The following is a 72,089-nucleotide window of genomic DNA, read 5'->3' as shown; positions in this document are numbered from 1 at the left end:
GCGTTCTGGATTCTTCCCAGAGACAGGGAGGAGGGAGGGAGGGAGCCAGGGGTTAGGGGAGCTGGGGGACTGCACCGTGGGGGGGATGGGTAGGGTTGGATACAGTGAGGGCTGGGTGGGGCACTTTGGTGTAACTTTGGGGGGTTAAGGGGAGAAAACAAAAAGAAAGAAAAATGCTCAGAGAAGGAACTAAAAATGAAAAAAGAAGCGAGCTGATCGGAATAAGGTTAAGAGACGGTATGGAAAGCTTTAATCAAGCTATACTATAAATGGGTGGAAATATCGAGTTGGCTAGCCCACTAAGCCAAAATGGGTGGAATTACTATTTTTTCAGTCAATGTAGGGGGCCTAATAGATAGAAATAAGCTTTTAAGGGTCATGGTGACCGTAAGAACCATAGCTACAGACATAATTTGCCTCAAAGAGACACATATCTCATGGGGTAAAAGGGGGTTAATTGCGGCTAAGGGCTATACACTACTGGCTTGATCCTCCTAGAGCTCTAAGAGGGGCCGCTATCTTAGCCAGAAACAAACTAGGGCAGGCGAACGAAAACCTGTCGATGCATGTTGAAGATGGGCCTTGGTAAAGTTAGAGGTGGGATAACAATAGGCACTGTGTATGGCCTCAAACCAAGATGATCCGAAAGTACTAGAAGACTTATAGCTGGAGCTACCATCCTGGCCTACTCCCCTGATTATATGTGGGGATTTGAATCTTCATCAACCAGTAGGGAGGACTGCGACCAGCAAGTATCAAGGATGGAAACTTAGAGTTTATAGGGCTCTATCCTCACTCATTTTAAGTCATGGACTGACTGATGTCTGGGATTTTAAGTTCTCCTTGGATCCTGGGTACACATATTATTCGTGTCCTCATAAAAAATATGTCAGTTTAGACTATTTCTTAATATCAAAGTAGATTCTGGCTGAGGCAGGAATAAAGAAATTGCCGAAATTGATGTCGGACCACAATTCCCTGATCCTCGAGGTAACGATTCAACAGAACTTAAAGCAACAATGTCAATGGTTACTGGTAGACCTGAACTTCATTGATCATATCAAGAATTAGAGAAATTACCATTTTAATACTAGCAGATACAGCACATCACGTATCATGGTATGGGACGCCTTTGAGGCAGGGATAAGCAGGGAGATAGTTAATTCTGTCTCTCATAGTAGGAAACAACAGGATTTGGAGAACAGGAAGCTATTAGCAAAATTGACTGAGCTTGAGAAGGAACATTTGGTAAAGATAGTGCGGGGGGATATAGCCCAAACCCAGCTAGAAATTATGCTGACCAAGACAGAACTAAATGCATACTACACTTGGAAAATTGCAGCAGAATATCAGACCCATAGGACCGCGATCTATGCATTTGGGGAGGCAGCAGGGAAGCTCCTAGCTCTAAGGATAAGACAAAGGACACTTAAGAGTCAGATATCTTCAATAAAAAGGGAGGGGATGACATACACAGATCCGGATGATGTAATAAGAGGTTTTCATAAGTTTTCAGGCTCTCTACAATGCGGTTGGTCAGAGGCCATTAGGTGTTCCTCAGGAGAGGTATCGATATGAAGAAGGAAGGAAGCTAGACTCTGCTGCCAGGGAGGAGCTAGAATCTGACTTCTTATTGGAAGAGGTGCAAAATGCTATACAGCAGCTCGCTTCAGGGAAAGCAGCTGGCCCGGACAAGATCCCATTGTAGTTTTATAAAATATTTCAAGCAGAATTAGCCCCCTTGCTATTGGATCTATTCTTAGGGATACAATATACTGGTTGCCCACCAGAGTCCTTGAAGGGCACTAATTTTATCATCTCCCTAAAAAAGACAAGCTTCCCGATAATCCTACCTTCTATTGACCCATCTCCTTAATAAATACAGATGCAAAAATGTATTCCCACATTTTGGCAATCCGTCTTGGGGTGGGGTCATAGCCCGTTTTATCACGCCATGACACATAAGACGAGCTGTGGCATTTTTCGACATCGCTAAACTTACTTTCTTTCTTTATTCGGTTTAACAAAATAGAAAAACCATAAAAGCAACATATCAGTTAAAAACATATTCTCACAAAAAAAACAGTTCCATACTAGCATTTGTCGTCACTATCTAGAAGAAAAGAAAGTCATCCAGTTCACGAATAAAAGACTTTTCACAAATTTGTTCTATGTTTAAAAATACATTTTAAGAAATTGACGACATGATAGCAGATACATTCAGAATCTAGAAACTGGAGTCGTAACATAGCCGGGCGACAACGCCTAAAGCCCCAGAATTTCAACAGAGGTAATAACCAGAGTTTGTGATGACCATGATAGAACTTACAGAACAGGACAGTGTGTATAGTCGTCTGTTCGTATTGATATTTCATCGCAGGGGCATGGCGAAAGGATTGGGTCCCAACTGTTTCTTACAGGAAAAGGGACTAATCGATGGAAAAGATTCAACCTGAATCTCGTCAAAAGAAGTCTCTCAAAAACTTTGAGATCAAGTGTCAGGTAAGGCTAAATTAGCGAGGTGGTCTGGACCGCGATTACGTGTTGGGCAGATGCTTTCATTGCTTCATTCGTGAGCCTTAAAATTTCTAAATGGCTCAATGCCCTTGCTTTCAGATCCTCCCTTGAGATCTCACAGATTGTCTCAGGTAATGTATAGTAAGACTCTAACCCTAAGTCAGTTAGAAAGTTTTGCACATAGAGGAGCCAACTAATTTTCACTGAGTAATCTAATAACATACAGTCTGTCAAGATTTGTTTAGTTAATAGGTTCTTTTCAGAGATCCATATTCGTCGCCAAAGAAGAAGTGGTTGAATTTTTACCAAGTCCCCTAAATACGGGATCCACAGTTCCATGTGACATGCTAATGTGGAAATGCGTTTGGGTGCCACTAAAAGGAACCTTAAAAACGTATTTTCTGCCACCTGCAGGGCACTTGTGTCAGGGTGCCCCCATACTCCCGCCCCGTACAGGGCTATTGCCTGGCATTTAGCACTATAGATTTTTAACAGTTCTACCGGGGACCTTTTACCCAGCCTTTGGGAGAAACTTATAAGTGCAGCAATAGCTCTCATGAAAGAATGTTTTCGTGCCTCAACTGCGGCTTTCCAATTCAACTTGTCGTCTATCATGATGCCTAAATAGCGATAATGGGCCGTAACTTCAAGTTTTTGTTTACTAGAAATATATCTTTGACCTGTTTTTTCCCTGTACCTGCTGCCATTACATATGTCTTTTTTATGTTTATATGTAAATCAAGGCTCCCCATAAAGTCTGCATACCTATCCAAAGCCTTCTGTAGTTCGCGTGGGGTACGAGCCAGTATCACGGCATCGTCCGCGTAGAGCAGAGCAGGGATTGAACGTTTTTTTACCTGCGGAAGATCTTGGCCCCCCCTCAACATCTCCACCTCCAGACCATTTGTATACAGTGAGAAGAGAGAGGGGGCCAGGACACAACCTTGGCGAACCCCACGCTCTACTCCAAACGACGCAGACAATTCGCCTTTTACACTGAATCGTACCTTCGCGGATGCCTTGGAATATAGCTCCCTCAAAAAATCTACGAGGGGGGCGTCAACTCCTAATTGTGACAAAACTGACCAGAGCTTAACATGGGAAATGCAATCAAAGGCAGCGGACAGGTCTACATAGACCATGTATACGTATTTGCTCACCATCATTGATAGATTCAGGGCCTGTTCTGTTGTGCCAAAGCCCTCCCGGAATCCGAATTGGAGATCGGAGAGGACCCCACCATCCTCCGCCCACCGCTGGAGACGCTCGAGCACCACTCTACCCACAACCTTGCCCAGCGAATCCAGCAGTGAGATTGGGCGATAGCAGGATACCTCTTGCCGATCTCCTTTTTTAAATATAGGCACCATGATGGATCTAGTCCAGGATTCCAGCAGGCCCTTTTCTGTTACAGCCATGAACACCCTGGTCAATATTGGGGCCCAGAGATCTGTATTATACTTAAATAGGTCCGTAGGCACCCCATCAGGTCCCGGAGCCTTCCCGTTCTTACTCGCTTTTAATGCACAAAGCACTTCCGGAATATCGAATTCTAACGGGATAGGATATGAGACCGAAGGGGGGCTGCTAGTGTGAGATACCTCAGTCCCCATTTGTGCTGGGCCTTTCTGAAATATTTTCGAGAAGTGGGCCACCCAAGCTGATTCCTCAATTGCTACTTCTATTTTTTGGAGGTTTGTATCATCAACCAGGAATGGAGATTTTACCACTCTCCAGAAGGCCTCGCTGTTTTTCTCTAGGGAGCTTTTATAGAGTTGGTCCCAGAGTGCTTGTTTTAGTTCGCCCTTTCTCTTCTTCCGTGCAATGTTATACTCCTTTCTGAGCATGCTAATTTCCTGTCGGTCTCTGTTGGATTTATTTAGTGCTGCTCTTAATTTGTTATTTGCTGCCGTGATTAAACCATCCTACCTTCCTAGGTTGATCTCTTTTAGACTTTGCTGTTAGTGTTTCACTTATTTTTTCAAGAATTACCGTAAAGTTACTTAGAACTTCCTCCTCTGTAGCTTCTAAGTCTAGGCAGCTAATAATGTATGGATAGGCTGCTCTAATTACCTTTTCGGTGATTTGGCCGGGGTCTAGCTTCTCCCATCTTCTAGAGTAACCATTTATTCTGTCTAGATGTAGGGTGTTCTGGCTTAGAGCGGTAGCTATAGTCTGTGGAGAAGAGTGTGTAAGGTTTAAATGGAGTTCTAAGCGGAGGGCCGAGTGTTCACTTAGTGCATTGACTAGTACATCAAAATGTCTGACTCTGCTTGCCAGGATGTTTGATATTAAAACATAGTCAACTGTTGTTTCGTACCCCCTCCCCAGGTATATTGGTTGGTACCGGTCTAAAGTTGGTTCCAGTTATTTACTATGATAAGATCCAATGCTGACAGGACTTCGTTCATGTACGAACCTAGCCTGGAGTGATTGAAATGGACGATAGGACCCTCATGTTCATCCACCAGCCCACAGATGTTATTACTACTCTGTGGGCAAGGATGCAGGTTGAAGTCCCCCCCCCCCCCATAGAATACTTGCATGGCCCATTTCTCCATAATCCTTTGTCTGCTGGGAGAGTTTATCTTGAACGGTCGACAAAACCTTTAGAACCTGCCCTTCCGCTAGGTTATTATAGAAGTTAAGCAATAAGATAGTCTCTTTATTGCTAAAGGAAAGACAGAGAAACTGAAAATTTACATCCATCTGCACTACGAAAGTTTTCATTCCTTTTATTGTGTTGGCTATAAAAATAGTCAGTCCCCCTTTGGGCCTGCCCATGATGCCTGCTAGGGCTGGGGAAAAATAAGTTTTGTATCCTAGAAGGTGGAGTTCAGTCGTAGACCATGTCTCCTGAAGGCAAATTACTTTGTGCATCTCCAGGAAACTCAGGGCAGTGCCGTCTTCGGCCTTAGGACGGAGACCCGCAATGTTCCAGAAGATGACATTTAGCGCTTGGGAGTTTTTTGTTACAGTACCACCCGCTAGGGACCCAGGGTCTATTTCCTTCCCATATCGCACCGAGGTGTCGCCCAGTAGGGGAGAGAGGTCTATTTCCTCCCTGTTTCCCGCCAAAGTGCCACCCAGTAGGGGAGAAGGATCTAATTCCTCCCCATTTACCACCGAGGGCACCTTGGTCAGTGATGGTCAGTCGACCATTTCCAGGCCGCTGTATCTGTTCGCAGTCGGGACGCCTCTCCAATAGTCTGTGTGAGCTACTTCTCTTACTTGGTTCCTGGCAGGATTTCCTCCCCACTCCTCCCATTCACCACCCAGATATCGGGGGCCCACTATATGCCAGTTCCCCTCGTGAACTGGGCTGGTACGACTCCTGGGAGGATAGAAGAAGGAGAGACGTTTTGTTCCTATGCCTTCATTCATCCCGGGAGATCCCCATGAGCAAATATAGTCAACTGTGCGTGGATCATCGAAATTAATCAAGACGCAGTCTTCCTGAATAGATTGCTTTCCGTGTCCCACCCAGGGAGCCCTGCGTACCATTAGAATCTTACTCGACCACATAGGTGGTAAAGGACGGTTTATATTCAGCCAATGTTGGACCTTATTTTTTAATGACCAGCTTGGTTCTGCTACCCGATTTGCCACCTCCAGTACACCAGTCATCACAACCACAAAAGGACTGGCCTCAGGAGGCAAATTAACTGCAAATCTGCCATCAACGGCTCCCCTGTTCCAATCTCTGTTAGGATTTAAAACCGGAGTTTTCGGAATAATATGTTCCGGCCTAATCAATGGGGTTGGTTCTACAGTCTTCTCTGCAATTTTCTTTTGTATTACTATAGGTGGATTCGATTTTGGTATTGACCCTGCAGATGATGTTTTTTTTTTAATTTGTTGCCCTGTTAATTTGTTAGTGATCGGTTTATTTCCCCCAGTCTTTGGGTCCCCATTTGGTGGATTTTTTAAGATGACCGTCAATTCAGTTAACGGTTTTTCGATTTGCAGTAATCTGGCTTTTACTGGAAAGAAGTAGAGGGTAAATAGCTCTGCCAATTTTGTCAGAAGTTGGCTATCGACCTCTTTTATCTCGCTTCCCCCTGGTAGATCGGCCGGTATCTCTGCTCTAATAGGTGCAAGGGTCTCATTCAGGATTGGGTTTGGGAGGGCAATGTACCTGTTTTTTTTCCCTCTTTCTACAATTTGATCTACCTTCTCCCTTTGATTTTCGGGTAACTCCCGTATCTTGTTAACCTTAGGTGTTTTCGGTTTTCCCCTTTTTTTCCGGACTGCACCCTCCCTCCTTCCTCTCAACTGTCTACTTTCCTCTGGTATAATTGGTAAGACTAGTTCTGGGGTATTTTCCAATTCAGAACTTAGTTCAGAGTCGGATAGCAGTTGTGAGGCCGATAAATCCACAACATTTGGTAGGCTATGGATATCGGCACAAACTTCAATCAGTCCGGACTCCCTAGCCCGCTCAGGTGTTTTATCGGTGGCTAGGTGTCCCATAGAAGATCTTTTTGCTAAAGCTAGATCTTGGGACACTCTGCGTTCCATAAGGGAGATACTTTGATCTATGAAGGAATTTGCCCTGATGATGAAGTTATCTAAAGGGCCTATAAGCTGGACCTCCCCTGCCGCTGTTTTACTTCTATTTCCTCGTGTTGTCATATTGCCAGCGTCAAAGGGAAGTCTAAGTCCAAAATAATAACTATTACAGGTGAGGATGTAATCTGTGCGAATAAAAAAGATGAAACATACGTACAGTTTATAATCGAGTCCTGTATCTTAAGAGGTTAGAAGGGGGGCCCGGTCCGGACTCCCACGGTCTCTAACGGGCTACAACGGGCCCCCCGGCGCGCGCCTGCGTGCGTTCCGCAAGGAGGGAATGGAAAACGCCTATATACCTATGGGAGGCAGGGGGCGGGATCCGGGAAGAGGACACAGCTGAGGCTGTTCGTAGGCTGCTGGTCCTCGCAGTCCCTACACTTCCACAATGCCCAGTTCAAAACACCAAAGTCCTACCGCTGCGAGCGGCTCCCGCGAAGCGGGGGCCGCGAGCGGTAATGAGGCTGCAGGCAGGGGGCGGGATCCGGGAAGAGGACACAGCTGAGGCTGTTCGTAGGCTGCTGGTCCTCGCAGTCCCTACACTTCCACAATGCCCAGTTCAAAACACCAAAGTCCTACCGCTGCGAGCGGCTCCCGCGAAGCGGGGGCCGCGAGCGGTAATGATGCTGCAGGCAGGGGGCGGGATCCAGGAAGAGGACACAGCTGAGGCTGTTCGTAGGCTGCTGGTCCTCGCAGTCCCTACACTTCCACAATGCCCAGTTCAAAACACCAAAGTCCTACATCGCTAAAGAAACTGGTGGGCGGATGGCTATGATCCTCCTTGATGTGGAAAAAGCATTTGATCCGGTGGTGTGGGAGTATCTATAGGGAGCCCTGGCAGCTAAAGGGTTTGGTCCTAGGGCAATAACGGCCGTTAAGGTAATGTATGCAGATCCGTATGCCAGACTTCAACTAATGGGAAAAGAATCACGCACTATAATTGTGGCTAGAGGAACAAGGCAGGGATGTTCATGCTTCCTCATATTATTTGCTCTCTACATTGACCCTTTTTTCGAGCAGATACTACAAAATCAAGTAATCACCCCGGCTCTTACAAGAGGGTATAACACCAAAGAATTACTATACGCTGATGATATTGCCATAATAACATCTAATCCAGAGACAGCTATAAATTAATTAGAAACTATGGCGGAAATATATGGTCGTGAGTCAGGATCCCTAATGAATAAAACGAAGATACATATAATATGTACTGACAATATTTCCTTTCTGGACACTCGGCGAGTAGCCACTGCCACATATTTGGGGGTATGGATAAATCCAAAGGTAGAGACGATTACTCAGATTAATTTTGACCCGTTGATTAGTAAAATGGCATTCGATTTGAGGCGCATGAATGCACTACATTTGACTATAATTGTTAGGATTAATGTCTTTAAGATGGTAATGTTACCTAAGATTTTATATTTGTTTAGGGCCCCCCCCGTGTAAATTGAAGGTTCTGTATTGAAAACACTGGACTCTATTTTTAGCAATTTTATCTGGCAGTATGGCAAGATCAGGAGATCCCTGAAATTTCGTACTCTCCCTCAAACCTGAGGTGGATGGGCTGCCCCTAACCTTACTTACTATTGCTGGGCTGCATTATTACAACAAACGAATATACTCTTTTTTAAAGTGGCTCCAGCGAGTGGTCTGAAGGGACTAATGGCCTTCCAACTATATACATGAACTGGCACTCGAAGAGGGAGCAAGGGCTTTGTTACTTCATCAACTAGAACCCAGATACTTCAGGAAGGTGTGATTCAAAATCATCATCAATGTCTGGAAAACCTGGGGGAAAATCCTAAAGCTTATGAAGATATAGAAATACTCTGGCGATCTGCTTTTTTCTCTCCTGCTTTCTATGATATAATGGGGAAACAACGAGAACAGCTTGGCCTTATAACAATTTGGGACACCCACGCAATAGATCAATTGTATCTCTTTTCTGAACTACAGAGAAATCATGATATTCCCAATAGGTCTTATTTTAAATATCTTCAAATAAAAGTGTTTTTTAATATACGCATACAGGGGATATCGATTGACAAGATCCCTTTGCTCGAAGCACATGGCAAATTCGACTGTAAGATAAAACATCTATATGATATAAGGTGGGATCAAACACCAGGTGATGTAGAGAAAACTGAAACAAAGTGGGCTAGCAAATTGGAGAACACTGATATTAATATAGATATGTCACTAGAATTGGCAAAAAAACCTTTTCTCTCAGCCTCTTCTCTCAGCCAACCTGAAGGCGCAACACTTGAAGAGGGTTTTAGCTTATATTTTACTCCAGCTAAACTATTTAATTGGAAAAAAGTGAGAATGATAAGTGTCCCAGATGTGGGATCGGCCCGGCTCAAGTGGGGCACATGTTCTATGGTTGTATTAAATTATCATCTTTGAAAAGGGACATGGAGAAGTTCTGGGAGAAGATACCTGGTAGGAGGGTTGACCTAACCCCTCCTTTAATGTTACTAGGACACAGCAATAGTTTAGGGCTAGATTACAGTCACACCTGCTTTGTATTTCTTTCAGTCACAGTTGTCAGATTGCTGGTAGCAACTAGATGGGAAGATTCTGATCCCCCAACATTTCAAGCTTGGCTGGCTCATTTAATTGCCATCTATAACCTAGAGCGAACGCTATATGATTATAAGGGACGTCAAGCAAGGAAATGGGGAAAAAGATTTGGCTTCCTTTATCAAAGTGGTTAAACAGGAAAAAAATGTAGGAGTGTGATTATAATTTTTAGCTCAGTTGAAGTGTATATTGATTAGCAGAAAAGGATGACCATTATAATCAACTGCTGTAACAATCTATTTTGTATATATCAAGGGTATATACTCTCGCTCCTGATTTTTTTATACATGTAACTTCTAATTGCGTGACATATTAATCGTGGCATTACTGGTATTTTTGTATAATGTATTTGGTATTTATTTGTATTTTCCTCTCTGATCAATAAAAAAAATGTAATAATTTAGGCAATGCCTTAGATGCTATTCTGTAGTGTGTGCTCCTCTTAGATTGCAAACCCAGACATGGTTGGTTTTGGCTATTTAATTCCTAAAATACGTTTTATATTCATGTCAACAGCAGCAACTATTTTCATGTTCACCAGTTAAACAATTATTGCAAAAAAACATTTTTTAGTAAGATAACATTTTAATTCATCTTGCATAGTTGATGCAATCAATAGAGCAGTATTTTAGATCAGAAGCTTCTTGGTCAGGGTTCTACAAACAAAAGTAAACATGAGAAATCCCATACATTGAGATTTTTGACATTTTAACAATCCCCTTTTGGGGTTAGATATATTTAGTGTAATGTGGGAATGAAAGTTCTCTTAGGGTGGTTATACAAAAGTCAATAATACCTTTCTAACTCATTATTTTATTTACTTTTACTGATCTAGCTGAGGTCTTGCTGTTGCAAAACTTTGAATATTTTTAACCTGGGTTTATGTTTTATCACAAACCAGGGCTAATGTATGTGTTACAGATTAGAACTTTGAGAAGGCTTTCAAGACATTGCATGGATAAATATGAAACATTTTTCTGCATGAGGAAGCTATTGCTGGTGTTAAAGCAAACTTCTCATTTTAAATAACGTGTGGACAAACACATTTGTAAGCAGTCAGGAAGCAAAGTTTATTTGCTTTAGCTTGAGCGAGAACAGCCAGCGACCAACTGCACTATTCTGCTGGGGGTTACAATCAGCAGCCTTTTCCACATTTCAAGCCAGGTAGGAGAACATCACATTGAAGTCAGCTGGCAAACAATAAATCTTTGTGATCAGGTGATAATCAGAAGGCTAATATAGAAGGCACACCCAGGGTGCACCGAAACTGCCGGCAAGCACATTCTGAGAAAACCCACAAGCTAAAAACATCCTGCTCCTGATGTTTGCACGCCATCAACAGTATGTACACGGTCTCAGCCTCTCCAGAGATGAAGAGCAAAGGAGCAATGTAATAACATGAACTGCAAAATGATGTCACACTTATAAAATGGATGAACAGTTGCTTACAAAATATGTTTACTTCCACAGTGGCTTTGGAAATTGTTGATTATGATGTGACTAAGATATGCGAAGACAAAATGCAAAAGTTGTAGGAAATAGGGAAAAGTCAGCAAGATAAACATACTGAAGGCATTTTTGCTCCTTATCAACTGCACTTTATTCTTGTCAGATTTAGGAAGTTTATTGGCATGATTATAAATGAATAACTGAGATACTGATAAATGATGGAAAATTAAATTCATCTTCCTGCCTTTGAGCTGTTGCTGACAGAAGGGGGTAAAGCAAGTGTGTAATATGTTAACACATAGAAGTAAGTAGGTCATGCCCTATAATTGGCCTGACTAATGATATAATGCATAGTTGGTGCTATTAGCAAGAGAAAACCCACCAGACATCAATTTTTGGCCAGATACACTACTTATAAAATCTTGGCAAGCTCTGTGCAAAGATGCACATAGATGTGGGAAAAAAAAGATGCTTTAGAATTTTCTTAAAGATTTTAATTCTTTTAGTTTGGCTGGCAAGGAACTGTCTGAGGTTTTGTCGAATAATTATGCAAACAGACATTAAGAGATGGTAGAATTAATCAATTGTCAATCATCGGTGGTCGGAACAAAGTTTGCATTAAACAAAGGCTTTTTTTGTTACTCAGTGAAAATAGTGAAAACATATATTAGGGGAAAGAATTGCATGTTAGCTGTAAGGATTTACCAGTACAACTTAGCATTCGAGGACATTCTGAAATCATTATCTTACATAAGATTCTATTCATATTTTTTTTTATTTCTGGGTCATATTTGTGGACTGTTTGAGGATTAAGTTTATTAGGGATCGTAAACAGACTTGTGAGGCCAAAGTGGTGGGTTGAGGTGGGATTATGGATGTAGATGAGAAAGAGAGTGGATGTTTATAGGGCAGATGATGACTTACCTGTGGCATGATGGGCATGCACATGGACTCTTCTAAAGTCTATCTCAGTAAAAACATGGTATAACAGGCTGTCCACCCTAGAATATTGTCCCATAATGCTTTGCAGGGCCTTTGGTTGGGATTGTACTTTCTGCCCATAACTGTGCTTGGGGTGATCCTAGGAGGATGGGACCACCACCAATCGTGCAGCATGATGTGCTCTTTGTGTTAAAGGCATCTGCTTGGTTCTCTCCCTATGTTAGTGAGGACATCAACATCATCACCTCTCTCATAGCTTGCTGTATTTTCATTTTCACTTTTGTGAGATGATTATATGCATTTTAGCATGTAATAATATAGTTACTTGTCTTTACTAAGGGTTTGTGAGGTTTCTGTTTCATTAATTGTAGTGAGACGGAGTTGCCGAGCGGAATTCACGATCAATTCTGCAGAATTCCGTGTAGTGGTACTCCGCCAATTATGCCCACCCTTATTCCTGAGTACCTCTACTTTTTGATACATTAGTAGTTTTACTGCTACTTAACTCATCAATGGGCTTATTATCAAGCCAGGTGATAAAATTATCTCTGCTTTACATGGGCTTCAATTGGAATTCCATAGAGCATATTATCAAGCCCATTATCGCCGTTTTAGAGGCAGTTTTCTGCCGCTAAAGCGGCGATAATTTTATCGCTTGGCTTGATAATATGCCCCCAACACACTTAACCACTTGTTCCACACGCTTGGCGATCTCAATCACCTCCTCCAAAGGTGGTTCTTCTTTCAATCTGAGTTCTTCTCTTATTTCGTCATTGTAACACTTTAATACAAATTATCCTTTAATCTGTCGCCTCCTACCCCCCAAATTTACAACTAGAGACCAACTTCCGAAGACCTGTTTCAAAGTCCTCCACATATTCATCTTTACCTTGCTCTCTCAGACCAAAATAATATCTTTCCATAATGGTGTTTACTTGTGGAAGAAATGCTGATTTGATTTTGATATGCACATTTCATACTCATTCAATGATCCTAGATCAGTTTTACTTAGCTGAGGTAAATTTTCTAATATCACTTGCTGCTCACTACCAAGGTAGTGCAACAATAAAGAATACTTGCGTTCTTCACTTAAATTTGTACCACATAATAAGCAAAGGGTTTCTTCCTCTTCTGCTATTTGATCACCCGTTTACCTGGACTACATAGGAAAAATGGAAGAGGAGTGACGTTTTGCATGTCGCCTTACTTTTTTGTGACTACAGAAAAATGGCACACAATGCCTACACCCACTGGTCAAACCCCACAGCAACAACAGCAATTAACAAAGGGGTACCAATTTGAGAAATTGTGACCATCATTACTTACACTGTTCCCAAATATACCTTCACAAGTCCATTCAATATATATTGAGCAAATGCATACATTTTTCCGCTGGAATCTACATGGCTTCAGATTGATGTCCATGTGTGATTATCACTGATCATGACAGGTTCCCTGTAATTGTGAAACCACTGTTAAAAAATGCTTGAGTTAATAGTAGGGTGTGCCTATCACCAATCACATCTCCAATTAATCCTTTCAATACTGGTGCACCAATCACTGATGTCAACAAACACCATAATTCTTCTCCACAAACAATGGTGTGGTTATATGCATATGGCTAATGTTGCTCCGGTCGGCTCCTATCTCATTGCATCCATTAAAGTCAATACAAAGCTTCCCAAACTGTTAAAATGGCCACTGTGTATCATTATGCATACCAAATGGACTTTTTCTCCAGGAAGTAGAGCTTGCGACACTCACTTGTCAAGATGGCCGCCATGCGTCATCACACACACATTTGGGTTGTTTTCCCTGGAGATGGAGGTTGTTGTCCAACGCACTCCTTTCTTTTGACAGCCAATTGGGCACACAGCTCTTCAACCGACGCCGTGGAATGCAGATGCTTTCCACCATGCACTAATCACATGACAGAGGTCAAAACAGCTGTCAAACCTCTCACCAATCACCGTCTGAAGTGGAACATGTATCACCACTCACCAGAGTGATTTTCCTCGCTTCCTGCAACCACAAAACCCAACAGTTCAGTAAGAACTGAGTTCATGATGTATCCTTGGTGGAATGTGATATTGAGGTACAATCAACCTTGAATTGGGCATGCCATCCTTGTCGAAAAAAAGTGGTGTTCGCCCCAAACAAAGGAAAGACACTCTACAGAGCGATTAAGCTGAATCAGGTCTTAATTGCACCTCATACATCAACTAATACTCACATAAACTGTCTTCCCTAGAATTCCTCACGATTAGAGCATCCCATCCTCTTGGCAAAAAATGTGGTGTTTGCCACAAACAAAGGAAAGACACTCTTGAGTGGGATGAAGCTGAATCAGGTCTTAATTGCACCTCATCCATCAGCCAATACTCAAATAAACTGTCAACCCTAGAATTCCCCCACATTCTCTTAAGCACACACTCTTCAAATCAATAGAATTGAGACTCTCTGTTTTCCAAGAAATATTTAAAGGTGAACTGTATAGATTAAGCCAGAGGACTTTATTGTGCATACATATTTCAAACTCTCGGCGGGCAACCCAGAAACCGCCAGGAACATGGCCGGCAATGGTCATGAAAGTGGCCCAGGTTCCTCTTTGTCTTCCCCAGATGTCAGTCAGGCTTGCACATTTCATCTCGAACTGTTGAGACCTCATCTGCGGGATCCCACAAGGATCCTCTTTGAGCCCGACTCTTGTTCATGCTTACATGATTCCCCTTGCCAACATCATCACCTCACTGGGCATCAATGTCCTTTCCTACTCCAATGACAAGCAACTTATTCTGTCACTAACAGTCAATACGCCCAGAAACTGGGACAAGTTACCTATATGCACGACTAGAATAGCTGACTGGATGAAGACAAACTGTCTGAAGCTGAGCCCCCAATGGGACTGAAGCTGTAGGGCCAGATGTATGACCATTTCATTTTGCAACTCGCAAACAGGGATTTTTAGCAACTCACAATTAGCGAGTCACAAAATGAAATGTGTTAATGTGTCTCAAACACATTTAGCAATTCCCAATGGGGTCGCAAATTACCTACCTCATTATTACTCATAAGGTGGGTAACAATTTGCAACCCATCGGGAATGGCCAGCACTCACAGGGATGGTGGCCTGCTGGGGTCAGCAGACCACCATGTTTGTGATTGCTTTTTAAAGGATCACGAGATGCATGTCAAAAATAAAAATGAAAAGTTTTCTTTTCATTTTTTTACACTGGGCAGTGGTCTGTGGGACCAAGGCCTGCTCTGAAAATTTTTTGCTAACCCTATTCACAGAGGAAAAGGGATCCCTTCTGGACCCCTCCTGTTTTCGAATTTCTTACCACCAATTTGAAATTGGTGATAATCTGCAAATGTTTTGTGACCACATTCCCGGTTGCAAAATATTCATACATACCAGTGTGACTCGCTATTAGAGAGGGATGCCCTTTACATGCCCCTTCCTAATAGCGACTTGGAAACCCTATTTTGCGAGCTGGTATTAGGTTACCGGCTCGCAAAATAAGGGTTGATACATAGGAAAATGCATTTTACCAGTCGTAAACGGCCTGATGGGTCATTTGCAGCGGGTAAAATGCGTCGTACATCTGGACCATGATCTTTTGGCAAGAGCACATCTTCACGGGACTCTACCTGGTGGCTGAGAAAGCTAGGGCCAACACCCACTCCAACCACCCATGCGAAGAACCTCCAGATCGTCATTGACTGCAAACTCAACAACGCAGCCCTAGTCAATGCTGTCATTGCCTTGTGCTTCCACAATCTGAAGATCCTGAGAAAGATCTTGAAGTTACTCCCAATCACCAACCAAAAGCAATCACTCACTCCCTAATAACAGGAAAACTGGGCTACAGGAATATGCCAGGATGAACAAGCAAATCATGAGGAGGCTGCAGACCATTCCAAATTCAGCGACGTGACTCACTCTCAAACTTCTGTTCCATGAACACATCTCCCCTCAAGGAGCTACACTGTCTACCCATACACAAGCAAACACATTTCAAACTCCTCACCCCACTTTCAAAGCACTATATAAATCTGGTACAGAATATCTCAACAATTGCATCTGCTTTTACAAACCATACAGACACCTTTTCTCAGGCAGACTCCTATTTGCACATATCACACAAATACAGAAAACCAGATATGGCAGTCAAGCCTCCTCCTACATCGTTCCTAAGGTGTGAAAGAATCTGCCACTACACATCCAAGCCTCATGCTCACTTCATGAGTTCTGCAAGAAGTTGAAGACCTGGCTTTTCAAATACTCACTCCTAACCCCAGTCTGGCTCAGTGCCAGGATACCCTCTTGGGTTACAGTGCACAGTGCACTTCACAAATCACCATAACATAACAGAGCCAATTTGTCCCTGGAAAAAATAGAAACATAATGTTAATAGTAACTGGTGGATAAAGAAGGGTAGGGTAAGCGGAAAGATAAAATAAAGAAGGGGCAGACAGAAAAGCAATGGAAGCAGGAACCGAGAAGCATGAAGTTGTGGAGGGTCTACTACAGGGAAAATGAATCATACCTGCAAAAAAAAAATTAAAAACAAAGAAGACGAAAAGGAAAATGAAGGTAGATAAAAGAATAAACACACAAAAAGAGAAGAAGATAAGATAAAAAAGTGATCAAATGACACAGGACAAACAATGTTAAAAGATGAAGAAGAACACAAATAAAGAAAAGGTAAAAAAGAGAAGTAAACGATAATTAATTAACATTTTATATCAACTGGACATTAGCACCAATGGTCTAAGAACAGAGTTAGGAGCCATTGGCACAGTAAGTGTTGGACTTGACCCTGTCTGCTGGGTCTTCCCAAACCTTTTGCTTTTGCCCTCCTTTTTTCTGAACCATTTTGGTGGCTGTAGGACTGCTAACTAGTGCTACAGTGCTTGTGCTCTCTCCTTTAAACATGGTAGCATTGGCTTACACCCAATTGGCACACTTAATTTGCTTGTAAGTCCCTAGTAAAGTGGTACTAAATATGCCCAGTACATGTAAATTAGACACTACTAGTAGCCCTGCAGCCCTGATTGTTCCTCCCACTTAAGTAGCCTTTTAAACATGTCTCAGACCTGCTATTGCAGCCTGTGTGTGAAGTTGTAAATTGGCATTGCGACCTGGCAAAGTAAACCTCTTGCCAAGCCTAAACTTCCTTTCTAATGTATAGAGGTCACCCCAAGGGTAGGACCTAAACAGCCATAGTACAGGATGAAGCGTTTTTAAAACGTTGGACATGAGGTTTTAATTTTACATGCCCTGGAAGAGAAAAACTCTTAAATTTGTTTTTCACCACTGCAAGGCCTGCCCCTTCCATAGAATAACTTTTGGTTAACTTATTACATTTAATAAGTGATTGCTTTCAATTGAAAGCAGGTGGAAGCATTGAGTTTGGTGTCTCAAAAGTTGTAATTTAAAATAGTAAAGTCGGAATTTAAGTCGGAATTCTGGAAATGCCAACTTAGCATTTTTTTGTCCTAACCATTTGGGTGCCGATCACGATCCTGCAAAAACCGGGTACGAACCGTCGGACGGAGCACAATCTCCGCCCGACGCGTACCCGGTCGTCAATTTTCACAAACAAGGAATTACGATTCGCACGGGTACACCATTACCGTACGAATCGTAAAAAAGCCCGACCGAACAAAAAAACACCTACCAATGCGATCCGGGAAAGCGCCGACCTGACGTCGGGACGCTCGCAGCCAGCCATTCACGACCCAGGAATCACGATTCGCACCGACGTCACCCCGCACGGTGAATATTTTGCGGCAGCCAAAAACTGCCGGGAAATCAGGACGACGCGAACAAGGACCACCAGTACGCGACGGACAGACGACGACGCGAACAAGGAGGACCAGTACGTGACGGACACACAGGACGACGCCACCAAGGAGGACCCGTACGCGACAGGACGACGCGATCAAGGAGGACCCGTACGCGACAGGACGACGCAAGCAAGGAGTACCAGTACGCGACGGACAGACATGGACCCGCACCTACGAGTCATCCCTGCCCTCATAGCAGTACACCTCCTCTACAGGTTACGACGCAGACGCCGCAGAAGGTCAGAATCACTAAGGGAGGGGGGAAAGTGGGGTGGGGTGGGGGTGGCACGACCAGGGCAGGCCACAAAACAACCACATAAGTCACACACCACACATGGCCTGGACATACCTGACTCCCATGCCCTGGTCACCACGAGGGGGTGGGGGCGTGTCCTGATAAGCCAGCGACCGCCACAACGGAAGTCCGTCACCACGCGAACCGGCAACACAACCAGACAGGTACGTCCCGTACCCACGCCTGAAGAGCGTGGGTACGAGTCGGACCACGCCCACACACGTCACCCCAACAATGGCGGGACGGATCGCACCCACGTGGCAAAGGCCTGGGTACGGGCCGCACAAACATCACATAGCGTGGGGACGGATATGTACGGACCCTACCCCCACCCCGTATGCAAGGAGCGTACCCCCCAGCCCAACAGTGTAAGTACGACCTGTACCCCCACCCGCGTATGCATGGGGCGTACCCCCCATGGCAACAGTGTAAGTACGACTCGAACCCTCACCCGCGTATGCAAGGAGCGTACCCCCCAGCCCAACAGTGTAAGTACGACCCGTACCCCCACCCGCGTATGCATGGAGCGTACCCCCCATGCCAACAGTGTAAGTACGACTCGAACCCTCACCCGCGTATGCAAGGAGCGTACCCCCCAGCCCAACAGTGTAAGTACGACTCGAACCCTCACCCGCGTATGCAAGGAGCGTACCCCCCAGCCCAACAGTGTAAGTACGACTCGAACCCTCACCCGCGTATGCAAGGAGCGTACCCCCCAGCCCAACAGTGTAAGTACGACTCGAACCCTCACCCGCGTATGCAAGGAGCGTACCCCCCAGCCCAACAGTGTAAGTACGACCCGTACCCCCACCCGCGTATGCATGGAGCGTACCCCCCAGCCCAACAGTGTAAGTAGACTCGTACCCTCACCTCGAATGCATTGAGCGTACCCCCACCGTGTATGTTCCAAGCGTACATATCCTGAAATCGGAGGTGTGTGTGCAGAGTCCACCCAGCAGTGCCCTGAGACAGGAGGGGTGTGTGCAGAGTCCTCCCAGCAGTGCCCTGAGACAGGAGGGGTGGGTGCCTATCACTCCCAGCAGTGCCCTGAGACAGGAGGGGTGTGTGCAGAGTCCTCCCAGCAGTGCCCTGAGACAGGAGGGGTGTGTGCAGAGTCCTCCCAGCAGTGCCCTGAGACAGGAGGGGTGGGTGCAGAGTCCTCCCAGCAGTGCCCTGAGACAGGAGGGGTGTGTGCAGAGTCCTCCCAGCAGTGCCCTGAGACAGGAGGGGTGGGTGCAGAGTCCTCCCAGCAGTGCCCTGAGACAGGAGGGGTGGGTGCCTATCACTCCCAGCAGTGCCCTGAGACAGGAGGGGTGGGTGCAGAGTCCTCCCAGCAGTGCCCTGAGACAGGAGGGGTGGGTGTGGAGTCCTCCCAGCAGTGCCCTGAGACAGGAGGGGTGTGTGCAGAGTCCTCCCAGCAGTGCCCTGAGACAGGAGGGGTGGGTGTGGAGTCCTCCCAGCAGTGCCCTGAGACAGGAGGGGTGGGTGCAGAGTCCTCCCAGCAGTGCCCTGAGACAGGAGGGGTGGGTGCCTATCACTCCCAGCAGTGCCCTGAGACAGGAGGGGTGGGTGCAGAGTCCTCCCAGCAGTGCCCTGAGACAGGAGGGGTGGGTGTGGAGTCCTCCCAGCAGTGCCCTGAGACAGGAGGGGTGTGTGCAGAGTCCTCCCAGCAGTGCCCTGAGACAGGAGGGGTGGGTGTGGAGTCCTCCCAGCAGTGCCCTGAGACAGGAGGGGTGTGTGCAGAGTCCTCCCAGCAGTGCCCTGAGACAGGAGGGGTGTGTGCAGAGTCCTCCCAGCAGTGCCCTGAGACAGGAGGGGTGGGTGTGGAGTCCTCCCAGCAGTGCCCTGAGACAGGAGGGGTGTGTGCAGAGTCCTCCCAGCAGTGCCCTGAGACAGGAGGGGTGTGTGCAGAGTCCTCCCAGCAGTACCCTGAGACAGGAGGGGTGGGTGTGGAGTCCTCCCAGCAGTGCCCTGAGACAGGAGGGGTGTAACACATGTGTGTGAGGCCAGAATTATCCACATGCATACTGGCTACAAGGGAACATGTCCCCATGAACTCATGTCAACAGACTCCACACACAAGTACAGTGATCACCAAGGATGCCACGATTGTTGCAGGTGGACACATGGCCCTGCATGCATGGCCAAAGTAGAAGGGCTCCGTCACACACACAGCTCATGTAGACACAGCTCTGCGCTAAACATTGGGAACACCCTGCAGGGAAGAAAGCTGGGTACACAGAGGAAGGAATACACCCTGGGACAAGTGCACCATGCAGTAACTGCTTACATGAACAAAGAAAGTTAGCCAACACCTTGTGATGGCACACAGATCCCAGGGTCCCACCAATGAGCAGTACACTACTACACATCCCACACACCCAAACCCTTACACACCACCCAAAACCATGTAGCAGCCCCACCAACACCAATACCAGCATAGCAGTAGTGTGATAATGAAAAAAAAATTAAGCTTTATTCAGCATGAGCACAATGTCCGTGGATCGCAGGCAGTTCAATCTTCACAAAGCCCATAGGGCAGTCAATGATTCTCAGCTGGATGGGGGACACAGTGGGATGCGTGACCCCTACCTTGCCTGCACAGTCAAATGGCATCGTCTTCCACACTGGTGAGGGCATCAGGGGGGGGGGGAAGCAACAGGCACCGCAGGGACATCAGGGCAAAGGGGCGGCGTTGTGGGTGCAGGGATGGAGGACTCCACCACAGGGGGTGGGGCAGGGCCAAAGGCGGAGGCCAGGATGGCACTACACACCTTTGCAAGGTCCTCCAGGGAGTCCCCTGCACCCGAAGGGACCTCAGGCCCCAAGGAGGGGGGGGGTCAGAGGGATGGGTCGCAGCGCCACTGGGGGAGGGTGGAGACAGGGGGGGAGACTCAACCACCCTGACCGGGGACCTCCTTGACCGCTTGCGTGGTGGTGTAACCGTGGGGCTCAGGGACAGAGCGGCCATGAAGGAGTCCTTGGGGGAGATGTGGCCAGGAGAGCTGAGGGGAGGGGATTTGGAGGGAGTGGACTGGGTGGAATGCGGACTCCCACTATGGCTGCATGTCACACGTTTGCCCCCCGACCCAGTGGGTGTGCCTACCTCACCCTGTGTGTGCGTGTCAGGAGGAGTGCGGTGGACCTTCCCTGCTGGTGTGGTGCCCGTGTCCGTTGATGTGGGTGCATGCCGACGTCTGGGTGTACGTGGGACAGGCATGGGAGTGGGAAGTGTGGATGGGGCAGGGGTAGGTGGGGGGAGGTCGCGCTGCAGGAGACCCACTGCTGCAGTCAGTGTGGAGTCTATGGACCTCAGCAAGTTGCGTTGGTCAGCCTGCGATGAATGAATGCCCTCCAAGAAAGCCTCGATGTTGGTGAGGGTTTTGCCGTGGGCATGGAGGACATTAAGGATCGCAGCCTGACCAACCTGCAGTTGCCGCTTGATGTCCACAGACTCTGCATTGGCGGCAGCAGTGGAGACAGGGGCAGGGGGTGCGGTGCCTGGCAGGAAGGAGACATGCTGTGACCGGGCACGCTGGGAAGGGACACGAGCAAGTGGGAGGCGGCTGATGGAAACTGAGGGGGCGGTGCGAGGTGTTGTTCCGCTGTCAGCTGCTGGTGCAGCCTCCGCCCACTCGGAGACATCCTCCCCGGACCTGTCAGCTTCGTAGTCTGATGTGCCAGTCGACAGGTCCTCGGCCACACTCTCCTCCGCCTCTGTCCCACTCGATGTGCCAGACCCGATGTCACGGCTGGCACTGGTGCTCGGTCCCTCCGCCTGGTCTGTGTCCATGTCTCCCTCTGTGTCCCCCGACGATGCTGTGGGCAGGGTGGAGAGACAGAAATTAATCAGACACCTGTACACATCTGTCACATGAGTCCAATCTACATAGGTAACATTGCATAGCCTGAAAAGGAAGATCCCTAACATCTACTGAACAGGGTACCGATGTAGGGCATGAAACACACAGTTGGTTGAGCCACCATGCCACTGAAATACCATGGAGAGCATGAGACAATAGCTAAAGACAGGAAACGGAGTCTGACATAGCACCCAGGCCCTGGGGACAATCCAGCACTGCATCTGCACCACACAGCGTTGGCGAAAATACCGATGACCAGGGACCATATCCATGAACTTGAGACACATGCTGCATAGGTAATGCTGAAAACATGCCCAACATGACTCGGTCACTGCACATTGCGTGTGTGTCCAGACACATCACACACTGCCCAGACCCAGCAAGTGGAAATCAGGATTTGACACATAGGCATTGCCCGCCCCAACAAGACCCTACACGAGGCAAATTGTTGAGACACAGGTGGCACCAACATCTCATAGTCTGGGTGATACACACAGGGGCAGGCAAAAAGCAAGATTGGACGCCAAACAGCCAAGGTGCACCTGTACAAATAATGAGGTACCAGTGCCCATCCTCAGAAGAGTATAACAAGACACACAGGCACTGGCAACTGTGAGTATGAAGAAGGACAATGAGGTCAGGCTGCACAGTGGACACCTGTACAAAATAGCACGTCAATATACATGGTGACAGGGGACAATGGCACAGAGCACAACCTACGCTGTAGACACTGAAATTGGCCACGTTTATGATGACACATACACCACTGAGGAAGAGCTGCCCCAGGGGACAGTAGTGGGCACACAACTACATGCTACTGAATGGTAATGACTGCAACACACGTCACCATCCCTGCAATATGTGTATTGCACACTCATGCACATCATGTCACAGGCCACTACATAGGACATGCGCGCTGTAAGGCATGACACATGAGAGACCAACTCCCATGTCTGGAGTCAGCATCAGTGCCAACTGACATGGAACCCACATGCAGTGAACTTGACAGTGCACAGGCAAGGTCCCACAACCTGTTACACACCACCCCCACACATGATGCTACAGTCATTGTTCTCGTGGACAAAGCGCCAGCCTACATTACCTTGTGAAGGAGTGACTACACACAGACCAGGGAACACATTGCAAGGAGGGGAAGGGTGGCAGGGGCACAGCGCTATACTGGGGCAAACAGGATCTGCACAGCACCTTTAAACCCTGCCAGTGAATTCATGCTACTGTGCCCTTACAAATGCCGGTGACACACAACAAACACACATGTACCTACCCCCTTCCGGCTGCTGCATCGCCTGTAAGCGCCTCTCCAGGTCTGGAAAGACCACCGGCAGCACACGCCTGTGGAGGTGGCTCAGACGGCGGCGGCCGCGGTTCTTGTGGCTCTCAGGTGAGTCCCCCAGCAGGAGCCGTGCAATCCTCCGCGTCCAGCACCGGATATCCTGCCAGCGTTTCCTCACCTGGGGCAGGCTCCGCCTCCGACCATCCACACCCCTCACGGCACTGACGGCGGTCAGCCAGATCTGCTCCTTGGCAGTGGCGCCTACCTGTGAGGAGGAACAAGTGACACCACATCAATACACCAGCCACATGTCACAGAGAGACATATGGGTACAAATTAGCTGGTTACAACAAGGCATGTCATGCAGCCAACGCATTGCACCTTTGTCATAGGGACATCATCCCCTGGTGAGGGAAAAAGCAGTACGTGCCACAGTGGGTACACAGGTGGAATGATGGCAATGCCACAATCAATGATCAAGGCTCACACTGTGCATCACACCCACCCCTCCTGTCTCAGGGCACTGCTGTGAGTGATAGGCCCCCACCCCTCCTGTCTCAGGGCACTGCTGGGAGTGATAGGCCCCCACCCCTCCTGTCTCAGGGCACTGCTGGGAGTGATAGGCCCCCACCCCTCCTGTCTCAGGGCACTGCTGTGAGTGATAGGCCCCCACCCCTCCTGTCTCAGGGCACTGCTGGGAGTGATAGGCCCCCACCCCTCCTGTCTCAGGGCACTGCTGGGAGTGATAGGCCCCCACCCCTCCTGTCTCAGGGCACTGCTGTGAGTGATAGGCCCCCACCCCTCCTGTCTCAGGGCACTGCTGGGAGTGATAGGCCCCCACCCCTCCTGTCTCAGGGCACTGCTGGGAGTGATAGGCCCCCACCCCTCCTGTCTCAGGGCACTGCTGTGAGTGATAGGCCCCCACCCCTCCTGTCTCAGGGCACTGCTGTGAGTGATAGGCCCCCACCCCTCCTGTCTCAGGGCACTGCTGGGAGTGATAGGCCCCCACCCCTCCTGTCTCAGGGCACTGCTGGGAGTGATAGGCCCCCACCCCTCCTGTCTCAGGGCATGGCATGTGTGTTACACCTGGACGCAATGGCAGAAGTCACAGTCACAACATAGGGACAGTCTGTGGCAGTGGCCTATGCACTCACCTGATACCCTGGTCGCCCATACAGCATGGAGTACTGTGGGAGGATCACATCCAGCAGAGCCATGTTCTCCTCCAGGGTGAATGGCTGTGTCCTCTCCACAGCCCTTGACATGGTTCCAGGGAATCAGTAGCAGCAGCTGGGTCGACGAATGCAAAGATGTGCAGGCAAGTGCTCCCTCATGGGACCTGGCTGCCTTATATGTGCCCTTCTGCCCAGTCTCATGCACAGGAGTACAGAGTGATTGGTCACTCACATTTGCATCCTATGTTTCCACCAATCCCTTCAAACCTAGCAGTCTGTGGGTTCTCTATCGGTTTCATTCTCCTGCATGATGTCAGCCCCACAAACACATTGCAACAAAGTAGAAGAATTCCAACTGACTTCTGCTGTGCACCTTCCAGAACAATTTCGAATTTTGAACTTGGTCTCCATGACAACCAGCATGCATGTAGGCCTTAATACTTGTCCCCTATGTAATTTTGAGCATCACACACAGGTACGATGCGTTTCGGGGCCCTAGGGCACCCCAAATGCATGGCAACGGCCCGTACATGCATGCCTACGCTCTCCATCACTATGGGTCTGCACGCGTATGCGTACTCCTAGTGATAGTGAGCGTACATGCGAGTGTACGGTCCGTACCACTACGGGTACGCATACGCGTGCAGACCCATAGTGATAGTGATCGTAGATGCGTGTGTACGGCCCTATCACTATGGGTCTGCACGCGTATGCGAACCCGTAGTGGTACGGACCGTACACACGCATGTACGCTCACTATCACTATGGGTCTGCACGCGTATGCGTACTCCTAGTGATAGTGAGCGTACATGCAAGTGTACGGTCCGTACCACTACGGGTACGCATACGCGTGCAGACCCATAGTGATAGTGATCGTAGATGCGTGTGTACGGCCCTATCACTATGGGTCTGCACGCGTATGCGAACCCGTAGTGGTACGGACCGTACACACGCATGTACGCTCACTATCACTATGGGTCTGCACGCGTATGCGTACCCGTAGTGGTACGACCGTACAAATGCCTGTACGCTCGCCATCACGATGGGTACACATACGGCAGCACTCCCACAGTGATTTGGGAACATGCACAGGCCCTCTCAGCAGCAGTACGGCGGTTTTTACACATCACTGTGGTGATAGGCGACACACATGTAGGAATAGGGCGGACATACTTGTCCATGGATGGACATACTTGTCCAGGAATGGACATCAAGGCATCGTCTGTGCATTACTACATGTGTGGGGCACAGGTTGTGATGTGGAACATGCCTCCTGAGTGGAGAAGGCACCAGATGTATGATGAGATGTGTACATGTGTACTGTGTGAGGGTGCAATGTGTGCCAGGCATGCCCTTGACTCTTTTGACATGTGTGCATGTGGGACTGCGCACTTGGGGTGAGCGTCACTGGCATGGCACGGACACCAACACACGGAAGTGTCCCATGATGCCCGGTACAGGGGTCATGACACATGACTTGTCACTACCCACAGTGCACAATGTGACTATGTCATATATGTGTCCGGGATTTACATCAGGTTGATGTTGTAGCACCCTCAAAAGCTGCAGCCGTTGCAGCAACCAACATGTGGCTGTGTGTAGATTGTCATTGCACACTGTTCCCAACACCATGCCACATGTGTTATCGGATGTGAGGTGCACATGTATGCATGGGACACGGAGTAGCGTGACAAGGCCATGTCAGCAAACTCACAAGGAATGTGTGGTGAGTCATGACATGTGCACCTTCATGGCAAGGTGTGTGGGCTGGACTAGTGTAATGTCATGTGACCTGTGGCTCCAGTGTTCCGCTACCAGTCTCTGCAATCGGCATCACACTTCTGCTGATGTGTGGGTGTATGTCACTCCTGTCTTGCGTCGGGCAGTGCACTTGCACTGGGACACAGCTATTTCCATGGCGTGGCATGGGGAGGTTCTCAATCACCGTGTGTAGCTGGGTCTTGGAAGGAGTGTCACCTTGCATCCATACGTGTCCTGGGCATGTAGCACATGCCCTGACTCCCTATGTGGCATGTGTGTATTGCCAGATTTATATGTGCTCAGTAGACATGAGTTGTTCTCGTAGTGCACTCACTTTTCCTTGTCACTTCCAAATTACTGCAGAGCGCCTCCTGTTGCCCGAAGAATTCCAGACTTGGCTACCATGCAGGAGAATGACAGGATCCGGCTCTACCGCTTCACCCAACCGTTGATTCTGGAGCTGACGGCGAGACTGGCACCACACCTGCAACCGCAGCACAGGTATCCTACGGCACTGACACCCCAGCTGAAGGTAATGGCTGCCCTACATTTTCTGGCCACGGGTACCTTCCAAAATACCATAGCTCATGTTGGTGGCATGTCCCAGAGCATGTTCAGCGGTGTGCTGCATGATTTCTTGGAGGCCATGTTGATTCACCTGGATGACTTCATCAAGTTCCCAACCCCTGAACAGATGACTGAGGTCAAGCGTGGATTCTATGCCCTGGGAGGGATGCCCCATGTCATTGGGTCCATAGATGGGACACATGTAGGTTTGGTACCACCACACGCACGGGAGGTGGCGTACCGCAATCGGAAGCACTACCACTCCATCAATGCCCTTGTGGTGTGTCTGTCCAATATGGTGATTTCACATGTCTGTGCTCGTTTCCCAGGATCAGCACACGATGCCTACATCATGAGGCGTAGCGGGATGCCTGATATGATGATGCAGCTGCGCAACGAACGGGCATGTGTTGTTGGTGGGTACAGTCTGTCTGTCCTGTATTCTGTATAGCCGACCAGCACGACCGCTACACCAGTTCTAACGATGTCCATGTGCTTCCCATGTAGGGGACGCTGGCTATCCCAACATGCCTTGGCTGCTGACACCTCTCCGCAACCCCATCACGCCGGCCCAGCTCCTCTATAACACCGCCCATGGCCGGACAAGGCGAGTGATAGAGAGGACGTTTGGCATGCTGAAGAGCCGATTCCGGTGCCTCCACAAGACCGGCGGTGCACTCCCTTATGCCCCGGCGAAGGTCTGCAAGATCTTCATGGTCTGCTGCATGCTGCACAACATGGCAGTTGAAAGAGCTGTGCCACTCATCCTGAATCAACATGACGAGGACCATCCACCCGTGGAGGACGAAGGGCTTGGCAATGGGGCTAGTGATGTGGAGGATGTGGAGCCGCAAGAGGACATCCGGACTCGGCTCATACGCGACTTCTTTGCTTAGTGGTGAGTACCAGTGTCTGAGTGTGCACGCATTGGTCCCCGTGTGGCATGCGTTGTGATGTGTGTCTCCACCTGCATGTATGGCACGTGGGTCAGAGGTGTGTGTGGGTGTGTCACTGGAGTGATGGTGGCAGTGATGGTAGTATTTCCCCAGTCATAATTGTGACCTAGCATGTTGTCATCCATACATGTGTCGAGTAACTGCACATGCAAGTGGCTGTGCTTTTTGTGGCTGACTTCTTGTGTGTCTCTCTTCCCCAGGTACCTGCGCATGCCGTTTGCTGGTTGCATTGTTGTGGCACTGCTATTCCTCATGGACATGACATCGTGGGCTGACTCAGCGTTACAGGCACGGACACGTTTGGAAGTCTCCATGGGGTAAGGGATGCATCTGGGGTGTATTGGGTGTGGCAGTTGTTCACGATGTGTGCACACTGCCCCGGTCGGGGTTTGGTTCCTCTGCAGACATGTGGCATCCCCATGGGACACGACATGCAGCTGGGTACACCTGAATAGATGGGCTGCCTGGTTGTCAGTCATCAGTGATGGGATAGTGGATTGTGATGATGGCATCAATGTGTGTGACACTGCCCTCGGACACATACGGTTAACATTGTCTTGACATGGCGTGGGACTTCCACATCAGCGGATGTATGGTGTATGGCAGGCTCTCCGTGAGCAGCTGTGGGTGTTTAGCTGTTAGCCGACGCTTGTGTGCCAGTTCCATGGCTATCACGCATTTGTGCTGCAGAAGGGGGGTGCCAGTGTTGGAGCCACATGTTACTCCACATGATGTGTTCATGTGTACTTCAAGTTGCCTCTGCAATCCCAAAAACATGACTAATAAAGGTGTCCCTATGCCTCCAAGGTGCCTCTTCTCAGTCAGTGCTGGTGTGTTGGCACGGTGCATCCTGCATGTCTGGCATGGTATTCCCTGATTGTGGCTATGTGTCAATGTGTCGAGTGGCAAGATGCAAGCTGTGTGTGTGTGCTGAGACTGTGTATTGGGCATGATGTCCATGACTGTGTGGGTATTGTGACATGTGCCATCCCCATGCATCCAACGTTGTCCATGACCCCATTCTCTGCATCCACCGGACTCAAGCTTGCAGGACATGGTTCTGCCACCTGTCTACACATACCTGGGTGCCCCCCAGGACACGGGCCAGGATCCCTGACCTCTGCGCATGACTGTTGCTGTACTCAATGTGTCTGTCAGCACGGTTGTTCGGCCACCCCCTCAGCTGGTTCTGACCATCACGGGTGTGTATGGTGCTCCATGTCTGTCTTGCCTAATAAACTGTGACCCATGTGTCCTGTGCCAGACTCAGGCCCCAGGGTGTGGATGGTTGAAGTGAACAGATGACTCAGGCATGTTTAGACTGTACAAGACACATGTTAGGTAATAATGCTACCAGCAGGCATCTACTCTTAATAGTGTAGTGTGATTTATTATTGGGGGGGGGGGGACAAAGTGAGGGGCTTTCCGGGATTAGGGAATCCAAAGTTCAGTAGGGGAGTTGGTGTCCTTGCCATTGGAAATCCTCAGAGTCCATGCCACAGTCTTTGTCAACATTGGTCAGCCAGTGACCAGCAGGGCCATGTGGCAGAGAATGTCTCTTGATGCTGTGATGCTGTTGCTCCAGTGGGCCAGGTGCCAGGCCAGGTGTCCTGGGAGATGGTGATGTAGCAGCCACCCTCACGGTCCTTTCCGTGGACGACCCGGCCTCCTGCGGGGAACCTCACCAGCAGGCCGTGACGACATCTGGGATGCTCCGTCGGATGTTTCCTCCTCCTCCTCATGATCCCTGCCTGTGGGTGGTGATGTTCTCCGCCTTCTGGCACAGGGAGGGTCGGCCATGGTGTCGGCCATCCGACGGAGTTCAGCGTGAATCCCCTGGGACGCCGTCACTTGCTCAGCCTGTCTGTCCTCCATCCTCCGTTGGTGTACCTGTAGACAGGCTATTAGCTCCGCATGTTGCTGGGCCTGCTGAACCTTGATCCCCTCGAGGACGGACACAACCTGGGCCATGCCCGTGGTGTCCTGCCGGTATGAGTCCAGGATGTTACGGACATGGGCAAATACCGGATCCCCAGCCAACTGGTCAGGCTCGCGCCTCCGCCGTCCTCCACTCCCACCACCCCTGCCCACTTGCGTCTGGCCTGCACTTGTGGGAACATCGGGTCTCCGGGACCCCTGAGGGGTGGCATTGGCGTTGTCGCCTGCCTCCTCCTGGGTGCCCGGGACACCGTGTCCCTCCTGGCGAGCCTGGCTGCATTGTGGTGTTGGGGCAGGGATCCTGGGTGTCTCCTGGGATGTGGCAGGAGTGGGGGTGGTGGTTGGCACGGTTGTACCTGACGCAGGTGCTGCAGGTGGTTGGACACCAGAGGGGCCAGGTCGGTCGGGGTCGTCCGCAGAGTGGTGAGAGTGGTCGCTGCCGGTGGGATCGGTCTCCTGCAGATCCGGGTCCTGTGAGTGTTCCCCCCCAGTGTTGGGGGGTGCAGCACGACGTTGACCTGTGTGTGAGAGAGAAAATGTTAATTTTGATCCATGCAACATCCATGTTTCATCCGTTACAAAGTTGGCACATTTACTCTTGGAATTAGGATCTGTCTTGCATTCCACTCACAGTGCACTTGTGCATGGGTGTGTCCCTTGGCCACCAATTTGGCCCCTTTAACTATGTGTGGCACAGTCTTACTTGCTGCGTCAAGTGTGACTGCAGTCAGCAGTGGAGTGTGCATGTGTGGCGAGCCATGCATTTGCGCCTTCCTTGTAGCACTGTACATGTGCACATGGAGTGGATCCACACACTTATATGATGCAGGTGGCTGTCCTTGTGCTCGTGTACAGGTTGTGACATGGCCCTGCGTTTTGCCATGATGAAGAGGGGGGGTTCTGGCACTGGCCACCCTTGTCTACATGCACGCAGTCCACCTGCTGACGAGCAGACATTCCCACACACCAAAGGACTGATTTGCTCTCCCTGTGTCTCCCTCCTTCTCTGTCCCCCTCTCCCTCCCTCTCTGTCCCCCTCTCCCTCCCTCTGTGTGTCAGCCTCCTCCCTCTGTCCATCTTCCTGTGTCTCCCTCCCTCTCTGTCCCCCTCTCCCTCCCTCTCTGTCCCCCTCTCCCTCCCTCTGTGTGTCAGCCTCCTCCCTCTGTCCGTCTCCCTCCCTCTCAGTCCCCCTCTCCCTCCCTCTGTGTCCCCCTCTCCCTCCCTCCGTGTGTCACCCTCTGTCACCTTGGCCCAGCTTCCTGGGCACACACTGTTAGCAGATCTTTGAGTGGCCCTTGGCCTGTTGATGTGAGTTTGTTTCTGATCTCCAGGCACCCATTTTGTCTGCTGTGTGTCTGTGCGCTGCTGCTGTGGTGGTGTGTGCTGCCACTCTTTCACAATGTTGGATGTTCATTAGCTGCTGTCATGTGCAAAACAGTGCCTTCACCCCCATGTGTTGATGCAAGGCGTCCGCCATTTGCTGGCAAGTCATTCCTGTGTTGGGACACAGTGTTTGTCTGGCTGTGACCTAGGCCATATGGGCAGAGGGCATTGTTGTCTGCTTTGGAGTCGCACTATGTGATTCTTGGTGCCCAGCCTCCCGCCATCCGGGTTACCGTGTCATGTGTTGTTGTCTTCTGTGGCCTGTGACTTTACATTGTCCAGCTGGGTGCATGGGGCATGGTGGCAGCAGTGGCATGTGCCTGCTCATGGAGTGTGGTTGAGTCATGCGATGGCTTGTGGTGGTTGCGTGCCTGTTTTTAATTTTGGTTGTGGTTGCAGTTCCCCCCATGTGAGGTGCGTTGTTTGTGTACTCACCCGGGTCTCGGAGTCCTTCTACTCCTTCAACTGCCTCCACCGGCAGTATGGCCATCACCCTCTCCTCCCAGGGATGGTACTGTACGGCTCTGCGGGAGGGCCCTCCTCCGGTGGCGTTGGCCTGGTCGTGTTCCTCCTGCCTCTTGGCTCTGACCCTCCTCCGCAGATCGTACCACCTGTTCTGGCAATCCTGCTTGGTCCTCCTGGTGTCCGCAACAGCATTCACAGCATCGACGATGGTCTGCCACATGGCTGTTTTGGCTGCCTGGCTGGTGCTTCTGACCAATGTTCCAAAGATCTGTGGCTCGACTCTGAGGATTTGATCAACAAGGACCTCCAACTCTCGGTGACTGAACTTTGGATTCTTGGTAGTGGGCATGGTGAGGGATGTGGGTGGGGATGGTGTGGGTGTGGGGGGTGTGTGGATGTTGGGGGGGGGTGTGGATGGTTGTGTGTGTGTGTGAATGTGATGAGAGGGTGTTTGTGAGGGTGGTCGTGTGAAGGTGTGCAAGTGTAAGATGTGGTGTAGCTTGTAGTCTGGTTCTGTGGTGTCTGGCAGCAGTGAGTCTGTTGCAAAGGCTCATGGTTTGTGTGTGTGGGCCCTTTTTATTGGTCCATGGGTGGGTGTGGCAGTGTTTGAATTTTGGGTGGGTGTGTTATAAGGAGTGGTGGTGTATTGGGCCTCTGTTTGTTTTTGACAGTTGCAGGTCAGTGATTGTGTTATTTTAGTGGTTGTTGGCCATGTTTAGTGGCTGTGTGCCTTTCGAATGGTGTATTCTTGTGTTGTTTTGTTTTGTCCTTGTTGTGTACGTGCGTTTTGAGCGTGTGTACGGTGTGTACATGGGCCATTTGGTTGTACGATTGTGTCCTTGTGTGTGGCTTTGTACGACTCGTACATGCGGTTGTGATGTTGGGGCATGGGGTGCGCTCCGTACTTAGGAGGTTGTGTTGGGGGTGCGCCAGGAACGTACTGGGGTGTAGGTACACGGGGGGTATGACACGTACTGGGGTGGGGGTACGACTGGAACGTACTGGGGTGTACACAGACTGTGGTACGACACGTACTGGGGTGGGGGTACGACTGGAACGTACTGGGGTGTACATGGACGGTGGTACGACACGTACTGGGGTGGGGGGGTGTACATTGACGGTGGTACGACACGTACTGGGGTGGGGGTATGACTGGAACGTACTGGGGTGTACATGGACGGTGGTACGACACGTACAGGGGTGGGGGGGTGTACATTGACGGTGGTACGACACGTACTGGGGTGGGGGGGTGTACATTGACGGTGGTACGACACGTACTGGGGTGGGGGTATGACTGGAACGTACTGGGGTGTACATAGACGGTGGTACGACACGTACTGGGGTGGGGGTACGACTGGAACGTACTGGGGTGTACATGGACGGTGGTACGACACGTACAGGGGTGGGGGGGTGTACATTGACGGTGGTACGACACGTACTGGGGTGGGGGGGTGTACATTGACGGTGGTACGACACGTACTGGGGTGGGGGTACGACTGGAACGTACTGGGGTGTACATAGACGGTGGTACGACACGTACTGGGGTGGGGGTACGACTGGAACGTACTGGGGTGTACATGGACGGTGGTACGACACGTACTGGGGTGGGGGGGGTGTACATGGACGGTGGTACGACACGTACTGGGGTGGGGGTACGACTGGAACGTACTGGGGTGTACATGGACGGTGGTACGACACGTACAGGGGTGGGGGGGTGTACATTGACGGTGGTACGACACGTACTGGGGTGTGGGGGTGTACATTGACGGTGGTACGACACGTACTGGGGTGGGGGTACGACTGGAACGTACTGGGGTGTACATGGACGGTGGTACGACACGTACTGGGGTGGGGGGGTGTACATTGACGGTGGTACGACACGTACTGGGGTGGGGGTACGACTGGAACGTACTGGGGTGTACATGGACGGTGGTACGACACGTACAGGGGTGGGGGGGTGTACATAGACGGTGGTACGACACGTACAGGGGTGGGGGTACGAATCGAACGTACGGGGTGTAGGTACACGGTGGTACGACACGTACAGGGGTGGGGGTACGAATCGAACGTACTGGGGTGTAGGTACACGGTGGTACGACACGTACTGGGGTGGGGGTACGACTCGAACGTACTGGGGTGTACATAGACGGTGGTACGACACGTACAGGGGTGGGGGGTGTACATGGACAGGTGGTACGACACGTACTGGGGTGGGGGGGTGTACATTGACGGTGGTATGACACATACTGGGGTGGGGGTACGACTGGAACGTACTGGGGTGTACATAGACGGTGGTACGACACGTACTGGGGTGGGGGTACGACTGGAACGTACTGGGGTGTACATGGACGGTGGTACGACACGTACTGGGGTGGGGGGGTGTACATTGACGGTGGTACGACACGTACTGGGGTGGGGGTACGACTGGAACGTACTGGGGTGTACATGGACGGTGGTACGACACGTACTGGGGTGGGGGGGTGTACATTGACGGTGGTACGACACGTACTGGGGTGGGGGTACGACTGGAACGTACTGGGGTGTACATGGACGGTGGTACGACACGTACAGGGGTGGGGGGGTGTACATAGACGGTGGTACGACACGTACAGGGGTGGGGGTACGAATCGAACGTACGGGGTGTAGGTACACGGTGGTACGACACGTACAGGGGTGGGGGTACGAATCGAACGTACTGGGGTGTAGGTACACGGTGGTACGACACGTACTGGGGTGGGGGTACGACTCGAACGTACTGGGGTGTACATAGACGGTGGTACGACACGTACAGGGGTGGGGGGTGTACATGGACAGGTGGTACGACACGTACTGGGGTGGGGGGGTGTACATTGACGGTGGTACGACACGTACTGGGGTGGGGGTACGACTGGAACGTACTGGGGTGTACATAGACGGTGGTACGACACGTACTGGGTGGGGGTACGACTGGAACGTACTGGGGTGTACATGGACAGTGGTACGACACGTACTGGGGTGGGGGGGTGTACATTGACGGTGGTACGACACGTACTGGGGTGGGGGTACGACTGGAACGTACTGGGGTGTACATGGACGGTGGTACGACACGTACAGGGGTGGGGGGGTGTACATTGACGGTGGTACGACACGTACTGGGGTGGGGGGGTGTACATTGACGGTGGTACGACACGTACTGGGGTGGGGGTACGACTGGAACGTACTGGGGTGTACATGGACGGTGGTACGACACGTACAGGGGTGGGGGGTGTACATGGACGGTGGTACGACACGTACTGGGGTGGGGGGGTGTACATTGACGGTGGTACGACACGTACTGGGGTGGGGGTACGACTGGAACGTACTGGGGTGTAGGTACACGGGGGGTATGACACGTACTGGGGTGGGGGTGGGGCTCGAACGTACTGGGTGTAGGTTCACGGTGGTACGACACGTACTGGGGTGGGGGTAGGACTGGAACGTACTGGGGTGTAGGTACACGGGGGGTATGACACGTACTGGGGTGGGGGTACGACTGGAACGTACTGGGGTGTAGGTACACGGGGGGTATGACACGTACTGGGGTGGGGGTGGGGCTCGAACGTACTGGGGTGTAGGTAGACGGGGCTATGACACGTACTGGGGTGGGGGTTCGACTGGAACGTACTGGGGTGTACCTAGACGGGTGGGGGTATACATATACGGGGGGTACGTGTCGGACGTACGGGGGCTGGGGGGAGTGTTGGGCGCGTATGCGGGCACATGTCTCCATGGTTGCTGTAGGAGTTCGGTGCGGACGGTGTTTTTTCCATACGGTTGTAACCTCGGACGCACGGGATGGATCGTGATTCCTCGGTCGGACTTGGATTTTCACGTTTGTAAGGTAAATCGTCCGAGGACGTGTCGGACACATTTTCCGACCCGAGGACGTGTGGGGATTGATTCCCAGTGCGGTTCGTATGGACTTTTTACCATGCGAATCGTGATTGCCAGTTCGTACGGCACTTGTACGATTCGTACGGTAAAAAGACCCGATACGAGTCGCACGGGGGAATTTTTTACCGGATCGTGATCGGCACCTTGGTGTCTACAGCCTGTTTCCTGGGTTACATGACTAGGTGCAGCTTGCAGTTAGTCTTTGTATATTGCTCCCAGCCAGTGAGACAAAGGAACATAGGTGTTAGCAGGATGTGCCATCTCTGACTTGACGAGGGGGAGGAGCTGTCACCCACCACACTGCACATCACAAAGGATCTGCCAGGGAAAAACACTTAAAAGGGTTTGATGCTAGTCTATTGTGTCCAAGCTAGGGTCAGGGCAAGAAGGCAAGAAATCCCAATCAACTCTAGCAGTGGAAACCTACAGAGCTACCTACATCAAAGTGGGCACCAGGTATGACTATTGCACCATCAGACCCAACTCTTCTGTACGCCTCCGAACCTGTGGATGACTCAAAAGGACTGCTGTGCTGCTCTGCAAGATGGACTGCTACTCTGATGCCCTGTTGTCCTGCTGCCCTGCTGTCTACTGCCCTACTGTCTGAGTGAAAGGACTGGACCTGCATTTTGAATCTAGGACTACCCGAGGGACTCCAAGGGCCAGTTGGCTGGCCTCCTGATCAGAGCCTCAGACAGAAAAGGCTCCAGCCACCTTGATCCCAGCATCTGGATTCTGTCTGCTGTGAGTCTTACCCTTCACGTAGTGCCACCCCTGTCCTTGACTCTTTGAAGTGCTTTGCCAGCCTATTTGTCTTTCTGTGAAGCAGAACTGATGCAGCATGACACATCTCTGCGTAGCTGCATCGGAACCGCTGCAGCGCGATGCATCCCTGATGCCAGACCTCACATCACAGCTCGCAGTCTCCTCGGAGCTGCCGGTGAATGATGCATCTTCACCGCAGGACTTTGCATTACACGCCCCTCATCAATTTTAATTTTTTAATTATAAAATAGAAAAACAAGCTAAGGAGAGTAGCAGTCTGTCCTGCTTCGCACTCCCAAATAAGGGAAGCACAGCACTCCCACAAGGAGGCACACACATGGCAAAGCAAGAAAACACCAGGAAAGGGGTTTCACTCTCATAAAATGAGGCATATCAAAAGACAGTTTTCAGAATAAAGCGTGGGGTTTTATTTATGCAACACTCTTTAACAGAAAGGCTTTTTCAGATGTCACATGATACAATATGCAAATATATATGTATATATAAATATATATATACAGAAAAACAAGTAGGTTGCAGGAGAATTGCCCGGCGCTTAAAGTCTCAGACACCAGTCCCCACCAGTGTTATTTAAATAATACATAAAACAACTTCTGAGAACAGTAATCATCAATTATTCAAAATCCTCAAATGATTGGTCTTCTTCCATTTATTTCATGATGTTGATTTTCTCTTATTTCTTTTAGGAAGCCAACAATTCACAAAGGGAAATCACAGAGAATAGCCAACACGTGTTTCGCGCCAACTGCGCTTCTTCAGGGCTGTCATATAAACAAAAATTAAATATATTTTAGAATTAATTCATCTATCTTTAACATACATCCAAAATTTATACATTTCTAGACAGTAGTAAAGGATTTTTTTATACAATTGAAGCCATCAGTGAAAATTATCGAGGGAGACCCGAGAAAATACAATTGCTGTATCCTAGCAGCCTCAAGTACGTGCCTTCTTCGTTGCTGGAGCAGGATTGTGTGTGTATATATATATATATATATTCCCCCGTTATAGTTACTGTAGGCAACTATAACTCACGCGACCGCAATCCTCTGCTGATGCTAATACTGTATTTAGACACTTATTTGCCCATGTCTTCTTCCATTAAATTTTAGCTATACATATATTACAAATATTTTTTTTTCATAAAGACACATATGTCATCAGCAGAGGATTACGGTCGCGTGAGTTATAGTTGCCTACAGTAACTATAACGGGGGAATTTCATTGGTTTTTTATCAGTAAAATGTCCAGCTAACTATAACATGTGTGAAACCTATGGTTTTTTCAGTGAATTTGTACGTTTTTTTAAATGCTAAGTTACTTTACGCCATTTGTGGCGTGCGCGCCCACTTAACGCATTTCGTTCCATGCGCGCACGGTGCGCTTCGCGCACCGTGCGCGCACAGTGAGCACGCGGTGCGCTTCGCGCACCGCGTGCCCACATTACGCTAGATGGGCCATGAACGCACGATGCGCTTCGCGCACCGTGCGCACATGGAGGACATATGAAGAGCAAACTCTTAAATCTGCTTTTCATTTTTTTTTTTTTTTTTTTTTTCCGTACGCTTACCGTAAGCTTACGGTACGCGTACCCCGTGATTTTTTTTAAAATCAATAAATGTTTTTTTTGTACTTTTCTGTCCTTCTTTGACCCCCTTACAAATGTTAGGGGGTCTGTAACTCTCCTCATTGCCCCCTTTCCTTGTTTTCTCTGTTTTTTTTCTGAGTGAAACACACAAAATGGCGGCCGCCGCTTCCTGGTTTCGGCCGATTCGAATGTTTACTAAGATCTATGGGCCAATCAGAATCTCCTTCGCGCACGCCATGTTTCTTCCGTACGCTTACCGTAAGCTTACCGTACGCGTACCCCGTGATTTTTTTTAAAAATCAATAAATGTTTGTTTTGTACTTTACAGTCCTTCTTTGACCCCCTCACAAATGTAAGGGGGTCTGTAACTCTCCTCATTGCCCCCTTTTCTTGTTTTCACTCTTTTTTTTTCAGAGTGAAACACAGAAAATGGCGGCCGCCGCTTCCTGGTTTCGGCCGATTCGAATGTTTACTAAGATCTAAGAGCCAATCAGAATCGCGCTCGCGCACGCCACCGTACGCTTACCGTAAGCGTACGGTAAGCGTACCGTAAGCGGGCTCAGATATATATATTGATTTAAAGGCTATTTTCTCAGAATCTACTGAACAGATTTACACCAAACCTACAAAAGGCACTTCCTTGACCTAGGGACTACCTCTCTGCCAAATTTTGAGTAATTCTGTTCAGCCGTTCGGGCTGTAGCTCGTTCTAAAGGTCCTATGGAAAAATGCATGGGAAAAACGCGTTTTGGGACCCCCCTTTTATCTCAGCCCCCGCTTGACGGATCCCCCCGAGACTTTCAGGGTAGGAGCGGAGCGTAGCGCCCCACCTATTTTGAGAAATTCGCGAGGATTCGTCGACCGGCGCCAAAGTTATTCAAAATAGAATGTTGAGGTTTTCCTATGGAAACGTGGTCCTAACTATAACTACCTACTGGCGACCGCCAGTAGGTAATATATATATATATATATATATATATATTACCTACTGGCGGTCGCCAGTAGGTAGTTATAGTTAGGACCCTGTTTCCATAGGAAATCCGCAACATTCTATTTTGAATAACTTTGGCGCCGGTCGACGAATCCTCGCGAATTTCTCAAAATAGGTGGGGCGCTACGCTCCGCTCCTACCCTGAAAGTCTCGGGGGGATTCGTCAAGCGGGGGCTGAGATAAAAGGGGGGTCCCAAAACACGTTTTTCCCATGCATTTTTCCATAGGACCTTTAGACAGGGCTACAGCCCGAACGGCTGAACAGAATTACTAGAAATTTGGCAGAGAGGTAGTCCTCAGGTCAAGGAAGTGCCTTTTGTAGGTTTGGTGTAAATCTGTTCAGTAGATTCTGAGAAAATAGCCTTTAAATCAATATATATATCTGAGCCAGCTTACGGTACGCTTACCGTAAGCTTACCGTACGCGTACGGTGGCGTGCGCGAGCGCGATTCTGATTGGCTGTTACATCTAAGTAAACATTCGAATCGGTCGAAACCAGGAAGCGGCGGCCGCCATTTTCTCTCTCGCACTCTGAGGGGGGGGCTGTAAACAAAGGCAAAAAACATATAAAGGGGCTGTTTAGACAGCGCCCATGCACATAGCCATGTTAGTTGAGTCCTCAAAGATCCCCCAAGGCCAAAAACGGTAAATTTTTATTTTTTGAAAATTTCGCCGATTACGCTTACCGTACGCGTACGGTGCGCTTACGCTAAAAATTTTAATTAAAAAAAAAAAACACTCTGTGCATGGCATATTATTGTCATCACTTCCAAATTAAATTTAACAGATTACCTATCACAAGGAAGCGCATAATATGTCCTCCATGTGCGCACGGTGCGTAACGTGGGCACCTTGCGTGTACGGCACTAACTGCGTAAAGTGGGCGCGCGGTGCGCGAAGCGCACCACGTGCTCACTGTGAGCGCACGGTGCGCGAAGCGCACCGTGCGCGCACGGAACGAACTGCGTTAAGTGGGCGTGCACGCCACGAATGGCGTAAAGTAACTTAGCATTTAAAATACCGTACAAATTCACTGAAAAAACCATAGGTTTCACACACGTTATAGTTAGGAATTAGCATTTAAAAAACCTTGCAAATTCACTGAAAAAACCATAGGTTTCAGACATGTTATAGTTAGCGGAAATTTTACTGATAAAAAACCAATGAAATTCCCCCGTTATAGTTAGTGCAGGCAACTATAACTCACGCGACCGCAATCTTCTGCTGATGACATATGTGTCTTTATGAAAAAAAAATATTTGTAATATATGTATAGCTAAAAATTTATGGAAGAAGACATGGGCAAATAAGTGTCTAAATACAGTATTAGCATCAGCAGAGGATTACGGTCGCGTGAGTTATAGTTGCCTGCACTAACTATAACGGGGGAATTTCATTGGTTTTTTATCAGTAAAATTTCCGCTAACTATAACATGTCTGAAACCTATGGTTTTTTCAGTGAATTTTATATATATATATATATATATATATATATATATATATATATATATATATATATATATATATATATATATGTTTACACCAAAGTTACCCAAAGGCTGGCACGCATTAGTAGTCAACACTGTTGCTGTCATGTTTTTTCCAGGTCCATGAGGAAGGGCGACATGCTTGAAACGCGTCGGACCAAATGAACTGTGGGGAATCAGGTCCTTGGATTGCCTTTGAATTGTCAGAAGCGCAACTTACCTGGGTGTGCCAGCCTTTGGGTAACTTTGGTGTAAATATATATATATATATATATATATATATATATATATAGCGCCCGCCAGTAGGTAGTTATAGTTAGGACCTATTTTCCATAGGAAATCCGCAACATTCTATTCCCAATAAGTCTGGCGCCGGTTGAGGAATCTTCGCAAAATTTTCCAAACTTTTGGCTACCTCTAAGAACGGACCAAACCAGTGGCAGCTGCTATCCGGCAGCCTGTCATTGTACAGGGAGATGAGCATGATTACAGCTTACCTCAGGCCCGGTTTGTTCTAATTACTGAAGCTGGACGTGGGGGACCTGAGGGAGCCGTCAACACGTACATTTTGTTTCCGTGCTTCGTTAATAATTAGCCCCCGGGTGGGCCAAATCCCGGGGGCAAAATTAAAAAAAAATAATGGGGAGGGGGCTGCGTGGCCCCCCTCCTGGAGCCCTCGAAGGCCCTGGGGACCGCCATCCCACAGGGCCGGCTCCTACAGTGTCCTGGGGTGCCCACCCCCAGGGCACTGTTGTTTGCTATGAGAGGGTGGGAGTCTCCCGCCCTCCCATAGCAAACTTAGTTAGGATTTTGAAAGAGAGAGCAGGGAAACCTGCTCTCTCTTTCAAAATCCAAACAATATTGCTTTTCCACACGGGGAGCTGCATGTCAGTAGCTCCCCATGTGGAAAAGCAATGCAGGCTCCCGAAGGACGCGGGGAGCCGGCTGGGACCGTAGGGTCGTTGGGGCTCCCCCCACGGTCTCCAATGTTTTTTTATAAGCCCCGGGGGATGGGGTCCCCGGAATAATAAAAATTAGTGATAGGGGCTATTTTTTTTTTACGGTAAAATTAGGAGTCGCGCATCCTAACGTGTTGGGTGCACGATTTCTCTCGCGTAGGGTGCGTGGTTCCTAACGCATTGGGTGCGTGACTCCAAGGGAAAAAAACTGCAATTTTTGGGAAATAAACATCACGCATATGACGTATAGTGGAAGCGCGCAAGCGTCACGTAACGTGCTTTGTACGTGACGTGTATAGGTTTGGAGTCGCGTTCTGGTCACATAGCAATCGCTATCCTCATTCATCTGAGGATGAATTTTTGGAGGAGGCACCACGCAAAGAATGTTTTTCTTCAGTGGTGTGGAATTCTTTTACTTTTCCCGAGGGGCAGAATAAGACCAATGCCACCTTGGTCACATGCCAGATTTGCAAAAGAGTGCTGTCGCGAGGGGATCCTAACAAGAAATACTCGTGCGGCACGGCTAGTATGATGAAGCACCTGAGGACCCTTCATCCGAACACTCTTGCACAAGAAGAGTGCAAACGGATGAGAAACACTCCTGCTCCTGCGCCTTTCTGAGTTTCTTTTCTTTTTCTTTTTTTTCTGGCATGATTTCTCTATTTTAACGTTGAAAAACAGTATCTGTAAAAAAGAATCACAAACAAATGTATATTAATACATTTAAAATTTATACTATTCCATTACTGTACAATCACATTTTATATAAAAACTGACTAAGAAACTATAGCCCTGAACCACAAGTGTGACGATGGTTAAAACACTACATGCATAGTGCATAATACTTTGAAGCAGTTCATGCCCTAAAGCCTACCTCACTAAAAGACTACATGCTAACTGACTGAATGATTACAATACTATAAGGAGACACACTGGGTGAGTGAGAGGGTGTTTGCTAGAAGTGTATGAATACTGATGGGGAATTGAAGGTGTGAAAGACAACTGTGTAGGTGATTAGAGGACTGCATCCATAGTGAATAGGCATTTGAAGCACTCTATGTGCTAAGGCCTGGCTCACTGCATGAGTACTTGGGTACTGACTGAATGATTAGAGTACAGCAAGGAGAGTGCCTGGGTGAATTTATAAGTGGTTGGCTTTTGACACAGTGAATGGATTCGTACTTGGTACTGAATGGGTCACTAGAGGAGTGCAAAGGGAGTGACAGGATGTTTGCTGGACTGTATGGATACTGACTAGGGAATTGAAGGTGTGAAAGACAAGTGTATAGTATGTTAGAAGACTGCATGCATACTGCATAGACATTTGAAGCAGTCTATGTGGTAATGTATGGTTCACAACATGAGTACTTGGAAACTGACTAAATCATCAGACTACTGCTAGGACAGTGCCTGGGTAAAACGTTTAAATTTTCAGTTCTGGCACAGTGAAGAGAATAGTACATTGTACTGCACTTTAGTGTCAAACCCTGACTCATTTTATCAATGCATAAGAAAAGACTAGCTTCTAAAGCTACTAAAACTTGACAACATGAACGGTTTTAAAACAGTTATCTGTCAGCAAATACACAATGTTACCAAATGCTTCTCTCACAATCCTTACCCAAATGCACACAGACTCACAGTGTGATTTTAGACAAGCATCACTATCCTAGGAGTTTACCAAAACTCATTCACTATTCTAGAAGAGGTAAGGGTACTGCACACAATCTACATATTTAAGTACAGCACATTAGTGTCAAAGCATGGCTCATTTTATCAATGCATTAGCAAAGACTGGCTTCTAATGCTAGACACAGACTCACAGTGTGATTCTATACAACAACCACTATACCTAGGAGTTTACCAAAATCCATTCACTACTGTGGAAGTGGTAAGGGAACTGCACACAATCTACATATTTCAGGACTGCACTTTTTTGTCAAAGCCTAACTCATTTAATCAACGCATAAGCAAAGACTGGCTTCTAATGCTACTAAAACTTGACAACATGACAGGTTTTAAAACAGTTATCTGTCAGCAAATACACGATGTTACCAAATGCTTCTCTCACAATGGTTCCCAAATGCACACATACTCACTGTGTGATTCTAGACAAACAACACTATCCCTTGCACTATACCAAAACACATTTCTTCATCTAGAAGGAGTACTAGATTTTAGTATAGAAACATAACTCATTTCACAAATTCATAAACAATGACTGGTTTCTAATTCTACCAAAATATAAAAACAGCACAGTTATCTGTCTGCAAACACAAATGCTTATCACAGAATGGTTTCTACATGCACACACACTGTCAATAAGATTGTAGAGAAAAAAAGTACTCCCTACACTTTAGCAGGAGAAATACATTAGTCTGATTAAAATCAAAATAGTCTACATACATCCCCTCACAATTAAATAACTCACCTTTCAAGTTGTGTTGTAGATTAAGAAGTATATCAGTCACACACCAGATATCAGTCACACACCAGATTTTCGTATACAGAATCTCTGCACTGTGCACCTCTCAGCAAAACCAAAGAATGGCAAAGTTTCCCATTCATTTTCCACACATATACATGTAAACATCAAATCACATTCCTTCACACATAAATTCAAAAGCAAACACACATTTCTATTGGTTAAACATTTCAACCCTTTCCAAATGAAATACATTTGTACCCTTCCCCCAATCTTCCTTCTGCCTGTTACCATAGAAACAGGTCATAGAACACTGTACTGAGCACACAGGTCACAAGTGCAGCACACAATGTTGCTAATCAAGACAGCAAGTGTGCTTGACTTTTCAACATATCAGCTTATCATGTATAATGTTCCTTACAATCAGTTTTTGTTAACCAATAAGAATCATGCGTTTAAAAAACAGAAATATACACCCTACCTTTCAGTGTAGAAAGTTGTCATACAACCAATGATTTCTTGTCTTTTTTCAATTTTTTTTCCTTGGATCTGCGCACCCAACGCGAGAGGATCCGTGCACCCAACGCAATAGGATGCGCGCACCCTGCGCGCATTTCGCTGTTTTTTTTTTTTAAAAGGGGGCCCCAGGGGGTCCTTCTGGGACCCTCTAAGCACCTCTGGAGGTTCAGAATATTTCCACTCTGCCCCCTTTATATGTTTTACACACTTATTCCCCTTGCTTCTTCAGCCTCGCTTCTACCGAGGCAGAAAATGGCCGCCAACAGTTCCTGGTTTCGAATGTAGACAGACACTCGACAGCCAATTAGCATTCAGCGTGCGATCGGCAGGGTGCGCGCTCGGTTCGGGGAGGGTGCGCTTACGGTGCGGGTAGGGTCCGCGGATCCTCCCCGGCCATAGATATCACTAACTTTTTTACCCTAATTTTCTCAGGAACTACTGAACAGATTCACACCATTTATGCAAAAGGCAGAAGTCTGAACTGAGGACTACCTCTTTGCCAAATTTGGTGTCATTCCGTTCAGCGGTTCGGGCTGTAGCTGCGACAACAGATCCTATGGGAAATTGCATGGGGAAAACGCGTTTTGGGACCCCCCCTTTTTTCTCAGCCCCCGCTTGACGAATCACCACGAAACTTTCAGGGTAGGAGCGGAGCGGAGCTGGCCAAAAGTTTGGAAAATTGCGAGGATTCATCAACCGGCGCCAGACTTATTGGGAATAGAATGTTGCGGATTTCCTATGGAAAATAGGTCCTAACTATAACTATCTACTGGCGACCGCCAGTAGATAATATATATATATATTCATTCCAAAACAAACCTTCGAGCAGAGGGAGCTCCAAACCTGCAGGGCGGCCTCAGACATTAACTGTACAAGAGAAAATGCCAAAGCCCAGTTCCAGGAATCATGGTGCATTTATTAAGAAAACAGCATGCTCTCATGGTGTTGTCCTTACGCATTTCAGCTCCTAAGCCTTGTTCACAGGTGAGGCAGCTTTGTCAGAAAGGGATTACGTGCCTCTTTAAAAACCATACCACCACGTGACTCTTGTACTTTAAGCATAGATGTCCCACAATGCACAGAAGATGTAAATTCCTTCTTTGCCAACTGCGATGTAATTTTCAAATAACACATGATTGTATTCAAATTTTCACAGCTCTATGGTTAAAAGTACTTTCTGTGCAATTTGTACAATAACATTCATTCAAAACCGAATCACGTGCATTTTTAACTTTGCTTGGCACAGTAAATCATTATTATCTGAGCACAATGTTGTTGAAATGATTTCTAAATATTGCCATGTGTCATATATTTGTATATGTGCAAGCAATAATAACACATTTACAAGTAACCAAATGCAATAATTGTTGAATGCATGAGATAAAATGCAAGCAGATAATAATGATAATAATGTTGGACAGCCACTGCAAGAAATAAGCACTGTGAAATGCAAGTACTCAGACACAAGGAATCAAAGGAAAGCATGAAAAGATATAAAGATATATACACAGAATACATCAGATGATTATAACCACTGGAGTCTTGAATGTGCACACAGACACACTCACACATAACAATGCCAACAATCAGGGAAAATACATCACTGGCTGCAATAACTTCATCTTAGCCCACACCAGACAGGGGATTCACAGCTCTGGGGTCAAGAGACTCATCAAGCTGGGAACTGCCACACTGATTAAGAGGCATCCATCCCTTCAGGTCAAAACAAAATCCCGCCTTCCAAGTCAACAGACACCAGTTTTATAATCTCAATGTACTAGAAGTTTCAAAGAAGACCTCCGCTGCGCCAAGGAAACTTACTGGAGTTGGCCAATCTCCCACAAGCATTCCCAAGGCAAAGGTGTTTTCACATTTTCTTCTGCGCTCCCACATGTTCCAGCCCTTTATCCTAGTGAAGCTTGTGAAAGTAGATAACATCTGCAAAAGTACAGAAAATAATCTTGAACGTGAATAACCTAAATGATGTGAGTAACCTCGGAACTGCGTGTGTGTGCCAAGACCAAGCTAAACAGAGTCAAAATTCAAGATGGAGTTTAGGGCATGTCAAAGCCAATAGTAAAAACGTTTTAAAACTTCCCAAAGTACAACATAATGCACATTTGTGTGAACTGCCTATAGCACCACACACTTCACTTCCCAATGTACAACATAACACTAATTTGGGTACCACTGCCTATAACACTACACTCCGAGACAGAGAAGTACATTCCACATCTTTCTCTCTCTCTTATGCTTTCAAACGCTCATCCCACATGTTCTGTTCCTGGCAAGGCTGTTCTACTCTGTGAAACACTTCCACTCTGAAGCTACAAGGAGACACAAAAGAAATCATAAGTCCATGCAAGTGCAGAAAACATGATGTTGTACATTCAGGCTACAGTCAAGTAAAACACCTAAAGTCAATTAAAACAATGGTAATCAAAGGTCATCACATGGTCCCAATATGTAGGAGTGCCTCTGGCACTACAGAGTCCTATGAACATATACTCACAAAAGAAAAAAAACAATACTTAATCAAATGTCAAGACATTTAGCTTGCCTAACATTGCATGTGATGTTCTACAATGCTGGTAGTTTGCTGGTAGAGACTGAGCATAATGTATAATGTTTGGTCATGCCCAAGAATTATGATTTTAAATGAGATCGAGATTTCGGTGGCAAGAACAAAAAAGTTGAAAAGATATAGCAACCATGACAACTGAGTAAAGGTGATTGGGAGAGTGAAAGGAAATTATATAATGATGGCAGCAATAAAAAAGTTGAAAAGTGCTCCTTGGAATGCAGAAAATGTCATGATTTAAAATTGCAATATCTAGCTAGACATGTGACAAAAATCAAAAGTAGAGAATAGAATGAAATTCTCAATCGCTAGTAATATTGTGATTTTTAGAAAACAAATAAAGAGGCTACAGAAATAAAAGATACTGAACGTTACAGAAATATAGAACTTGGAGCTGGTTCTGAAAAGAGCCTCTGGGTAGAAGAAAGAACATCAATACTTCATGATGTAATGTGAAGTTCTTGTTTATATCCTACATCAACACCCTGTAGATCCAAATGTCTCCTAGTAGCTAAATCAAGATAATTTTCAGATCCATGGGCATGTTTTAGAGCGCTGGGGAAGCAGCAGTCAAGCTTACAAGGCCCAGAAAAATTTGAAGTGCTAGATGAAAATGGATGGGAAAAAGATAAAGAATATTTGATTTGTGGAAAATAGAGGTATGGAATTCTAGGTTGCTAACTGACTTTATAAAACTCAAAGCTGGGGAGCAGTAAAGTGCTGGGAATAATGTATTACAAGATAACAAAAGTAAGTTACTGAAAAGGCAGCTAATTAGGGTGAAAGAACAGTGTTTGCTTAACAATGAACCTAAGAGGTCACTGTTTGGCCTATGTGTGATCCTCCATTTTAAGTAACATTTCTTTGAAAGACTGAGACCCGCCTTCACTTCTAGAAGCTGAATAGTACAAATAAAACACAAAAATTTTGGAAAAATCCAGTGTCTTTTGAGATATACTCTTCAAATGTCAAAAGGCATGAAGAACACCATCCGCCTTCTTTGGCTCCACAGAGTGTGTGTAGAGACAGACCATGTAGTTCTCTGCAGTGGTATACTACAGAATTAACTTCAACGTCCGTTTTCTTCTTAGTAAAGTTTATTTTCCTCTTGAATAGGTTGGGCTGCATCCTGGAAGCTGCAGGAGGTTTCTTGCATCCACAATGTCATGCATTACAAGTGGAAGGAGGGAGAGTCCAGGGTTTGAGCTGTAATTATGTGCTTCCAGGATTAATAGATGTCCGGTGGATGTGTGTTCCCTCAGGTGATGGTTGTTTACCTTTTCTTTACCATTCTTAGGCCTAATTAGCATAGGCAGAGAACTCCACATATGCGGAGTAGACAATGCTGATAGATGTTTGACTAATATATTCCAATAAAGATACTAGAAGTTATTTTAAGCTCAACATTTTGTGGTACTTGTCTCCACTCGCACATGTATTTGATTGGAAACATGTAGTCCTACCACTGGAAGGATATCTCCACCAGAGTTTGGTGAACTGCATCCAGGCCAGATTCCACAATGGGGCAGATTACGAGTTTAACGATGCAGCAGCTGGACTGCACTGCCGCAAGCACCACCAAACCCGTGTGACAACAGCCCGCCATATAATTACTTTTTTAGTCAGTGGTGAGCGATTTCTTTGGCGTTCCCACAGTGGTGCCTATGAAATAGGTCCTGCAATGGGAACATCCAAAACAGTTCCAGCACGGCATGAACTGAAAGATCCATGCATACACACGGGGCCACATGTTGTGGCCCCCTGTGTGCGTCCACAGGGTATGAGGCACAAGGGGGCCTCTCTGCAAGGGTTTTCATGGATGAAGAACTGCCATGAAAACCCTGGTGGAGGGGAAACTCGTAATATGCTTGGCAGGACCACGGCGGTCCCGCAAAGCATATGGATGCCTCTGGACCGCCGTGTCACTGCCATGGAATGGAGGTTCCCTGGTGGATTTGGCGGTCCCAGGGCGACACGACCACTAGGATTGTAATGTGGTGGTCGTAAATCCGCTACTGCTGCCCCACCATGAATCTGGCGGTCCGAGGACCACCAGACTCGTAATTAGGCCTACGTGTACCATGTTCTTTTCACACAGAATTTCCAACTTGCGTAGGCCCAAATGTGTTTTTTAGAATGCAAAGGCTTTTAGGTTATTTATGGATGTATTACTATCCAGATGAACTCAGCTGAAACTCTGAGTGGACTTCAAAGGAGTAGTAATGTACCGCTCAGCATGTATCTGAATAACCTCCACCCAAAAAAACTCTGCAATACATTCGCATTTTCAATGTATACAGCATTGAGTTTTTGAAAATAGGTATACATAAATTAACAAATACATACTAAGTGCAGTGTATAAGTCACACCCTAGTCAATGGACATGAAAAGCCAAACATTTGCTCCATGGTTTATGCTTTAAAAAAAAACCTAGAGTAAAGTGTTTATTATGCAAATTTCAATCAGATTGGAGGAGACTGGGTAAGCAGGCAAATCTACATTTTCTCCTCTTTAGAAGCATGAATATTTAGACGCAGTAGGAACATGTTTTTGATGCAGAAGACTAAATAAAATGCTTTTATCTGCGGTAGCAAAAGCTGTTATTTTTTTCGAGAGGGTTTGCAGAGGTAGTTACTTAGGCAGGCAAGAGAAATGAGGGGGCACTGCAGACGCAGGTAATTGGCTGCGTTTTCCCCTCTTCCGAGCCGTCAGTAAAAAATGCGAAAATGTGCTTGCCTCTGACTAGCCATTAAGAGTCGCCGGCTGCACCACACTGTGAGCCAGGAGCAGAAACAAAATGGAAAGGACGGACTGATATCTGATAAACAGTAGCAGGAGTCGGTTTATTGCACCAATCGTTAAATAATAGCGCTGATTATAAGGCTGCAAGGCGCAGATGCTGTAATTGGCTGTCATAAATCTTAGTCATTTGTGACAGGGGGACAATGACAGAAGGCATCTGCTTGAGGGCAAACGACTGCCGATAAACATCGCCTCTGCTGAAATGCACTTGGAGGTGTCTCAATATTTTTGGAGAGCCATTCACGTCGCTTTCACAAACGTGAAGTCATTATCGGCGTGTATTGATTTGCCACCTTTCTCCAAGAGACGGAGAGACTCAAGGTTGCACTGAATAGCATCTCGCCTCTTTATCAGATCTATCCAGTCCTCTCAGAAATGCATGGCTGAGTGAAAATAAAAAAAATGAAAAAAAAACACATCAATTGGAGGTTTTCAAGAGAAAGACGTCCGGAAACAGAGCCTGAAATTTCAGTATGTTTGTCATTCGGATTTTTTTTGTATGTCAAAAAAATAGGCGAGCTTTCAGAAAATAAATAAATCGTATTTTCCATTTAGTAATCATTTTATGAATAAAAACAAAGTTGCATGCTTTTGTTGTACAGGCAGTTCTGCAGCTTCAATAATGAATAATGGGATAGGCATTGCTGTGCTATTAAAGTCAAATGTGAAAAGATATTATTAACATTATATACATGGTCTCTGAGATGGAAGTTCTATTCACTATGCACAATCTTTCAATATTTATTGATACTTTTGGCTAATCAGATGTATTTGTTTTTTAATTTAACATATGGCTTTAAAATTACTTGCATTTTTTAGTACAACAATGCAAGCTTAGGGGCAGAGAGATGATAAACATGCAAACTTTGCTCGTCTTAACTGGAAAGGTGTGGCACTAAATTGCAACTTTGGTATCTCTCTCTTAAATAAAGTTTGGTTTATCTTATTTAATTTTGACTTATACCTATATAACTATTAGAGTTGGTAAATTGTGCCACTTTATCGTTGCTTCAGCTTTCTTTAGGATGTTACATCTATATAACGGAAAGATAAGACAAGAAAGTGATAGGGTGACTCTGATAACATATGCAATTACAATCTTGAGTGACTTTTCTTGGTAATTCCTGGATGGTGAATTAGGTGCTGATACCTCCTTGAAAGAAGGAGTATTTTTTTGTTTTCTTGAAATAAAGTAGCATGATTATGTTCTCCAAATGATGAAGTCCAAGTCATTCCATAGTTAGGGTCTCTTGACCGTTAGCATCTGTTACTCAATGCTGGGTCTGATTTAGAGTTGGTAGTAACCGAAAGCCCTCTGATTTCTGGAGGAAAGGTTAACTACGAAGACAAATCCTCCGGAGAGAGTTTCTCCAATTGTAGTCGCAATATTGGGTACTAAATATTGTAATACAATAGTGTCATTACCAAAAGATCAGCAAACAACATATTGCGGGGGGCATATATGTTGGCTAGTCCATATTCACTAATCGTAACTCCATATCTACATACCTTGAAGATATATATATATATATAATACCCTTTCAGGCATAGAGTAACAAATAAATTATGCAAAAAAGAAGCAGAGAACTGGGTAGTTCTCAAGTTTAGGTGGAAAGCAGCTCATGTATAGAGCACTCTCAACACCAGGGCCACTCTACGCTGAGATAGAAAGGGACATTGGGGCCGATTACGATGGCGGGCGGATCGCCCCCACCGGGCCAGCAGTGCTCACCGCCGGGCCCGGCGGGGGCGATCTGCCCGCCATCCTGACATCAAAGACCCCCGCCATATTATGATGGCTGGGGGGTCCGCAGCGGACGGAAAGACTGTCCGCCGCTTTTCCACCAGTCAACTCGTCGACCTGCGGAAAACGTGTTTAATATGGTGGCGGTGTCTGGAAGACACCGCCATCCATATTACAACGCAGGCTGAGATCAGCCTTTCCATGGCTGTATTGCCGTCATGGAAAGGCTGGGGGTTCCTGCTGTTGGGGGCCTGTTGCGGGCCCCCAGGGTGTTGGAGGGGTGGGGGGTGCACATGGGGGTACCTATGGTACCCCCCTGCATTTGCATGTACAATGTGACAGGCACCGCACGGTACCTGTCACGTTGTGCATGTAAAAGCATAACATGTATATTTTACAGTACAGCGGGTGCTGCTTGCAGCACCGCCCGCCGCAATGTAAAATATACAGGATGCGCCTGCCAGTGTGGCGGGCGCATCACAATTCGTATTGCGGGACCGCTGCACCTATGGCGGGCGGTCCCTTTTGTAGCTGCGATGGCGGGCGGACTTTGTCCACCCACCATCATAATCGCCCCCAAATTCTTTTGCCATTTCTACAGCAAAGTCTTTAAGCATAGGACAAGCACAGTGCTGTCCTTGCCGAGCTGCCATTTTTGGCAAGGACAGCACTGTGCTAGTCCTATGCTTAAAGACTTTGCTGTAGAAATGGCAAAATACTTTGTCCCTTTCTATCCCGGTGTGGATAGCACTGTGCTAATCCTATGCTTAAAAACTTTGATAGAAAAGCAGACATTTGAGGTGAGCAGATCTAGAGTGTCGCTGGTATTGAGAGTGCTCTATACAGGAGCTGCTTCCCACCTAAACTTGAGAACTACCCAGAGTCCTCTGCTTCTTTTTTGCATATATATATATCTATATATATATATATATACATGTGATCAAGACTGTTTTCAGTTGAAACGCGTCGTGCAATAAACTTGGACCTTGGTATTGTGATTTGCCTTCTATTCTGAGAGCGTACGTAACTGACTTTGGAATTTGGGATCTATAAATATATATATTTTTATATATATATATATATATATATATATATATAAATATATATATATATATATATATATATATATATATTAAAAAACAATGGTGTCCCGTTGAAGAAGCACTCGGACCAGTGAGAAAGGTTACCAGCCTTTATTTAGAAGTACGGACCATATTCAATCCGCTGGTGCATGAAACAGCCTGCCGTCTTCGCCGACGCGTTTCGAGTAGTCTCTTCTTCTAGGGCTTTTCACGGACGGTACGTGCATAGCGCTCCTCCTCCGATATTTAAATGTTCACCCTGAGTAGGGCTGCCTAAGCCAATCAGCATTCTGGGAGTTGGAGCGCCCATCAGCACCCTGGGAGTTAGAGTGCTTCATTCAAATGAGAAATCTCGTGCACAATTACTGTTAAAATAAAGCCTGGCATGGCCCCCAGTGGATGAAAAAAAGTCCTCAATCTTGCCTCACTTTCCCGCATTGTGGTTAGTGAATCTTGTCCACGCGGCCCCCTCTGTGTAATGGGGTGGTGCTTCGTCGCGACTGGGCAGCCGCCTATAGATTCAAAAACAATGGTGTCCCGTTGAAGAAGCACTCAGACCAGTGAGAAAGGTTACCAGCCTTTATTTAGAAGTACGGACCATATTCAATCCGCTGGTGCATGAAACAGCCTGTTTTTACGAACACGTGAGCCTTGTTATGTTGAATGGACCCACCACCATTTAACTGCACCCGTCCTGAAGAGTGCAGCACGCGTCTTTGGTGGACTTGGAGCTATGTATACGACTACAAACGCTTTGCACCGCCAGCGTGGCATTCTGGGCAATGGAGTCGACAATGTCGGAAATCATACAGATTGAAGGGACCACGGATATATGCCGTCCCCTGCTCCGTGAACCACAGTGCCGCATGGTTGGACGATGGGGTGTTCAGCAGCCACATCAACAGTGTGAAAGGTACTTTTAAATCGCTTCGCAACAAAAGGCAAATGAGTACATGCTCCCTATACTCGTGAGAATGCCCAGTTTGTGGCGGGATACAATGTGACATTCAGATCTGCAATGGATTGTCCGAGCATATGGAACTTTTGTATCAACTTGTACTACGAAAGAACTGACCAATCCCTTCCCTTGGTTGCGCCAGTGTCCAATGAGAATCCATCTCTATGTTTAAAAGCACCCTTACACTGTGTTGACTGCTTTGTAAAACGAGCTGGAAGAAGGCAGACACGCCGAAACGCGTCCTCGTAATAAATCGAATGAATGTAAACCCCAGGAGTGCAGTGTGTTTTTACGAACACGTGAGCCTTGATATATATATATATATATATATATATATATATATATATTCAAAAACAATGGTGTCCCGTTGAAGAAGCACTCGGACCAGTGAGAAAGGTTACCAGCCTTTATTTAGAAGTACGGACCATATTCAATCCGCTGGTGCATGAAACAGCCTGCCGTCTTCGCCGACGCGTTTCGAGTAGTCTCTTCTTCTAGGGCTTTTCCCAGACGGTGCGTGCATAGCGCTCCTCCTCCGATATTTAAATGTTCACCCTGAGTAGGGCTGCCTAAGCAAATCAGCATTCTGGGAGTTGGAGCGCCCATCAGCACCCTGGGAGTTAGAGTGCTTCATTCAAATGAGAAATCTCGTGCACAATTACTGTTAAAATAAAGCCTGGCATGGCCCCCAGTGGATGAAAAAAAGTCCTCAATCTTGCCTCACTTTCCCGCATTGTGGTTAGTGAATCTTGTCCACGCGGCCCCCTCTGTGTAATGGGGTGGTGCTTCGTCGCGACTGGGCAGCCGCCTATAGATTCAAAAACAATGGTGTCCCGTTGAAGAAGCACTCGGACCAGTGAGAAAGGTTACCAGCCTTTATTTAGAAGTATGGACCATATTCAATCCGCTGGTGCATGAAACAGCCTGCCGTCTTCGCCGACGCATTTCGAGTAGTCTCTTCTTCTAGGGCTTTTCAAGGACGGTACGTGCATAGCGCTCCTCCTCCGATATTTAAATGTTCACCCTGAGTAGGGCTGCCTAAGCAAATCAGCATTCTGGGAGTTGGAGCGCCCATCAGCACCCTGGGAGTTAGAGTGCTTCATTCAAATGAGAAATCTCGTGCACAATTACTGTTAAAATAAAGCCTGGCATGGCCACCAGTGGATGAAAAAAAGTCCTCAATCTTGCCTCACTTTCCCGCATTGTGGTTAGTGAATCTTGTCCACGCGGCCCCCTCTGTGTAATGGGGTGGTGCTTCGTCGCGACTGGGCAGCCGCCTATAGATTCAAAAACAAGGGTGCTGATGGGCGCTCCAACTCCCAGAATGCTGATTTGCTTAGGCAGCCCTACTCAGGGTGAACATTTAAATATCGGAGGAGGAGCGCTATGCACGTACCGTCCGTGAAAAGCCCTAGAAGAAGAGACTACTCGAAACGCGTCGGCGAAGACGGCAGGCTGTTTCATGCACCAGCGGATTGAATATGGTCCGTACTTCTAAATAAAGGCTGGTAACCTTTCTCACTGGTCCGAGTGCTTCTTCAACGGGACACCATTGTTTTTGAATCTATAGGCGGCTGCCCAGTCGCGACGAAGCACCACCCCATTACACAGAGGGGGCCGCGTGGACAAGATTCACTAACCACAATGCGGGAAAGTGAGGCAAGATTGAGGACTTTTTTTCATCCACTGGGGGCCATGCCAGGCTTTATTTTAACAGTAATTGTGCACAAGATTTCTCATTTGAATGAAGCACTCTAACTCCCAGGGTGCTGATGGGCGCTCCAACTCCCAGAATGCTGATTTGCTTAGGCAGCCCTACTCAGGGTGAACATTTAAATATCGGAGGAGGAGCGCTATGCACGTACCGTCCGTGAAAAGCCCTAGAAGAAGAGACTACTCGAAACGCGTCGGCGAAGACGGCAGGCTGTTTCATGCACCAGCGGATTGAATATGGTCCGTACTTCTAAATAAAGGCTGGTAACCTTTCTCACTGGTCCGAGTGCTTCTTCAACGGGACACCATTGTTTTTGAATCTATAGGCGGCTGCCCAGTCGCGACGAAGCACCACCCCATTACACAGAGGGGGCCGCGTGGACAAGATTCACTAACCACAATGCGGGAAAGTGAGGCAAGATTGAGGACTTTTTTTCATCCACTGGGGGCCATGCCAGGCTTTATTTTAACAGTAATTGTGCACGAGATTTCTCATTTGAATGAAGCACTCTAACTCCCAGGGTGCTGATGGGCGCTCCAACTCCCAGAATGCTGATTTGCTTAGGCAGCCCTACTCAGGGTGAACATTTAAATATCGGAGGAGGAGCGCTATGCACGCACCGTCCGGGAAAAGCCCTAGAAGAAGAGACTACTCGAAACGCGTCGGCGAAGACGGCAGGCTGTTTCATGCACCAGCGGATTGAATATGGTCCGTACTTCTAAATAAAGGCTGGTAACCTTTCTCACTGGTCCGAGTGCTTCTTCAACGGGACACCATTGTTTTTGAATCTATAGGCGGCTGCCCAGTCGCGACGAAGCACCACCCCATTACACAGAGTGGGCCGCGTGGACAAGATTCACTAACCACAATGCGGGAAAGTGAGGCAAGATTGAGGACTTTTTTTCATCCACTGGTGGCCATGCCAGGCTTTATTTTAACAGTAATTGTGCACGAGATTTCTCATTTGAATGAAGCACTCTAACTCCCAGGGTGCTGATGGGCGCTCCAACTCCCAGAATGCTGATTTGCTTAGGCAGCCCTACTCAGGGTGAACATTTAAATATCGGAGGAGGAGCGCTATGCACGTACCGTCCGTGAAAAGCCCTAGAAGAAGAGACTACTCGAAACGCGTCGGCGAAGACGGCAGGCTGTTTCATGCACCAGCGGATTGAATATGGTCCGTACTTCTAAATAAAGGCTGGTAACCTTTCTCACTGGTCCGAGTGCTTCTTCAACGGGACACCAATGTTTTTGAATCTATAGGCGGCTGCCCAGTTGCGAAGAAGCACCACCCCATTACACAGAGGGGGCCGCGTGGACAAGATTCACTAACCACAATGCGGGAAAGTGAGGCAAGATTGAAGACTTTTTTTCATCCACTGGGGGCCATGCCAGGCTTTATTTTAACAGTAATTGTGCACGAGATTTCTCATTTGAATGAAGCACTCTAACTCCCAGGGTGCTGATGGGCGCTCCAACTCCCAGAATGCTGATTTGCTTAGGCAGCCCTACTCAGGGTGAACATTTAAATATCGGAGGAGGAGCGCTATGCACGTACCGTCCGTGAAAAGCCCTAGAAGAAGAGACTACTCGAAACGCGTCGGCGAAGACGGCAGGCTGTTTCATGCACCAGCGGATTGAATATGGTCCGTACTTCTAGATAAAGGCTGGTAACCTTTCTCACTGGTCCGAGTGCTTCTTCAACGGGACACCATTGTTTTTGAATCTATAGGCGGCTGCCCAGTCGCGACGAAGCACCACCCCATTACACAGAGGGGGCCGCGTGGACAAGATTCACTAACCACAATGCGGGAAAGTGAGGCAAGATTGAGGACTTTTTTTCATCCACTGGGGGCCATGCCAGGCTTTATTTTAACAGTAATTGTGCACGAGATTTCTCATTTGAATGAAGCACTCTAACTCCCAGGGTGCTGATGGGCGCTCCAACTCCCAGAATGCTGATTTGCTTAGGCAGCCCTACTCAGGGTGAACATTTAAATATCGGAGGAGGAGCGCTATGCACGTACCGTCCGTGAAAAGCCCTAGAAGAAGAGACTACTCGAAACGCGTCGGCGAAGACGGCAGGCTGTTTCATGCACCAGCGGATTGAATATGGTCCGTACTTCTAAATAAAGGCTGGTAACCTTTCTCACTGGTCCGAGTGCTTCTTCAACGGGACACCATTGTTTTTGAATCTATAGGCGGCTGCCCAGTCGCGACGAAGCACCACCCCATTACACAGAGGGGGCCGCGTGGACAAGATTCACTAACCACAATGCGGGAAAGTGAGGCAAGATTGAGGACTTTTTTTCATCCACTGGGGGCCATGCCAGGCTTTATTTTAACAGTAATTGTGCACGAGATTTCTCATTTGAATGAAGCACTCTAACTCCCAGGGTGCTGATGGGCGCTCCAACTCCCAGAATGCTGATTTGCTTAGGCAGCCCTACTCAGGGTGAACATTTAAATATCGGAGGAGGAGCGCTATGCACGTACCGTCCGTGAAAAGCCCTAGAAGAAGAGACTACTCGAAACGCGTCGGCGAAGACGGCAGGCTGTTTCATGCACCAGCGGATTGAATATGGTCCGTACTTCTAAATAAAGGCTGGTAACCTTTCTCACTGGTCCGAGTGCTTCTTCAACGGGACACCATTGTTTTTGAAAATATATATATATATATATTCGCCAGTAGGTAGTTATAGTTAGGACCCTGTTTCCATAGGGTATCCGCAACATTCTATTTGGAATAACTTTGGCGCCGGTCGACGAATCCTCGCGAAATTTTCAAAACTAATGGGGCACTACGCTCCGCTCCTATCCTGAAAGTCTCGGGGGGATTCGTCAAGCGGGGGCTGAGAAAAAAGGGGGGTCCCAAAATGCGTTTTCCCCATGCATTTTTCCGTAGGACCTTTAGACACAGCTACAGCCCGAACGGCTGAACAGAATTACTCGTAATTTGGCAGAGAGGTAGTCCACAGGTCAAGGAAGTGCCTTCTGTAGGTCTGGTGTAAATCTGTTCAGTAGTTCCTGAGAAAATAGCATTTAAATCAATATATATATCTGTAAGCGCGCTCCGTGCGCTTACCGTGCGCTTACGGTAAGCTTACCGTACGCGTACGGTGCCGTGCGCGAGCGCGATTCTGATTGGTTGTTAGATCAAAGTAAACATTCGAATCGGTCGAAACCAGGAAGTATCGGCCGCCATTTTCTGTCTGTCGCACTGAAAAAAAAAGGTTGATAACATGAAAAGGGGGCAACGAAGAGAGTTGCAGACCCCCTAGCGTTCGTCAGGGGGTTCACGAAGGACCAAAAAGTATGAAAAATAAATTTAATAATTTTTAAAAAAAATCACGGGGTGCGCGTACGGTAAGCTTACCGTACGCATACGGTAAAAAAAAAAAAAAATTAACAATCACATTTAATATATAAATCTAAGGACCCCCAAGGGAGAAAAAAACAATTGATATTTTGAAAAAAATGGCGAGGCGTGCACGGTACGAAATGCGCAACGTGGGCGAAGCGCACCGTGCGCGCAAAAATTAAAAATAAATACATAACTTAGCATTTAAAAAACCGTACAAATTCACTGAAAAAACCATAGGTTTCACACACGTTATAGTTAGGAATTAGCATTTAAAAAACCTTGCAAATTCACTGAATAAACCATAGGTTTCACACATGTTATAGTTAGCTGTACATTTCACTCGTAAAAAACCAATGAAATTCCACGTTATAGTTAGTGCAGGCAACTATAACTCACGCGACCGCAATCCTCTGTTGATGCTAATACTGTATCTTTAGCTATACATATATTACAAATATTTATTTTTCATAAAGACACATATGTCATCAGTGATGTAATATCTGACATCATCAGCAGAGGATTGCGGTCGCATGAGTTATAGTTGCCTGCACTAACTATAACGTGGAATTTCATTGGTTTTTTACGAGTGAAATGTACAGCTAACTATAACATGTGTGAAACCTATGGTTTTTTCAGTGAATATATATATATATATATAATCAAGGAACATAGATTTGGAGTTAAGTATTGTAAACCTTTATTTACCTATATCGGCTTATATACTTACCATGTTGATATTTGTTGATATTATGCTCATTAACCTCTTCAGTGCCCATGACGAGATAGTCTCGTCATGGAGCACGGTTGCGCTGTGCCCATGACGAGACTATTTCGTCATGAACCCCACCCACTAGTGCAACGCCCGGCACAGGAGGGGGAAAGGGCGTGGCACTGAAGGGGTTAATATTTTAGCAACAATATTAAAGTATCACTATATTAGTACCCCATATTCCTCTACTATACCTTTTCTCCACCAAAACAGAGGAAATCCTCATATTTGTTTCTATTCTGAGTTTAACATTTTCTTGAGATATTAGAGGGTTTTCCTTTACCAGGAAACCCACCAGCAATGGATTTATCCAGAAACATGAAGATCTTCCCCTACCACCTGATTCTAAGGCAGGCTTAGTCTTTAAATGACGGATTCACCTATATAAATGTTTAGTTTTAGTCACATTCAAATTGCACCAAATAATGTTTTACAATATGGTAGAAAAAAACCTTTTGATTCCCTTCATCAGCCAATGACATTGCTGTAATGAGTCAAATGTAATTCATAGAAATTGTGATTTTAAATGGGCAAGATATACAAAAGTGTTAAATCTTTTAAGTCCACACGTCACTTTATTTTAACATGAATATCTTGAAACCTGCTGAAGTGCTTAACATCAAAATATGAAGAGCATCTCATCCTTGATGCAACACGTGCAACTTGAAATGATATAAGTGTTCTTTCAGGTCTGATACATATCACATTACCATTCATGCTATCAATGAAACAAATAGGACTATTGTATAAACCTATTGTTATTTACTAGTTTTTGTTATGTAATGACTTGGGACCTGAATTATTGTTCGGATGATGGTTTACTGTGTCACAAATGTGATGGATATCCCATCCCCCTTATTACAAATCCATGATACCTTATAGAATGTGTAATACGCAGTGGCACGCTTGTGACGGAGTAGCCATCTGCCAAACTCTAAATCAGGATCTTCATGCTTTAGGTGTTATTACATGTTTGCAAAAATATTGTGATTCGTAAGTATTGCATCTGGTCTATAACTTATGGTTTGTTTGGCTGTTGCATAAGTTATGAATTGCGGAGCAAATGATAATTTGTGAATTTAATATTTTTCAGTTTTAATTTGTAATCAGAATTTTATTTAACTATGGCTTTTTAAATAGATTTCAGAGATTTTTTGAGCCATATATTAAGGTGTTATAACTAAAGCTAATCATTACTTCACTTTAACAGTTTTGTTCTGTGAATATCTAGTGGGTTTGGCGATATACTACATCCAACTTCTATGACAGTATTCCCTTCCCTTATGGGCATGGCCTTCGGTCATGCGCAGCAATGGTTGGCAGCCTTTCTAACAGTATGGTAATCAAGTCATGCATCTTTTTTGACATTAGCTTATAGACATGTGGGAGAATCAAACTGAAAGGGAGTTTCCAATTCTATAAATTCAGCTCTCTCTGACTGAAGTTAACATTCTAGTATTGAGAAAAATGAAATTAACCCCCCCCCCTCCATTCCCAGTACTTTGGCTTTCAATGCTATCCCCAAAACGAAACTGCCTTGCAATACCACTAAACACAAAAAAAGCAGAGCAATTAAGGGCCTCATTACGATGTTGGACAGAAAGCCTTCGACTGCTGATCGGAGGCTTTCTGACCGACATGGTAGTTTTAAAGTTGACCGCCATATAATGATGGCATCGGTTAGAGTTTAAACCGGCTGGAGAATCCGACGTGGTTCTGACAGGGTCTAGGAGCCAGTCAGTTGGAAAGACCTCATAATCCCTTACGGAAGGCGCTTTTTCTGGTGAGATTATTATGTTGGTTAATGACAGCCATTCCATGTCGGCCTTTCTGACATGGAAAGGCTGTAGGAAAGTGGCATTGGGGGCCCTTAGCAGGGCCCCTGTCCCTCCGCATTCGAGCCGAGAGGGGGGGCTCAATATCCCTGCACCATGTGGCAGGGACTGTGAGTTGCCTGCCACATGGTGCAGGGATGTTTACAAACTTGCATTTTTCAATGGAAGCTTGTACTGCGGCCATTACCCACCTTTTCACGCCAGCACAGTTGTGCTGAGGGACAAAGGCCCTTGGAAATGGTTGGAGGATGCAGTCTAGGTCAAGACATGGCCCGTTCCCCAAGCGAGTTCTCTGGTGGGTGTTGGGGGTACCCTAGGTGGATTTCTAATCAGGTTATCAGGCCTCCGGCACAAATAAGAAAGCAGGGATAGGCAAAAGAGCAATTATCCTTTTCTGCTCTGGGATAGGGCCTTAGTGGGCCCAGAAAGTTCCGAAGGGCCAGGGGGACCAGGTCGAAGGCCAAACCGCAAGTTCCCAAAAAGGATGTTTGATGCACAGGGTGGTTTTGACCTGTAGGTGACTCGATGTATAGTGGATCATGTATGAGGAAAGGAATTCTTATACGACCTTCTAAATGTGAGTGATGTGTATTATTGTGTTATTTTACATGTTATGATTATGTAATAAATGTGGCCTGAGATTTGATATCTGTAATCAAATAACAAAAAGGGTCTCAGGCTGTCCTTTGGAATGTTTTGAATGTTTCGGGGAGTAGGGGTTGAGTCAGAGGTCATCAATGTATCCCCTCAAAGTAAGAAAACCCCAGATCCATTGCAAACATGCTTTACCCTTATTCCCCAGCTCCAGACAGTAGATTGTATCTCTTCCCTTAGTAGTTTAAAACAAAGAACATGCCTGCCATAACTTGCAATAGATTTGCCTCTGTAGCCTGAGAGCCTGGTGATGAAACTCTCCCCACAGGATCCCCTCTACTATTAATGGTGTAATAACTACTGATTTTACTAACTGAATATGAAAATTCAGCTGGTTAATGGAATTCACAGGTTTGGTTGAGTTTGCAGTGGTTGATATTTTACTTGTGTAGGACTTGGACAATGAAGAATCTGCTTTTCTCTTGTCCATACTTACATTTTGGGTGCCTGTCACCAAAATTGCTAATATGCTAGTATACATATAAAATAGCATTTATAATGATGAAATATGCTTATAAAATATAAGATAGGAGCATCTCAAGTTATATGTCAAAATTTATGAAAAGGATAACAGGAAAAGAGTGTTCAGTACCTCTAGAAGGAATGATTTCCATGCTCAACAAAAGAGGAGAGGATTTAACAATTACAGACAGGCCTGCCCTTGATCCTGGCTTTGCCTGGGCTGAACCCTCACTTTGCCTGTGCCTGAGGAGATATGTTTTTGGGGGTAAAGAATGCCCCTAGGCGGACACAGGAACCATAAAAATAACCAATTACCAATTAATAGGCCCAGGTCCTTTCTGGGAATTGCAGTCCCGATGACTTGCCGCTCCATAAGTCTGTCTGTTCACGCACACTGCCAATGGCAATGGAGGTATGCAGGGCCTAGGTGGATAAATTAATTCAGGTTGCAGAGCGGGGCACATTATTCTCCTTTGGTGTCTGGGATATTCTTTAGTCAGGACTTTATGTTGGATGACCCCACAGATGTTTTTTTCTTTTACTAAATATGCTGTTCTAGTTCAAGCACATAATCTTCCTACTATCTTTATGTCTCCTGCCCAGAATCTGCCTTCTTACAGCATTCTTTGAAGTAAGTGTTACCACTTCTCACTAGGTGTATAAAGAAGACCAAAGTCTGAAGCCTTTGAAAGATTTAAAGCCATCCTAATACATAGGTAAAGACACCAACTCATGATTAAATGAATGCAATTCCTCAATATCAGTTTTAATAAAATCCAAATAAAATCAGACCTAAAAAAAGTCACTGATTCTTTGCCTATGGGCTGTTTGTTACAGGTTGGAAAATCAAATTAGTTAGCCCCTCGTGGTTTGATATGTAAATGTAATCTAATATTACCAATACTTCCCACAAGCAAGGCCTGGTACCAAATCTATTTTAGCAAGAAAATGCAGCTATATTTTCCGAAAGTGAGATTTTTTAATCCTCAGGCAACAATAAGCTGATAAGAGTTGCTCAACTTTGTTACAACATGTTGCCATTTTGATGTGTGGGGCATACAGTTCTCTGAAATAATTTAAGGCCAGACGTATGACCCTTTTTTGCTGTCGCAAATGGGAGATCGGCCCATTTGCGACAGCAAAAAAGGGTCTAGGCATGTACAAATGCTATTTTGCGAGTCACTGACTCTCAAAATAGCGTTTGCGACTCTCGCTATTAAGAAGGGGCGGCCCTTCTTAATAGTGAGTCTGAATGCCATGCGGTTGCACAACACTCACAGGTTACCACCTACTTCAAATAGGTACTAAACCACTCGCAAACAGGACGGGGTTCCCAGGGGACCCATTCCCCTTTTTGAGTGTGTGCCAAAATATTTTTTAAGAGCAAGCAGTGGTCCCAGGGACCACTGCCTGCCCTTAAATAATGAAAATGAAATGTTTCATTTTTGTTTTTTATATGCATCCCGTTTTCCTTTAAGGAAAACTGGCTGCTTTAAAAAAAAAGACAGTTTTATTTAAAAAGCAGTCTCAGACGTAGCAGGCCACCATCCCTGGGAGTGCTAGCCATTACAATGGTGGTCGCAAATTGCGCTTGCCTCATGAATCGCAAAAAGTGACTGAGACACTGTTGTACATTCACTTTTGCAAGTCGCAAATTTCGAGTCGCTATTCGACGCAATTTGTGACTCGCAAAAGTGAATGGTCGTACATCTGGCCCTTAATGAACTAAGTGGTGTAATCTATAAACTAATTTATTTAATCAAAGCACATAGAGTTCTGTTAGGAAATTGGTCAGAGGTGGTCAACATTCAAGCCATCATGATAACCTAACATTAGGATACTTTGAAGGATCTTCAACTTCATAATAAATTACCTTCTGTCATGATCCCTACTGCATTGAAGTACATAGAACAGTTCTAGCACCACCAATTAATGAAGAGAGTTTAGATTTATTTGTGACCCACATTGCCAGAGCTCAAGATGCAAAACTGACGCAACTATGATAATAAGTTGAATAAATGAATCAATACCTTGTTCCTGCACATTTTGCTTCTGGTTCCCACTATAGTTACCGTACCTCCTCAGAGTCTCTTTCATTGCAACATTTACTATCATGTGATGATTTTACCTGAGGCATTGATGACTCTAAATATAAAATGGGCCACTCATTTGCCACTTATTTGAAGTTTCTTCTTGCCTTATGAGAGATAAACACTACATAGCATCATCCAAGGAAGATGGAGGAGGTGTCAGCAGCAGTTTGGAGCTATCTACGCCCCCCTGAAGGCTACTGAGCTACTGAACTGAAACTTCCTCCCATTTAGCATTCCCCATAATGATCAATCTAAACAATCCATCAGTCAAATTGAGATCATTCAATACTGGACATATATATATATATATATATATATATATATATATATATATATATATATATATATATATATATATATATATATATATATATATATATATATATATATATATATATATATATATATATATTCACTTAAAAAACCATAGGTTTCACACACGTTATAGTTAGGAATTAGCATTTAAAAAACATTGCAAATTCACTGAAAAAACCATAGGTTTCACACATGTTATAGTTAGGAATTAGCATTTTAAAAACCTTGCAAATTCACTGAAAAAACCATAGGTTTCACACATGTTATAGTTAGCTGGACATTTCACTCGTAAAAAACCATTGAAATTCCCCCGTTATAGTTAGTTCAGCTAACTATAACTCGCACGACCGCAATCCACTGCTGATGACGTCACATATTACATCACTCATGAGATGAATTTGTAAGGTCTTTTAAATGCTAATTTATGTATGTATTATTATATTTTTTACATATTTATTTTACAATAAACTACCTATGTATATAATTATAGATTGACTGTATCCTGTAATATGGAATGACTCAGCTCTTTTTTTTTTATTTGGATAAAGTTGAACAGCATAGTTAATATCTTCTATAAACTTATAAACAGTTTAAAATGTTTTTTTTTATGGGTTTTTCACCGTGCGATTTAAAAAAAATAAAAAAATGTTTTTTTCACTCTTCGGGGTCCTTCAGGGACCCCCTGACAAAGGCTAGGGGGTCAGGAACTCTCTACCCTGCCCCCTTTTCACGTTCTCCACCTTTCTTTTTCACTGCGACACAGAAAATGGCGTCCGGCACCGTGCGCGCACGGTGCGCGCACCCCGCGATTTAAAAAAAAATATATATTTTTTTTTCACCCTTCGGGGTCCTTTAGGGACCCGCTGACAAAGGCTAGGGGGTCAGGAACTCTCTACCCTGCCCCCTTTTCACGTTCTCCACCTTTCTTTTTCACTGCCACACACAAAATGGCATCCGACACTTCCTGAATTCGACCGATTCGAATGTTGACTGACATCTAACCACCAATCAGAATTACGCTCGCGCACGGCACGGTGCGCGCACGGTGCGCGCATATAGATATTTATGTACTTTTAACTGCAATTTTCTCAGGAACTACTGAACAGATTGACACCATATATGCAAAAGGCACATGCCTGACCTGAGGACTACCTCTTTGCCAAATTTCAAGTAATTCTGTTCCGCCGTTCGGGCTGTACCTTCGACTAAAGGTCCTATGGGAAAATGCATGGGGAAAACGCGTTTTGGGACCCCCCTTTTTTCTCAGCCCCCGCTTGACGAATCACTCAGAGACTTTCAGGGTAGGAGCTGAGCGGAGCGCCACATTAGTTTTGAAAATTTCGCGAGGAGTTGTCAACCGGCGCCAAAGTTATTCAAAATAAAATTTTCAGATTTCCTATGGGAACTCGGTCCTAACTATAACTATCTACTGGCGACCGCCAGTAGAAAATATATATATATATATATATATATATTCCCAAAAGGTGACCTCCACTCCACGGTCACAAATCGAGGTGCACACTGGAGAAGTAAGTTTCAAAATGTATTTGCCACACGAATACTATTTGGACAGACGCGTTTCGGCTGCACGCTTTCCTCAATGTCAGTGGGATGAAAAAAAGAGCCAAAAAAAATTATAATATATAGAAATAGCAAGACAACAGAGCAGGAAAGCTGTTATATATATATCTCTACAGGTTACCATTTTCTCTCCGGATTCACCCCACAAACGGATACGGACCACGGTAATCGTGCAAGTCATACCGTGTTTCAGGTCACAAACGAGCCTTCATCACATGACATAGGTTCAGCGTTACTATTGGATTTTTAAAGTGACTAGTGCAGGTGTGGTCAGAACCACGAGTGCAGTTTCACGCAATAGACATAGAAGACATCAAATTTGTAGTTTTGTAGTATCGACAATAACATTTAGACCTTCATGTAACATATAATCGCAAAACGTATACAAATCAAATGTAGATAATTGAAAATTATTTGTAATAATTGAATTTTAGAATAAAATCCATCAAAATTAATTTCAAGTCAAAATACTATTCATCCAAATGCATTAGTATAAGATTCAAGCTGAGCGAACCACGTTCGAATAACTTGTGGAATACACGTGTGCAGCACATATACATTACAAAACTGATCTTCTTGTCGATACAAAGTACATTAATTAAAGTTTTTATTTTATATTGCGTCATTATGTAAAGTGCAAAAAGGTGCTAAAGTGCAAAAGTGAAATTCACAAATTCTCAAAGTGCGCTTTGCAATAAAGTCTAACGCAGATGTATGTTTTATTTCCATATATTAATCAGTTCATTTGATCATTTGGACGGACCCTCTGATTCACCATCTTACTGGAGCCCCAGTAAAAGATGCGGTTTCCTGTTATTTTTGCAATTTTTGTTTTAATTAGCAGTTAAATTATACCATTTTGTCACGTTTGTAAATTATTTTTAAAGTTATTTTCATTTTATTTATCACCCAAACATATACCAAGTTGTGCTGTTCCCTTTCCACTGGTTTATACCGGTCTAAATACCAGATTTCAAACTTGAATTTTAAACAGGTTTTAAGCATCAAAATAGATGAAATAAATATAGGCAAAATCGCTTTTCGTGTCTCCAATATAATAAGGCGATACCAAAGGGGATGATGAACGGGGCGTTTGAGCAACTCAAACACTCACCCCCAGTCAACTGATCTGGGTTTAATCCACCATCATTCTTTAGCTCACTCCACCACCCCAGTTCAGACATGGCCATATGCAAATCAGTCTGACCCTGTGCCTCATGGGAACAGTCCAGTCTGAACTGCCAAGCCATGTCTTCCCTGGACCGAAACAAGCATCCTGGGACCGGTTTTGGGTTCATAACCCTCATCAGCCAGGCTATCTTGAATCCAGTGGCAAAGTGAGCAAGGGACCCACGTCTGGGCATACCCTGCCAAATTAGGGCGAACAAAGCGATACCAAAGGGGATGATGGACGGGGTTTTGAGCAAATCAAACACTCACCCCCAGTCAACTCAAATGGGTTTAATCCATCATCATTCTTTAGCTCACTCCACCACCACAGTTCAGACATGGCCATATGCAAATCAGTCTGACCCTGTGCCTCATGGGAACAGTCCAGTCCGAACTGCCAAGCCATGTCTTCCCTGGACCGGAAACAAGCATCCTGGGACCGGTGTCGGGTTCATAACCCTCATCAGCCAGGCTATCTTGAATCCAGTGGCAAAGTGAGCAAGGGACCCTCGTCTGGGCATACCCTGCCAACTTAGGGCGAACAAAGCGATACCAAAGGGGATGATGGACGGGGTGTTTGAGCAAATCATACACTCACCCCCAGTCAACTGATCTGGGTTTCATCCATCATCATTCTTTAGCTCACTCCACCACCCCAGTTCAGACATGGCCATATGCAAATCAGTCTGACCCTGTGCCTCATGGGAACAGTCCAGTCCGAACTGCCAAGCCATGTCTTCCCTGGACCGTAAACAAGTATCCTGGGACCGGTTTCGGGTTCATTACCCTCATCAGCCAAGCTATCTTGAATCCAGTGGCAAAGTGAGCAAGGGACCCACGTCTGGACATACCCTGCCAATTTAGGGTGAACAAAGCGATACCAAAGGGGATGATGGACGGGGCATTTGAGCAAATCAAACACTCACCCCCAGTCAACTCAAATGGGTTTAATCCATCATCATTCTTTAGCTCACTCCACCACCACAGTTCAGACATGGCCATATGCAAATCAGTCTGACCCTGTGCCTCATGGGAACAGTCCAGTCCGAACTGCCAAGCCATGTCTTCCCTGGACCGGAAACAAGCATCCTGGGACCGGTTTCGGGTAATCATAACCCTCATCAGCCAGGCTATCTTGAATCCAGTGGCAAAGTGAGCAAGGGACCCTCGTCTGGGCATATCCTGCCAACTTAGGGCGAACAAAGCGATACCAAAGGGGATGATGGGCGGGGTGTTTGAGCAAATCATACACTCACCCCCAGTCAACTGATCTGGGTTTAATCCATCATCATTCTTTAGCTCACTCCACCACCCCAGTTCAGACATGGCCATATGCAAATCAGTCTGACCCTGTGCCTCATGGGAACAGTCCAGTCCGAACTGCCAAGCCATGTCTTCCCTGGACCGTAAACAAGTATCCTGGGACCGGTTTCGGATTCATTACCCTCATCAGCCAAGCTATCTTAAATCCAGGGCAAAGTGAGCAAGGGACCCACGTCTGGGCATACCCTGCCAACTTAGGGTGAACAAAGCGATACCAAAGGGGTTGATGGACGGGATGTTTGAGCAAATCAAACACTCACCCCCCAGTCAACTGATGTGGGTTTAGTCCATCATCATTCTTTAGCTCACTCCACCACCCCAGTTCAGACATGGCCATATGCAAATCAGTCTGACCCTGTGCCTCATGGGAACAGTCCAGTCCGTACTGCCAAGCCATGTCTTCCCTGGACCGGAAACAAGCATCCTGGGACCGGTTTCGGGTTCATAACCCTCATCAGCCAGGCTATCTTGAATCCAGTGGCAAAGTGAACAAGGGACCCATGTCTGGGCATACCCTGCCAAATTAGGGCGAACAAAGCGATACCAAAGGGGATGATGGACGGGGCGTTTGAGCAAATTAAACACTCACCCCTAGTCAACTGATCTGGGTTTAATCCATCATCATTCTTCAGCTCACTCTACCACCCCAGTTCAGACATGGCCATATGCAAACTAGTCTGACCCTGTGCCTCATGGGAACAGTCTAGTCCGAACTGCCAAGCCATGTCTTCCCTGGACCGGAAACAAGCATCCTGGAACCGGTCTCGGGTTCATAACCCTCATCAGCAAGGCTATCTTGAATACAGTGGCAAAGTGAGCAAGGGACTCATGTCTGGGCACACCCTGCCAACTTAGGGCGAACAAAGCGATACCAAAGGGGATGATGGACGGGGCGTTTGAGCAAATCAAACACTCACCCCCAGTCAACTCAAATGGGTTTAATCCATCATCATTCTTTAGCTCACTCCACCACCACAATTCAGACATGGCCATATGCAAATCAGTCTGACCCGGTGCCTCATGGGAACAGTCCAGTCCAAACTGCCAAGCCATGTCTTCCCTGGACCGGAAACAAGCATCCTGGGACCGGTTTCGGGTTCATAACCCTCATCAGCCAGGCTATCTTAAATCCAGTGGCAAAGTGAGCAAGGGACCCTCGTCTGGGCATATCCTGCCAACTTAGGGCGAACAAAGCGATACCAAAGGGGATGATGGACGGGGTGTTTGAGCAAATCATACACTCACCTCCAGTCAACTCAAATGGGTTTAATCCATCATCATTCTTTAGCTCACTCCACCACCCCAGTTCAGACATGGCCATAGGCAAATCAGTCTGACCCTGTGCCTCATGGGAACAGTCCAGTCCGAACTGCCAAGCCATGTCTTCCCTGGACCGTAAACAAGTATCCTGGGACCGGTTTCGGGTTCATTACCCTCATCAGCCAAGCTATCTCGAATCCAGGGCAAAGTGAGCAAGGGACCCACGTCTGGGCATACCCTGCCAACTTAGGGCGAACAAAGCGATACCAAAGGGGATGATGGACGGGGTGTTTGAGCAAATCAAACATTCACCCCCAGTCAACTGATCTGGGTTTAATCCATCATCATTCTTTAGCTCACTCCACCACCCCAGTTCAGACATGGCCATATGCAAATCAGTCTGACCCTGTGCCTCATGGGAACAGTCCAGTACGTACTGCCAAGCCATGTCTTCCCTGGACCGTAAACAAGCATCCTGGGACCGGTTTCGGGTTCATAACCCTCATCAGCCAGGCTATCTTGAATCCAGTGGCAAAGTGAACAAGGGACCCACGTCTGGGCATACCCTGCCAAATTAGGGCGAACAAAGCGATACCAAAGGGGATGATGGACGGGGCGTTTGAGCAAATAAAAAACACTCACCCCCAGTCAACTGATCTGGGTTTAATCCATCATCATTATTTAGCTCACTCTACCACCCCAGTTCAGACATGGCCATATGCAAACCAGTCTGACCCTGTGCCTCATAGGAACAGTCTAGTCCGAACTGCCAAGCCATGTCTTCCCTGGACCAGAAACAAGCATCCTGGGACCGGTTTCGGGTTCATAACCCTCATCAGCCAGGCTATCTTGAATACAGTGGCAAAGTGAGCAAGGGACCCACGTCTGGGCACACACTGCCAACTTAGGGCGAACAAAGCGATACCAAAGGGGATGATGGACGGGGCGTTTGAGCAAATCAAACACTCACCCCAGTCAACTGATCTGGGTTTAATCCATCATCATTCTTTAGCTCACTCCACCACCCCAGTTCAGACATGGCCATATGCAAATCAGTCTGACCCTGTGCCTCATGGGAACAGTCCAGTCCGTACTGCCAAGCCATGTCTTCCCTGGACCGGAAACAAGCATCCTGGGACCGGTTTCGGGTTCATAACCCTCAGCAGCCAGGCTATCTTGAATCCAGTGGCAAAGTGAGCAAGGGACCCACGTCTGGGCATACCCTGCCAACTTAGGGCGAACAAAGCGATACCAAAGGGGATGATGGACGGGGCATTTGAGCAAATCAAACACTCACCCCCAGTCAACTCAAATGGGTTTAATCCATCATCATTCTTTAGCTCACTCCACCACCACAGTTCAGACATGGCCATATGCAAATCAGTCTGACCCTGTGCCTCATGGGAACAGTCCAGTCCGTACTGCCAAGCCATGTCTTCCCTGGACCGGAAACAAGCATCCTGGGACCGGTTTCGGGTTCATAACCCTCATCAGCCAGGCTATCTTGAATCCAGTGGCATAGTGAACAAGGGACCCACGTCTGGGCATACCCTGCCAAATTAGGGCGAACAAAGCGATACCAAAGGGGATGATGGACGGGGCGTTTGAGCAAATAAAAAACACTCACCCCCAGTCAACTGATCTGGGTTTAATCCATCATCATTATTTAGCTCACTCTACCACCCTAGTTCAGACATGGCCATATGCAAACCAGTCTGACCCTGTGCCTCATAGGAACAGTCTAGTCCGAACTGCCAAGCCATGTCTTCCCTGGACCAGAAACAAGCATCCTGGGACCGGTTTCGGGTTCATAACCCTCATCAGCCAGGCTATCTTGAATACAGTGGCAAAGTGAGCAAGGGACCCACGTCTGGGCACACCCTGCCAACTTAGGGCGAACAAAGCGATACCAAAGGGGATGATGGACGGGGCGTTTGAGCAAATCAAACACTCACCCCCAGTCAACTGATCTGGGTTTAATCCATCATCATTCTTTAGCTCACTCCACCACCCCAGTTCAGACATGGCCATATGCAAATCAGTCTGATCCTGTGCCTCATGGGAACAGTCCAGTCCGAACTGCCAAGCCATGTCTT

Source organism: Triturus cristatus, chromosome 11 (genome assembly GCF_964204655.1).
Source record: "Triturus cristatus chromosome 11, aTriCri1.1, whole genome shotgun sequence".
NCBI classification, from domain to species: domain Eukaryota; kingdom Metazoa; phylum Chordata; class Amphibia; order Caudata; family Salamandridae; genus Triturus; species Triturus cristatus.
The sequence above is the reverse complement of the archived record's forward strand: the minus strand, read 5'-3'. Positions refer to the sequence as shown.